General features: G+C 35.5%; 3 protein-coding genes and 1 pseudogene across 4 annotated transcripts; all 4 read left to right on the plus strand.

Annotated features, from left to right (window-relative positions):
• The first annotated feature begins 29,236 nt into the window (after positions 1-29,236).
• LOC113284848 lies at positions 29,237-29,336 on the plus strand (annotated as a pseudogene).
• Positions 29,337-36,063: 6,727 nt separating this feature from the next.
• Positions 36,064-37,871, plus strand: LOC113278073 (RNA-binding protein Musashi homolog 2-like). Its single transcript, XM_026527007.1, has 2 exons — positions 36,064-36,398; positions 36,987-37,871. Exons 1-2 carry the CDS (start codon positions 36,180-36,182, stop codon positions 37,686-37,688), a joined length of 921 nt encoding a protein of 306 aa, XP_026382792.1. The 5' UTR covers positions 36,064-36,179; the 3' UTR covers positions 37,689-37,871.
• Positions 37,872-45,654: 7,783 nt separating this feature from the next.
• LOC113279986 (short-chain dehydrogenase cctT-like) lies at positions 45,655-46,500 on the plus strand. Its single transcript, XM_026528617.1, has one exon. The coding sequence runs from the start codon at positions 45,655-45,657 to the stop codon at positions 46,498-46,500; it is 846 nt and encodes a 281-aa protein (XP_026384402.1).
• Positions 46,501-56,282: 9,782 nt separating this feature from the next.
• Positions 56,283-60,413, plus strand: LOC113283533 (AP2-like ethylene-responsive transcription factor ANT). 2 transcript variants are annotated; one of them, XM_026532829.1, is made up of 9 exons: positions 56,283-57,205; positions 57,328-58,018; positions 58,173-58,255; positions 58,423-58,431; positions 58,515-58,603; positions 58,700-58,773; positions 58,863-58,922; positions 59,005-59,081; positions 59,433-60,413. In XM_026532829.1, the coding sequence occupies exons 1-9, from the start codon at positions 56,842-56,844 to the stop codon at positions 60,110-60,112; spliced, it is 2,127 nt and encodes a 708-aa protein (XP_026388614.1). In that variant the 5' UTR covers positions 56,283-56,841; the 3' UTR covers positions 60,113-60,413. The 2 variants fall into 2 exon arrangements, with proteins under 2 accessions (XP_026388614.1, XP_026388616.1); XM_026532831.1 differs by having other exon boundaries at positions 58,863-58,913.
• The last annotated feature ends 11,676 nt before the right edge of the window (positions 60,414-72,089 follow it).

Consider the following 72,089-nt stretch of genomic DNA (forward strand, 5'->3'; position numbering starts at 1 on the left):
TTTTGATCAACTAAATTTGACAATAAGCTTGAGATAGGAATACCTGTGAGTTCGACCGAGCAATGCTCTAACATTGATATTTAAACTTATGTTATGATTTTTGGGTAGAACTCTGAAGACATGATATGATAAAGATTATGGGTACATCATTCACCATAGTTAAGAGATAATTGATCTAAGGTGAAGTACTCATGGTAGACAAACAAATTCGTCTAATGATTCATTTACCTCGAGTATGATTCGTTTTTACCTAACTTTATTTGTGTTGAAGGTCTTAAATATACAGGTTAGAAGAACCAAACAAAGTCGATGACTTTTGTATTTTTTGTTTTTACTACAAAGAAGAAATTTTGAGTTCAAGCTTGTCTTCTTTAAACTCTCGAAATATGATTCAAGCAATGATTGTTCATAGATCCTTAACAATCTTGGTTATGAATAATTTATTGTTCATGAACAATTTTTGTTTCAAGTTGTTCATTTGAAAATTGCCCAACCAATGATATTTATTATTTATCATCATTAGGAAAATTTCAAATTGTTTAAAGAAAGGATTCAGAACTTCAGTATTTTCCGCTCAGGGTAGGTTGGCAAATCATCTCGCAAATCATAAATATATGAGTTTATGAAGTACAGGATGGTTGGCCAACCGATTCACCAACCGTGAAGTTCATATTGGGATAGTTCACGAACCATTAACATCTGAATTTCGGGAAACATGGAAGCTTGCGAACCCAATTCACGAACCGTAGAGTTCTGAATGAGACAGTTTGCGAACCAGTTCACCAACCCTCCCAGTCTTAGTGTTCTAGATGCTCATAAACAATTTTTATAAATTTGTTTGGCATTGCTACTGAAAATACGGGGGTATAAGAACCACACACAATATTTCGTTCGACAATCTGTATGCATATAATTTTGAGAGCACCAACTTAAAAGTGAGACTCAATCAAGAAATATATCAAAGAGCTTTATCTCTTTATCAATTCAATCAGTAAATCAACTAGATAAAAATCCGTGAGACTGATTGATACGAGAATAACTCGGATGGTACCAAAGACCAATGTACGAGTGTCAATCAAGTTCTATCCAACAAACAAGGTCGGATTTATCAACTGTGATTGAACTACGCACAACATGTGATATCTCAATTATTTAAACAAATATAATGCGGAAAAGAAATAACAAAGACGCCAGAAATTTTGTTATCGAGGAAACCGCAAATGCAGAAAAACCCCGGTACCTAGTCCAGATTTGAACACCACACTGTATTAATACGCTACAGACTCTATCCTACTACAAGTTAACTTCAGACTGGAATGTAGTTGAGCCCTAACCAAGTCTCACACCGATTAAGGTAGAGTCGCGTCCTTACGCCTCTTGAATCCCAGTAGGACTCTGCGCACGTGATTCCCTTAGCTGATCTCACCCACAACTAAGACTTGCTACGCCCAAAGTCGAAGACTCATAAACCATTTTTTCTCCCCCACATGTAAGTCTATTCCGGCTTTGTTTCCATCTTTTGATAAATCAAGGTGAATAAGATACTCAACTAATAATCCGGTCTTATACTCCCAACGAGCAGCTTAGAAATATCAGTCACCTCACAATAACCTAGCTGATTAACATAAGAAGTTATTGCGGAATCAACAGAGTCTGAGACGAAGAAATGTTGTGATTACTTTTTATATCTTACCTATCAGAGATGAATCTCGAGTAAATCTTAGAGAAGATAAAACTCAATACGATAGAACAAGTTAAAAAAGCGGGGGTCTAACAACCACACCCAATATTTCGTTAGGCAATCTGTATGGACTAACTCCAATATAATTATAAAAGAATCAACTAGACAGTCAGACTTAATCAAGAAAATATATCCAAGAGTTATATCTTTGTTTCTCAATGTAATCATAAAATCAAACATATAGAATCAGTGAGCCTGATTATTATGAGAAACAACTTGAACGGTACCAAAGACCAATGTTCAAGTGTCAATTAATTTCAATGAACAACTAAAGGTTGGATTTACCAATTGATTGAACTACGCACAATCTGTGATATTTCAATTAGATATAAAATATAATGCGGAAAAGAAATAACAAAGACACCAAAAGTTTTGTTAACGAGGAAACCGCAAATGCAGAAAAACGCCGGGACCTAGTCCAGATTTGAACACCACACTGTATTAAGCCACTACAGACACTAGCCTACTACAAGTTAACTTCAGACTGGAATGTAGTTGTGAAAAGACGAGGGTACACAAATATACCTCAATCTAAAACTTTTCCACCTATAAGTCCTTTTTCCGAAAGTGATTGTCTATGGACTGAGTCGAGACAATACAACGAATCGGTTCACACTTCGTGTGATCGTCTATGGATACGAGATCGAGACAATACGACAACAATATAACTTGCGTGATTGACTATGGATACAAGATCGATACAATAAAAAAAACGAAGTATGATTACTTGATAATAGGTTCAGACTTAACCAAACACTATAGGATTGCTATCAAGTAATTAGGAATTAACGTTTGTGTATTTTACTTCTAATTATAATAAATCAATTATAATTTTGGAAATAGAAAAGTAAAAGACACATCAAGATTTCATTAACGAGGAAACCGCAAATGCAGAAAAACCCCGGGACCTTGTCTAGAATTGAATACTCTCAGAATTAAGTCACTATATGAAATCTAAACCAACTTCGTATAGTTGAGACCAAGCAACTAAACCTATAGTTCACCTAGTTCCCTCAGTATCCCTAAGCCTCCAACTTTCAATAAGTCACGCACTTGGAACAATTCCTTTGGTTCGTATTCCAAACAGTAAAAGAACAACAAATCTGTTCGGTAATCATAATAGCATCCATACCATTATTTCGATGTATTATATACGAAGTTCAAAAGATAGGCGTTATACTTCGTATTATAATTCCTTAATACTACGTCTAACTAGAGTATAATCATTCACAGCTTCGCATTTATGTTTTCAATATAGCACGACTTGAAAGATACATTAGGAATGAAACAGTTCAAGTCAAAATATTACTAACCTCAAGATGAAGGATGATGTCGTCGATGTATCTCTTTACTTCTTCATATTCTTCAAGTCTTCGAGTAATACTTGTAAGTCTCATATCCTAATAACTTTCTAGCTAACCTATACAAAGTTGACTCTAGTAAATAATCAAAAGACTCTTTAAATGAGTTTTGGTTCACTAAAATATGACAACCAAACTTGACATACCAACGCTTGGTGGGTTCAACCGAGCAATGCTCTAACAATATCCTCCTTTGTCAATTTTAATGACAAAACTCTTACATCATATGGATAAAAAAAATTACAAGAATTCATTAAACACACGCTTGATTCCAAGTTTCAACAACACAATAACCTGTATATATTCAATACATAAATGTCGTTGTTGAGATTATAATAACAAATCTAATACTACCCCTAAAGGTGAGATAGGTAGATTTTCAATCCGCACATCTTTGTTATTTCCTCTTGTAGTCCATATAACTACAAATCATCATATGATATGTTTCTCCCCCTTAGTCAATGATTTACTCTTTCATTAGATATATAACGTTTTAGCACCATTGTCCTTTCCTTGGTGAATCATATCACTTGTTTACTCCATATATTTCTCTCCTTTCTTGTCGCAAAATGACAAAGGTACGAGCAAATAAAGGACAAAACCGAAAGGATCTTACAAATCTTAAAAGACTTGCATAACTTATAAGAGTTAAGCACGAAGGTTTCACATACCATTTTAGATAAACAATATCAAAACTGATACTACAAAGTAATTTTATTTTGATATGTTATCAAGGAAACAATTTCCCGAAGCAATTTTCCTTAATAGTTTAGCAAATTAAAAATCGACTAAGCACCTTAGTTCTTTTGCTAAACCGATTGTACAAATACAATCGCTTGTTTGATAATACCAAAATAAAGATCAGAATTTACTCTATTTTTCTCACCAGGTTCTAATTATTCGAACAATAACTTAGACCTTTCACTTTAAACAAGACAAGTACTTGGTTAGTTAGATAGTATTTCTTGTTAAGGCATTTGATTAGACTTGAATAATCGAATCCTCCACTTTGATAAGTCTAACTAATATTAGAATTAACTTAGTTTCTCTTATCCGAAATCGAATTGGACTAAACAATTGATCCCGAAAACCTTTTTTTGTTAAGCCATAAAAAATTCATACAAACCAAATAAATCAACTTGCATAACTATTTATCTTAACCTGAAGCAATTGAAACAAACACAGACATTAAAGCACCACAATTGCACCGAAATTTCGTTAACCCTAAACAATTGATACCAAACAATAAAGCAAGGTAACAATAGTTTTTCTCAACCGGAAACAATTGAATCACACACACATCCATACACAAATAATGGAATAAACATCAATTCTACCGAAATATTGTTAAGCAAAAGCAAAATATATGCAATAAAATCAGGCTTTTCTTAAACAGGAAAACGATTAACTAACAAATTCGTTACCTCAAATTTTGCATCCTCTTCTCCCCAGAAAGATATATCATTAAGCGCAAGTTCACATAGAACTCTCCCCCGTTAATGTTATCATCCTCTCGCAAGACAAAAGAACAACAACAAAAGGCGACCTTTACCAGAGAAAGGTTGAAATCAGTTTTAACTAATACAAAGCAAAAGTTGCAAACCCCGAAACACATATGCTTTTATGCTAAACCAAAAACGATCAACATATTGTGACTTTTTCACACATGAGTTTCAATCGAAACCCCTTATGATCTTTTGATAAAGCCTACCAACATGGGCTAGAACTCAATCACACTAAATCAAAAAGTTACCCAAATCATAACGGTTCATACAATATGAGATCGAATATCAAGGTTATGAAAACCGAAATCAAACATCCCATAAACACATTAAAGATTGTTCCCACGACAAACTTGCAATAATATACATAATATTATACAGCAGGCACTGTAGATACTAATCTGAAATGTTCAAGTCAGTATCTTCTTCTGAAGCAGGGTCTTGATACTTGTCTCAGATATCACACAGAGCTTCAGTGAGGTCTGGATGAAGATGTGTAGCATGATCAATTAGTTCGACAATGCAGTCATTCTTCCTCTGTAGTCTTCTCTTGAGAGTTTGTGGATCTCCTTCAACTCTTATAGGAGGAGGAGCATTGAAAACTTGTCCTCTCATTTTGTTGAGAATTCCTTTTCCTGATTTCTTTGGAATTTTTTCCCTGGCGTTTGGCCAGACAATTCCAAAAGAGCTGCATATTCTTGTAATTAAACAAGCAAATCCAGGAGTTCTTTATCCAAATCTCCGAATTGTGATCATTTATCTAATCATTAAACCACATAAATCAAAATTTTTGACTCCTCTGACAAGATGATATACAAGTTCGGCAACATCTCTAGTCCATTTAGTCTTACGCATATTGCTAGGACACAGGTTTGCAGAAGTTAGTTTTCCAAAAACTTTTAGATGAAATTCAATATTGTAAATAAGAAAGGAATTACCTGACCATGCTCCACCAATTATCGACTTTGTCAACTCTATACCTTTCATCCGAACATGGTAAGAATGTATTTATGTAGGGATAGAGAATCAATTCCGAAATCACTTGTTTATTAACCTCAAACGACTTTGTACCAATCATAGTGCGAAAAGTACATCCTTCAAAGTTCATTTCATGCATATTAGCATAAAATAACTTCACAAGATCCAGAGTAGACTTGAAAGAGCTTTCATGAATGATACCCCATTCACGATTATTCACAAAATTCATATATTTCTTATCCGAAACTTTGACAAATATCAATTACATAATGGGTTCTTTGATTGAACCAAATTTCATAAGACATTCATCATTCACAAAATAATTTTGAGAACCAACATCATAGGTGAGACTAGGCATGTTTTCGTAATTGATATTCAAGGTTGAGTAGAGCATAGTATTCCTATTTGAGCCTTCTCCTCTAACAAAGTTTCTACTATTCCTACCTTTATTTTCCATTGAATCAACAAGAACAGTGAAGAACCACTTACAATGGATAGAAATTGTAGAGTATTGAATCTCCTTGTTTGAGATGAGTTAGAGCGAATTGAGAGCAATCCTTTATCCTTCTTGAATTCTAGGATTAATTGATACAACTTTTACCTCTTGAATTGAACATGCAAAAATCACAAGAAGAGAGATTTCGAATCCTTGTGAACTGTTGGGTTTTCTTTGAAACCGAAGAAGGTAGAGGAAGAGAGAAACCCATCCTTCTTTGTTTTTATCACCAAAACTATTTTGTATTTGGACGTGGATTCGGACCCAAATATGACCGAACCATGAGCCCGAAAATTGGTTGGCAACCATTCATAGGTTTTTTGATAAACCTCGACTTGTTCATGTCTTTGTGATATTGACATGAAATTATTAGTCAATATTACTTTATCTGTTTTGGACGAATCAATACAAATTCTTGTATCATTATTGACATCTGTCTCGTCATAATCTTCAAGAAGTAATTATTTAGAAGAGTTATATGAATTAATTTCATGAAAGAAATCAGTTTCTTCAGAGGTATAATTTATCAAATACTCATGGATGAGATGATTTCCTTTGAGTTGTACAGCTCTTTGAGAAACTCATCAACCTCATTTTGAACTCTACTAGAGTCTTCAAGGATCTTGAGTGTGTTAGATAGTGACTCATCTTCTTATTGTTCATATATCTTAATCTCATTTTTTAAGTCAGAAAGTTGCCTTTCCATTTCAGAAAATTCTGATAATTTTCTGTTGATTTTGCTAGAACCATCTTCTGTGAGACTAAGATATAAGCGACATTCGTCGAAATTCCAAAATTCTTTGGACCGAAGAGACTCAACAATTTCAGTATTTGTTTTTGATTCAAACAGCTTTGAGTCTACTGATCCTGCTAATACGTTAACTGAATCACCCATTAGATTCAATTTCTTATAGGTTGGATCACATGAAACACAGATTGTTAGATCTTTTCGTGTTTTCCCGCTCTGATACCAATTGAAAAACGAGGGTACCCAAATATACCTGAATCTAAAACTTTTCCATCTATAAGTCCTTTTTCCGAAAGTGATTGTCTGTGGACTGAGTCGAGACAATACAAAGAATCGGTTCACACTTCGTGTGATTTATGGATACGAGATCGAGACAATACGACAACAAGATAACTTGCGTGATTAACTATGGATACAAGATCGAGACAATACAACAACGAAGTATGATTACTTGATAATAGGTTTGGACTTAACCAAACACTATAGGATTGCTATTAAGTAATTAGGAATTAACGTTTGTGTATTTTACTTCTAATTGTAATAAATCAATTATAATTGCGGAAATAGAAAAGTAAAAGACACAGCAAAATTTTGTTAAAGAGGAAATCGCAAATGCAGAAAACCCCCGAGACCTTGTCCGGAATTGAATACTCTCATAATTAAGCCGCTATACAAAATCTAAACCAACTTCGTATAGTTGTGACCAAACAACTAAACCTATAGTTCACCTAGTTCCCTCATTATCCCTGCGCCTCCAACTTGCAATAAGTCACGCACTTGGAACAATTCCTTTGGTTCGTATTCCAAACAGTAAAGGAACAACAAATCTGTTCGGTAACAACTCTTTTCAAACAACGTGATATGAGTTTGAAAAAAAAGCTCTTCCGTGTAACCAATAAACTCCTTTGTCGGGTTCTAGATCAATCTACCAAAGTAATTGTTTAGACTATGCAATCAATATTATGGATCACAAAGAATTGTATTTTTGTCGATCTATGCGACTAATCAATCCAATCTATCAAAAGATAAACTGATTATAGTTGGATCCCCAGCCGATCAAGTCTTGTGCACACCAAAGATTATGAACTCAAATAAGAAATCTTATTTGTCTTCAAATCTTCTTAGATCTTCAATAAACACCTGCACACAAACAACTTGAATCTCTTATGATCAATCACACAAAGAACGGAGTCTGTTAACGATGGATTATCACAAAACATCTTTAGATCTACAAACAGTCTAAAGATCCCCGTCAATACTTCAATCTAGTTTGAGTGAATCTTATATCAGAAGAGAATATTCTCAAGCATAAACAAACTAGGTGCAATCAAAGTTCAACAACGTTAGTCAAACAAATCAATCGAAAAATAATAATAAACTGCAATTATATAGTTTCCCACCAACAGTAATCGTAGAGCTTCTCAATCCCAAAGAAGTCTTTAAAACGAGCGGTCGTAAGAGATTTCGCCTAATTAGGGTACTTTCCTCTCCGAATAGACGGCTCCACCAGTAACAACACAACTAGGTAGTTTTGCTGGCTCTGAGGATTAGTTTGCTCGAAATGCAAACTTTAATATTTATAGACCAAGGAAGTTTGGAAACCAAAGAATTTCCAAAACCGAATATTCTCAAAGATATGCAATAAAGTCAAAAACGATTTTCATAATTCCTGGAAATGCTTTGTCCAAATATTGACCGAAATCTCAGTAGAAAATCTCCAATTAGTATATGCACATTACCAATTTTTATTTTCTAAAGATATGCATTTAATTGCTGGAAATTAAAAGCATATAAAATTAAAAACCTTAATTAAAAGATTTTCAATTTATTTCGATCTGGGATTCTCCTTTAATTATTAAGGAATATCTTTGAACAATAATAAATAAGAATTACTACACATGTTCAAAGTATTTCGATCTGGGATTCTCCTTTTTCATATTTACAATCTTGGAACCGATTTGCCACACTTCCAAACGAGTTTAGAATTGGTTCATCTGATTTCCAAGAACTATGTGATTGATCAAAAACATTCAATCACCATTCATGGGTTTAACGGTTCTACCAAACAATGTTTGGTTCTACCTCCAAGTGGGTACTAGGATCGGTTACACTAGTTTCCATAAAAATGGTTAACTAAGTACCAGGATCGGTTACCACTATTTATGGTACTTAGTTTTGATCGGTTGCACAAGTTATAGGATCGGTTACACCAATTACTAAAACTTGTTAACCTACTACAAGGATCGATTACACATCTTTTGATTAGTACCACAAAGTTTTAGGATCGGTTACCCAGTGTCTAGGAATGGTCACACCAAGTACATATCGATCACACCATCTCAGGTGATTACTTAAGATTGGTTTCACTAATAAAAGTCATACTGATACATAAGTCAGGCATAGTGAATAGTTTTACTAAGATACATAAACAAGTTATGAGCGGTTATACTAAACACACATATTGGCAATCCAAATATTTGCAATGAATGACAATACCAATAAGCCTAGCGATTTCCCTTTCGATTCACAAAACAAGTATATGAATTGTACATTCTTTAAACGAATGTAAAAACATTGTTTCCTTGGACGAAATCTTTACCCATACCCATACATAATCACAATAGCATTCATACGATTATGTCAATGTCTTATATACGAAGTTCAAAAGATAGGCCTTATACTTTGTATTATAATTCCTTAATAGTACGTCTAACTAGATTATAATCATTCACAGCTTCGCAATTATGTTTTCAGTATAGCACGACTTGAAAGATACGTTAGGAATGAAACAGTTCAAGTCAAAATATTACTAACCTCAAGAGGAAGGATGATGTCGTCGATGTATCTCTTTACTTCTTCACATTCTTCAAGTCTTCGAGTAATACTTGTAAGTCTCACATCTTAATAACTTTCTAGCTAATCTATACGAAGTTGACTCTAGTAAATAATCAAGCGACTCTTCAAATGAGTTTTGGTTCAATAAAATATGACAAACAAACTTGACATACCAACGCTTGGTGGGTTCAACCGAGCAATTCTCTAACAAGTTGAGCCCTAACCAAGTCTCACACCGATTAAGGTACAGTCGCGTTCCTTACACCTTTGAATCTCAGCAGAACTCTACACACTTGATTACTTTAGCTGATCTCACCCACAACTAAGAGTTGTTACAAACCAAAGTTGAAGACTTTATAAACAAATTTTTGTCTCCCACAGAAAAGTCTATTCTAATAGATAAATCTGTCTCCCACAGAAATACCTACGAAGTTTTGTTCCGTCTTTTGATAAATCAAGGTGAACAGGAACCAATTGATAATCCGGTCTTATATTCCCGAAGAACAGCTTAGAAATTTCAATCACCTCACAATAACTTAACGATATGGTAGTAGAACAAGTTATTGTGCAATCACAAAGAATGAGACGAAGAGCTTTGTGATTACTTTTAATATCTTACCTATCAGAGATAAATGTCGAGCAAATCTTAGAGAAGATAGTACTCAATAAGATAAAACAAGTAAGATTAGAACACACAACTATAGAGAAAATAGTTGGGTCTGGCTTCAGAATCCCAATGAAGTATTTAAGTCGTTAACCTATAATGGTTTTAGGAAAAACCTAGGTAAAGGAGAATCAACTCTAGTCGCAACTAGTATCATACAAGAGGTGCCGGGATTAGGTTTTCCAGTTGCTAAAGTTCTCCCTTATATAGTATTCAAATCAGGATTTGATAGCTTTGAAACAAAGCAATCAATATTCACCGTTAGATGAAATCTTGATTTAAGATTCAAGCTAAGTTTGCTTAAAACCAAAGTAATATCTCTTAACCGTTAGATGGTCTTAGCTTGTTACACACAACGAAATATACCTTCATTTAGATATGGGTAACCGTATCTAAATGTGTATATTGAGTTGGCTCTATAATAGTTAATCGAAGTTAGCCATATGACCACTTTTGCATTGACCACATTCATCTAACACTTTTAGATCAAATGAATCTAATTATGTTACTCATAGAGTTGCTCAATTATTTATATTCTCATAGAAGTATACAAGACACAATTGAAAACAAAATCGGATTGATTCAAGAGAATCAGTTCATGAACATTTTAGCCACGGTTTGCAAAGATTGCATTCCTTAATTTATAATGTATTTTTTCATGAGTATGAAATCATACTTAACCGATTTTATAACTTAAACCAACTCAGTTTGCAAACGGGTACGCAAACTAGAGTTCCGGACTTTGGTCATGTACGACAGTTCGCAAACGGGTACGCATATTGTCGTCCCGGACCGAACTCAGGTAAAACAGTTTTCAGACGGGTATGCAAACTTGGTTCCCGGACTTTAACAGTTAAAACCATTTGCATACGAGTATGCATACTTGGTTCCCGGACCTGAATCATATTACAAAAGTTTGCATACTAGTATGCATATTGTGCTATATCCAGACAATGGTTATTTGTTCTAAACTCTCTTTTCAATCATTGAAACGTCCTTAGAAGACGACAATAGCTGTCTCACACAAAATATTAGCTTATAAGTAATTTGCAAGTGATCGAATAATCAATACGAAACATTTCGAATCTACATCAAATGACTATCTCACACAAACCATGTAAGATGTTACAAGGAGATTTTCATATGATCATCTTTTGACTCATAATTTAGTTTCCAACAAATAAATTGTTTCCAACTAAACTCGTCAAAATGATGAACATAGTTAAAGCAAAAAGTTTTCCAATACATATTTCGAGAAATATATAAGCGAGTTAAACTCAACTCGAAATATCAAATGTGTATAATGTAAAAGTCTATATAGCTATACGACTTAGTCTCAATAGGAGATAGATATAATAGAATAGACTTCTGAGTGATAGATAAGTATTAGTCTCACATACCTTTTGTTGATGAAGTTCTTCCAAGATCTTCGTCAGTAGATCTTCGTCTTCAATCGTTGAACGTCGTGAAGTCTAAAGCTCAACTACACATTCTATCCTAATCCGAGACATATCTATAAGTAGACTAGAAATCAAGAATTATACTTTTTATCACCTAAACTTGAAAAACAAGCTTGATATAGCAACTCTTGCGAATTCGACCGAGCAGTGCTCTAACACAAGTAAGATCAAAATACGCAACTATAGAGAAAATAGTTGGATCTGGCTTCCGAATCCTAAATGTTGTCTTCAAGTCGTTAACCTAATAATGGTTTTGGAACCTAGGTTAAAGGAGAATCGACTCTAGTTTACAACTAGGACACACGAGAGTGTCGGGATTAGGTTTCCTAGATGCTATAGTTCTCTCTTATATAGTCTTTCAAATCAGGGTTGCTTAAAATCAAAGCGAATATATCTTAGTAACAAAGTAATTGATATTCACTGTTAGATGAACTCCTAATTTAAGATTAAATCTATGTTGGTTTAGAAACTAAGCAATTAATCTCCACCGTTCGATGGTATTAGCTTGATATACACAAATGAAATATACCTATATTTAGATACTAGTGGATTGCCCGTGCCATAATGGCACGGGGGCGGATGAGGTGCTGGTGCTATGGCTAATGTCTTCGTCAGTGTATCGGGTCGATATTCACCAAAAAAAAAATCTGATAGGAATGGAATATATTCACCAATTTGTAATAGCTATTTTCGTCAAGGCGGCATACCAAATTTACAACAGACATAACTAATATTGAAGCAATTGGTATTTGTATTCTATATGTTCTTGAACATAGAGAGATATACGAGGTTTTCTTGTTGCAAACAGGAACCATGCACATAAAAGCAGGACTTAAACCAATGCTTCCCTACCAAAGGAAAACTGTACTGGATATCAATACCCACTGCACCATTTTGAACATTGTTTGACTTGATAAACAAATATTTCAAACCAACAGAAAAAGGAAATACAATCAAATTGTAAAATCCAGACTGGGACGACTGTAATCCCTTCTCAATCGGTATACCTTATAAAATGTAATCAAACAAATAACACTTTAAACCTAAATTGTCCCCATAATACTCAAACGTATCTCACCTGAAGTGGTGTTAGACCTGCAACAGGTAATCCAACTGCTAATACTTCAGCTAGTATCTTAACTGTTAAAGCCTTTAAAGCCAGAGCATATTCGGAAAATCTACTCCACCCTGGTGAATTTAGTTACAGATAGATACGCCAAGAGTTCCAAATCCAGGAATCAAGAATTAGATGGGAGAAAAACACAAATTATTACACAGTAAATAAGAGGGATATCATATCCCTTAACAGAAAAGGCCTAAAACATTCTTAATCACACCTATTTAGGTCAAGTTAAAAGGATGGTGTTTCTAGATGAAAACGAATCATTCCCATACTAAAACCTCTTAAAGCGAGCGTCGAGGTCAGTCAAAGTATAATATATAAAACTACCACAGCATTTTAACGATAAGAGGACATAGAATGAAACTGTGAAAACAAAGCAACTCCAAAAATAATTAATGGAATTCAGTGAACATCAAAGGGAAGTGTAAGTTGAAACATTGCTGGTGGATTTCCGAATATGTCATAAACCCAAATGAACTTTGTACCCTTTCCAACCATACAAAGCCAAAGCCACCTTGTATATGCAAATAAAAAATATATAATATCTTCTACTAATGTCTGGTAAAATAGAAACTGGGGGATCAAAATTCAAGTGAAATCACATAGCACTAAAACACTGATTATAGGAAAAATAAAATTGAGTTTGGTTAAGATCTCTGCGGGATAATGTACATTTACAGATATCTATCCTATTCAATCATCCGGCTGACCCCTATGAAACCATTCTCTGTGAACTACATAACACTAAAATACTGATTAAGGTGAAATTATTTTTCCATCTATTTCTTCTTCTACCAATATTACAAAAAATCATCCACTACTTATGTTTAGTATATTTTATGCCTCTGAATTCTCTTTTGCATATAAATTGAAGATCTAATTCAAATCAGGCTTGATGCTAAAATGTAGAAATCATACCAAAACCAAAATTACAGGATCAGAAGTAAAATTTAAAACTCAAAAATGGTAGCTAATTATCATATGCGTCATTAATTCTTACCACAAATTGTTCTTCGTCGGGTTAGAAAAAAATAATTTGGGATCTCATCAAAACCCCACAAACCCTAATTCCATCACAATCAATTACATGAAGTGAGGGGTTGATGTTTCTTTGTAAAGAATCGATGTGAAAGTAATTCAATTATTTCACCCAATATCGAATTTAAGGTTACAAGATAGATGATGATTGAATTTTCAATCAAATCAAAATCATATACCCTAAATACAAATTGAGCACAAAACGTTCTAAATTTGTCTACATAGATGAAAATGAATAAAACAGTGATTTCGATAGAGAAGAAAGGAATGAGAAGAGATCTAAGAGATTTCGACGGAGAATAAGTGGCGTTGGTGATGATGGTGATGTTACTGCTGGGGGATAGCGGTGTTTGAGTTCGTGGTGCTGATTGTGGTGATGGCGGTGGTATTGTTGCTGGTGCTATAATGAAGAGATGGAAGAAATCGAAGGAGAAAATTGTTGTTCTGGAAGGTAAACAATGGATAAGAGAGGAGAAGAGTTTGTATTATAGATTTTCCCCTTTCTTTTATGAAATTTACAACACAAATCGAAGGACACGGAGGGGCAATCGCGTAATTTGATTAGTCCATAAATCTGTTTTTCCCTTTGAGTTGTAATTATTTACGGAAAATTCAGCGAGAAATCTAAGCGTGGAGGGCTAATTCCGTCCTTTCAGGTACCAGCGAAAAATTTGGTTACACCGAACAAATCATTTTCCTTTATGTTATAGATGAATGAACCATACCTAAACGTGTATAACCGTTGACTCAATAATAGTTAACCGAAGTTAGCCACGTGAACGCTTATAGTTTAGCCACATTCATCTAACACTTCTAGATCAAATATGATGATCAATCAATCATGATAGATAATCAAATGAATCTAAATGTTCTTTAAGAGAGTTGTTAAAATGTTCACTATTTCATAGAAATATCCATGAACAATTTTAGACATATTTGGTTTGGTTTGTAGTTGTACAAAGTACTTATACAATAACCAATTCATGAACATAATTGTTAGAGCACTGCTCGGTCGAACTCGCAAGTGTTGCAATCTCAAGCTTGTTTGTCAAGTTTAGTTGCCGAAACTATAAGTCTTGATTTCTAGTCTACTTATAGCTGTCTCGGACTAGGATAGAAAGTGTAGTTGAGCTCTAGACTCCACGGCGTTCATCATACAAAGATAAAGAACTACTCAAGGAACTGGTGGAACTTCATCGATTAAAAGGTATGTGGAGACTTGAACTTATCTATCACTCAAAAGTCTATCTACTCTATCTCCTATCTTGAGACAAAAGTTGTATTGCTATATAGACTTCTATTATACACATTTGTTATTTCGAGCTGAGTTTATATCGCTTATCTATTTCTCGAAATATATGTTGGTAAGCTTTCGCTTTGGCCAAGTTAATCTTTACAAGTGACGAAAGTCATGTTGATTGTTTCAATCTTTTGAAAATCGCTTTGATGAAAAATGGAGTGTGAATAACCTCTATATAACATCCTCTAGGAATGTTTCAATGATTGAAGTAGAGAGTTTAGAATGTGTAACCATCTTTGGATATAAGCATATAGTGTGTTCGATCATTAGTGTACAAGTCCAAAACCGGAAACCAAATGTATGCATACTTGTGTTTGTACTAAATAGTTGATAGAGACTGGGTAAGTATGTGTACCCGTACGCATATTGGCGGAAGTTCATGACCATGAATTTCTGCTGAGTTTGGAATTCAAAACCAACTCAATCCAGTTACCAAAGTATGCGTACCTGTACGCATACTATCGGAAAGTTCACGTCCGTGAATTTCTGCTGAGTTTGAAAACCAAAACAAACTCAAATCTGATTATTAAGTACGCATACTTAAGTGTTTTACTTTCTAAAATTGGTTTGTTCATGAACTAAAACATTTATATAATAAGAAATACAATTTGCAAAACGTGGCTATAATGTTCATGAATCAATTCGAGTGAATCAAAACCGATTTTTCTTCGATTGTGTCTTGTATACTTCTATAAGATCTAAGCAATTGAACAACTATCTAACTAGTTCTTTTGAGTCATTTGAACTAGTTATGGTGAAGATGAATATGGTTGATATGAAAGTTCTCATATGGCTAACCATTTGGTTAACTACTGTTGAACCAACTAGGTGTACACGTTTAGGTACGGTTACACAAACCTAAATGAACGTGCATTTCATTTGTGTATAACAAGCTAAGATTCGATCTAACGGTTGAAAGATATTAGCTTGAATCTAATCAGGTTTTCATCTAACGGTGAATATTGAATGCTTTGTTACCAAGGTAGCATTGATTGCAAACCCTGATTTTGAGACTATATAAAGGAGAACTCTAGCAACCGGAAAATCTAATTCCAACACCTCCCGTGTGATACTAGCTGTATAAAATAGAGTCGATTCTCCTTTAACCTTAGGTTTCTATCGAGACCCCGTAGGTTAACGACTTGAAGACTTCTTTGGAATTGTGAAGCCAGACCCAACTATTTTCTCTGTAGTTGCGTGATCCGATCTTGCTGAGTACAATTATAAAATTGGCTCGAGATTAATTTCTCCTATAGGCAAGATAGAAAGTAGTCACAAACATCTTCGTCTCATCGTTTGTGATTTCGCAATATATTGTTTCGCTAGTCGATTAAGATTATCGTGAGGTGATTGATAATTCTAGGTTGTTTTTCGGGAATATAAGTCTGGGTTATCGATTGGTTCATGTTCACCTTAATTTATCAAAATACGTTACAAAACTCGTAGGTATTTCTGTGGGAGACAGATTTATTTATTCTTGTAGACTTTTCTGTGTGATACAGATTTGTTTATTAAAGTCTTCGACTTTGGGTCGTAACAGCTCTTAGTTGTGGGTGAGATCAGCTAAGGGAATCAAGTGCGTAGTATCCTGCTGGGATTAGAGACTTAAGGAGCGCAACTGTACCTTGGATCAGTGTGAGATTGATTGGGGTTCAACTACAGTCCAGACCGAAGTTAGTTTGTAGTAGACTAGTGTCTGTAGCGGCTTAATACATTGTGTGTTCAATCTGGACTAGGTCCCGGGGTTTTTCTGCATTTGCGATTTCCTCGTTAACAAAACTGGTGTCTGTGTTATTTCTTTTCTGCATTATATTGTGTTATATAATTGAAATATCACATGTTGTGCATTAAATCGATCAAATGGTAAATCCAACCTTTGGTTGTTGATTGAAATTGATTGATACTTGAACATTGGTCTTTGGTATCGTTCAAGTTAATTTATCTTGTGTTCAATTAGACTCACATATTTCTATTTGCTTGTGTAAGTATTGAATCGAGAAATTGAGATATAACTCCTTGATATAATTTTTATCAAGATTGAGTCTGACTATCTAGTTGATTCTCTTAAAAGTATATTGGAGTTAGTCAAATACAAGAAAAATATGTCCTAGGTGTCAACGTCTTGGATGCGTCTGATGTGTGCGATGAACTTTCAGCTCTTGCAGCAGAAACCTCCACCTACTCAATTTCTGATTCAGAATCTGAGTCTGACATAGAGATTTGTGAATTCTTGAATAAAATTAGAGAGATTCACCAAGAAAATCTTCAACTAAAGGCTTCTTTGAAGAACTTGAATCATTACTCCAAGTGGAAAATCTTGAGATATATTGTCTTAATGATGAATTAACCAGAACCATGTCTCTCAAGGAAAAAGAGAGTAATACTCTTAAGAATGACCTGCAAAGGTTATCCAGAAGTTCTGACAAAATCTCAACAATGTTATTTGGTCAGAAGTCCTTTGGAAACACAAAACTGTAAACGCAAACAACTCTCTTGTTCCAACTAATGCTGGAACAGTGAACATTGAGTGCTGTGATAAACATAAGGCAATTCAACAGAACAAAAAATCTTTATTGAGTTGTTCGTTCTGTGGAAAAGCAAATCATGTTCAAAGTATGTGTTGAAGATTCAAGAGGAACCACAAAAGAATTGCCAAACTTCAGTAGAACATGCAGAGGATGAATCTGGCGTTGGATGATCAATAAAGTTTTCATAAAAAACCCAGAAATTCCAGATTCATATGAGGTAAGAAATCTATTTATACAACAAACCTTGATAAGCCACTAGTTGGTAAAATATGTGAGCATTCGGCTCATTCCATCACTGTCTAATACCAGTGACGTCTGCATCCTCATCTTTAGCTTGAGAAAATTAGGCTTGCATCAAAAGTGGCTTAAGTCATTGTATTTGTGTATTCTTTTCTTATTTTTGATAAGAAAATATTCTCCTAATAATTTAGATAATGGATAACAAACCATGAAAGAATTTTTCAAAGTTCTTCTAGGGTTTTGGTGACCATAAGTCTATTTATAATCATTTGTAATCAAGTCCTTCATCTCTTTTCCCCTTTAAAGATACAGTTTCATGGCTCCTGTAACTAGAAGTACCACAAAAACGGATGCAGTTTAAGCAGTTAATGTGTATTTGTGTGAAGGAGTCACTTCCTCAAGGAAGAAGAAAGAGAGATCTACAAATGATGAAGAAGGTTCTTCCTCTAACTGCCTCTTGTCAGTTTGTCACTTTGATAAGGACTTTAGAGGTATGGTGAAAGATTTCATCAGCAAAAGAAATGATTTAAAATCTCAAATTGTTTCGTCTTTAGAAAAGATAACTCACTATGAGCAAATGTTGTCTCTAATAAAGAACACTTTGCGTGAGCTAAAAAGAGAACTTAGTGAGTTGACTGATATTTCTGAAGATTTAGAGGAATTGAACGATCCCATAATCAATGGGTTTCTTAATAATGAGAAGGAATTCTCGGTAGATGCTCTGAGAAAGCTCTACAATGTCTAGGAATATTTTTATGAGAATTTTATTCTTCTGTTTTTAGGAAGAATAACTAGAGTTTGGAATAGCCTTTAATGTGATTACACATAGCTATGTCCAACGATTTTCATCTTCAATGTTTTTAGATTTATTTGTTTGAATTCTAAAGTTTGTTTGGAAGATGATTTTTGCAGTATTAATCTTTATGGTTTTATATATTACAAATTATTATGGTATATGTGTGTTTGCGTCCGTGAACTATGAGTATCCCATACTTGTTCAAAAGTTATCTCTATTATGTCGGTATGAAAGTATTGATAAAAGATAAAATGAACTTTTGACTTACAAAAGTTAAAGCCTTTTATGTCATTATGGAAATACTAATGGAAGAAAGGATGGACTTTTGTTTACAAAGATTAAGTCTATTATATGTCATTGTGCAAATAATGATGAAAGATAGAATGAATCTTTGTCTATTCCGCAGTATTGATCTTCCATGATCTATATTTTTATGTATATATTGTGTGGCTCCGTAAGGGTTCTTGTGTTGAGCATTTCCGATTGAATTAATCACGGGTTCTCTTGTGGTTAATTTAATTGAGTATCTTGGATACAAATTCATCTTCTTATGAGATTTATTGTCCAAAGAAATCCTTTTTCTCTTGTGAAAATAAGGTCGCTCGTGTTGTTCTTTCGGGAATGACATTTTGTGGGGGAGAGTTCTTAATTGAACTTGTGCTTAATTGCCAAATCTTTTTGGGGAGTGCGGCTGTGGAATATTATAGGGGTTATCTTGTATCTTTATAAACTCCTTGATGAATGCATTTAGTTTCCGTTATATGATTCCATCTAAAAAGTTGATATGTGCTTTCTTTTGGTCATGAAATGTCTCTATGGAAATTTCATTAGGATCCCACTAGTTTTCGTACCTTTGCCAATTTTATTGACAAAAAGGGGGAGAATTAATGTGTAGTTCACACTACAAATACATATGGTTTTCGGATCATTATGTAAGGGGGAGTGGTTTCCATGTGAGATGGAGTATTGACTAAGGGAGAGTAATACATATCACTATAGTATTGTTGTCGAAGTTGTGATACAATTGAACTTTGATGTTGTGTAATGATACTATGACACTGTGTAACAATGATTGAGGGCTTTTGTTTTCTCATTATTATGGCTACGAATTTTAAACAACGATGATGTTGCATTGAATATCTTTGGAATCATTGGAGTACTTGGAAGTGACGAAGATTTCGAGTAATGTTGAAGAACCAAGGAGATGATGCATGTGGAAGACAAGCTGCAAAGTTTATTTATTTTGTATTCCATATGTATTGATAGTTTTGTCACTAAAATTGACAAAGGGGAGACTTTTAGAGCACTGCTCGGTCGAACTCGCAAGCGTTGATATCTCAAGCTTGTTTGTCAAGTTTAGTTGCCAAAACTATTTCTTGTCTACTTATAGCTAAGTCTCGGACTAGGATAGAAAGTGTAGTTGAGCTCTAGACACCACATCGTTCATCATACAAAGACGAAGAACTACTCAAGGAACTGGTGGAACTTCATCGACTAAAAGGTATGTGGAGACTTGAACTTATCTATCAATCAAAATTCTATCTACTCTATCTCTTATCTTGAGACAAAAGTCGTATTGCTATATATACTTCGATTATACACATTTGCTATTTGGATCCGAGTTTATCTTGCTTATCTATTTCTTGAAATATGTGTTAGTAAGCTTTCGCTTTGGCCAAGTTCATCTTTACAAGTGACGAAAATCATGTTGATTGTTTCAATCTTTTGAAAATCGCTTTGATAAAAAACAGAGTGTGAATAACCTCTATATAACATCCTCTAAGAATGTTTCAAAGATTGAAATAGAGAGTTTAGAATGTGTAACCATCTTTGGATATAAGCATATAGTGTGTTCGCACATTAATGTATAAGTCCAAAATCGGGAACCAAATGTATGTATACTTTTGTGTGTACTAACTGGTTGATGGAGACTAGGTAAGTATAAGCATACTGGCGGAAGTTCACGACCGTGAATTTCTGCTGAATTTGGAATTCAAAACCAACTCAATCCTGTTACCAAAGTATGCGTACCCATACGCATACTAGCGGAAAGTTCACGTCCGTGAATTTCTGCTGAGTTTGAAAACCAAACAGACTCAAATCCGGTTACTTAGGTACGGATACCCGTACGCATACTTAAGTGTGTTACTTTCTAAAATTGGTTTGTTCATGAACTAAAACATTTATATAATAAGGAATGCAATTTGCAAACCGTGGCTATAATGTTCATGAATCGAATCGAGTGAATCAAAACCGATTTTGCTTTGATTGTGTCTTATATACTTCTATAAGAACTAAGCAATTGACCAACTCTCTAACTAGTTCTTTTGAGTCATTTGAACTAGTTATGGTGAAGATGAATATGGTTGATATGAAAGTGATCATACGGTTGAAAGATATTAGCTTGAATCTAATCAGGTTTTTATCTAACGGTGAATATTGAATGCTTTGTTACCAAGGTAGCATTGATTGCAAACCCTGATTCGAAGATTATATAAAGGAGAACTCTAGCAACTGGGAAATATAATCCCCACACCTCCTGTGATTCCGTAATTATTTGGAGAACTATATAAAGGAGAACTCTAGCAACTGGGAAATCTCCGATAGGCAAGATAGAAAAGTAGTCACAAACATCTTCGTCTCATTGTTTGTGATTCCGCAATATCTTGTTTCGCTAGTCGATTAAGATTATTGTGAGGTGATTGATAATTCTAGGCTGTTGATGTGATTTGTAGATAGTGGTAAAAGTGGTTCGATTCTCAGACTTGCGAAGGATATTAATTAGACTTAAATTCTAATATTAAAATAGAAAACTCACTAAAAATTATAGCAAACTCAATCAAAGTTGATATCAATATTAAAAGAACACTGAGGCTAAGATTCCACTATTTTCCAAGTTCCAAGTGATTAAACCAATACTTATATTTATACAATTTTCTCGTTTAATTTGATTCTAAAATATTGCAACAAGTAGATTTTCAAAATTAGTAACTGTAAATACCAAGTATGAAGCATCGAAAGTCTTAAAAATAAGCATACTACATCAAAATAGATCACAATCACTCAAATAAAAATCATATTCAATAATAGTTCAAGGCAAATAATCATATAATTATTGCAAATAAAAAGATAAAATAGAATATACCACTTTTTGTTGGAAAAATAGCTTCCTCTATCGCCTCAGTAATGGGGTTTAGCTCCTCATATTAATTATGGTCTCAAAATATGTGTTTATTGCTCAAAAGATGATTAAAAGAGTGAAAAGTAATAACACAGACTGTTTGCAACAGTGTATCAGAGTTACAAAACAGCTGTTACAATGGAACTGTTATAGAAAACTGTTTTAAATACTGTTGCTTTGTCGCTGATTTTAAGACCCCAGAAACGAATGTCTTCAATGGCCTTTTGTTCTTCGTGTTCTTCCTTGTGCACCAGCAGAAACGATTTCCTGCAACTCTTGATTTTGTTCTCTGTTCTTCTCTAAACTTCCCAAAAGTGTACGTACCCCTTTCTCGGACTCTCATAACCCTTTTATACACTTCACAGGGTCATTAAATCCCGAGAACACCCCTATTTTTCTTCTTTTCCAAGTTCCGGCAAGTTTGGTTATTATTTCCTTTTTCTCTTCTCACGTGGCTTTCTGTTTGATGCAAACTCTTCTAAAAATATCAGTAAATCTTGCAGAGTATATTATCTTCCAATCTCACCACATTCTTTCCAAAAATACAGCAAAGATATCCCGTGATATTAAACCTCCTATGTTTTATCCCAACTCGACAACTACTGCTCTTTTTTCGAATCTGGCCGCCTTACCTTCTCTGTTTAATCTTTACACGTCACTCCCAATCCAAATCAGAGAAAATCTCCGACCAAATCTCGCTGGAAATCCTCTCTGGAAAGTACGCAGTTCAACAACTATTTTCCCGTGAAAGTCCCACTCTCTGTTTCGCTTCAAATCAATAATCCAGCCAATTTTGATCGATCCAAGCAATCATACCATCCCTGTTTAAGATAAATAGGTCCAACCCAATCGAGTTTAATGATTGAATCTCTTAAAATCACGTCCAAAATCTAAACCCAAATTTGTTCTTCACTTGCAACAGTTTCCCGCCAAATTTGAGAATTCAAATTGTGAAGAAGAAGGGTGTCCCCCTAATCCACTGCTGGGGTGCGAATATCAAGTGGTGGTGAATAGTAAAGAGGATAACCCTTATCAATTGGGTGCCCCTTAGTAATTTCGGTACCTCTTATCCAAAATGGGGGTCTGTATAGTAATTTTCTCCCACGAGCGCAAAAAACCACGATTCGTGCCAATTTCGCCGCAAAACCTTGTTTCTCCAAAAACACCTACAAAGACACAAAATGCCAAAATAAGTACATAAATGGGTACTAACAACATATGAAATTGAGATCAAAATAGACACATAAATGCGTCTATCAAACACCCCCAAACTTATTGTTTGCTAGTCCCGAGCAAATCAAATCTAAAAATAGAATCCTAACTCACTGTCGCAGGCATCGTCGATTGCATTTAGCGTATGCAATAAGCCTTTAAAACCCTAGGTGTCTCTAGTGGCGGAGGGCTTACCAGATATATACCCACAAAACCTTTATACTTCAGACCCTAGCTATCTACACAGAACCTTGGAAGGCACTAAAGAATCTCCTTGGTTGGCATACTTATTGACTACAGGAGGAAGTACCCTGATGCGAAATTCCAATTGTTGTACACGATTTCGCACTCAAGCATCCTAAAATTCATATAAAGTGACAGAGCTCTACTCAGATAGTCGCACTATGGACATCAATATCCGGAATCAAAACTAATCACATGGATAGATCGAGAAGATGGATATAGAGAAAAACATAGATGGTTTTGATGTTTACTAGGTGAACGGTGTTTCTCATATCTGTCTGAAAGCCTCCGCCAAAATGAACCTATCCTAATGGACTGAGATACTAGTCTGACTAATATCAACACACTGGCATATACAAGGGAACCAGTGATTGATAATCCTAACTCTAGGTCAACACAACTGGCATACACAAGGGTTCCAGTGGTCGACTTTATTGAATTTATTCCAGTTGGTCTGATGGTCTGGTCTCAATTTCTTTTCTTTTTTTTTTTTGTTGTATCTCAATCACTCTAATTCACCCTAGCATTGGTAACAACTTGAATCGTGAGCCCCACCTAATCATTTAGAGAAACATAGTTTAAAAACAAAACAAAATAAAAACAGAAGTGAAAAGGACTCAACGAGATATGGTGAAACTATCATGTTATTTCTAACACCTGAGCTCTGTGCTTTTATGAATAGACTCTTTAGATGTTGCCATCTAGTCAGATTGGTTCCTCAACTCCTACAACCAAAATGCTTCCATCCACTTAGATTGGTTAGTGTCATCCTTAATAGGCATAAATTTCTAGACTCCGGAGTTTATTTATTGTAACAAAAAGGCAACAAAAAGTTTCTACCCCACCCCCCAAACTTAAATCTAACATTGTCCTCAATGTTTCTAGTGAAAGAACATTATCAAAAGTATAAATAACATGAGGAAATAGTAAAGAGAGAAGTTGGAAAGATAGTACCTGGGTGAAGTGTAACCAAAAACCTACAAAAATAATATACAACATACAAAATCGCCTTGATGGTCAATAAAGGTAAACAGGGTCCTCCAGAGGGACCTCCTCAACATCACCTGTAGGAAAAGGATCTAAAAAGGGCTTCAATCGCTGACCGTTAACCTTCGAAAAGCTACTACCATCTAGTGTCTCAATCTCAACAACGCCATGAGAAAAAACTGTACGGACCACAAAAGGACTGGTCCATCGAGAGCGCAAGTTCCCGGGGAATAGATGCAAACGAGTGTCATATAGGAGAACTTTTTGACCTAGAGAAAATGACTTTCGTAAAATATTCCTATCATGCACAAGTTTCATTTTGTTCTTATACTCCTTAGCACTATCGTATGCATCTCTACGAATCTCGTCCAACTCATTGAGCTGGAGCTTTCTTTGAGCTCCTGCCTTGTCAAGTGAAAAGTTTAAGTTCTTAATAGCCCAATAGGCTCGATGCTCTAACTCAACAGGCAGGTGACATGCCTTCCAAACACTAAACGATAAGGTGACATTCCAATGGGTGTCTTAAACGCAGTACGGTAAGCCCATAAGGCATCAGTAAGCCTCGACGACCAGTCTTTCCTATTTGGATTAACTGTTTTCTCTAGAATACGTTTAATTTCCCTATTGGAAACCTCTACCTGACCACTAGTCTGAGGGTGATATGGGGTTGCTACTTTATGGGTAATACCGTATTTCATTAAAAGAGCAAACGGTCTATTACAAAAGTGTGAACCTCCATCACTAATTATAGCTCGCGGCGTACCAAAACGTGTAAGTATATTCTCTTTCAAAAACTGGACTACGACCCTGTGGTCATTCGTTTTACACGGAACCGCCTCAACCCACTTAGACACATAGTCTACAGCGACAAGTATGTAAAGATAACCAAAATAGGAAATGGACCCATAAAATCAATGCCCCACACATCAAAGACCTCAATCACTAAAATAGGGTTCAAAGGCATCATATTTCTACGGGAAATGGTTCCTAACTTCTGGCAACGCTCACAAGAAACACAATGACTATGGGAATCTTTAAACAACGAAGGCCAGTAAAATCCACACTGCAAAATCTTAGCAGCAGTCTTCTTAGCACTAAAATGACCCCCACATGCATGTTCATGACAAAAGGAGATAATACTAGACTGGTCACTCTCAGATACACATCTCCTAATAATCTGGTCCGGACAATACTTAAACAGATAAGGATCGTCCCAAAAGAAATGCTTAACCTCGGCTAAAAACCTAGAATCTTGCTTACCCCAATGTTGAGGGGTTCGACCAGTAACAAGATAATTCACTATATTTGCATACCAAGGTGATTGGGAAACAGAGAACAATTGTTCATCAGGAAAGCTATCCCTTATAGGAAGGGAATCACTAGGGGAACTAACAACTAGCCTAGACAAGTGGTCTGCTACTACATTTTCTGCACCCTTTTTGTCTCTAATGTCTGGGGAAAATTCCTGTAACAATAGGATCCATCTAATCAATCTAGGTTTGGTATCCTTCTTAGATAAAAGGTATTTCAAAGCAGCATGATCTGTATAGATTATGATCTTAGAACCTAATAGGTAGGACCTAAACTTATCCAAGGCAAACACGATGGCTAAAAGTTCCTTCTCGGTAGTTGTGTAGTTCATTTGGGCATCATTCAGAGTTTTGCTAGCATAATAAATCACATGAAGTAATTTGTTTTCTCGTTGTCCTAAAACGACGCCTATAGCATAATCTGAAGAATCACACATAATCTCAAAGGGTAGGTTCCAGTTAGGTGCCTGGACTATGGGGCAGTAGTGAGTAAAGTTTTAAGCTTCTCAAAAGCCTCTAAACAAGCATCATCAAAGACAAACTTAACATCTTTTGCAAGCAAATTGCAAAGAGGTCTAGAAATCAAGCTAAAATCCTTAATGAATCGACGGTAAAAACCTGCATGCCCTAGGAATGACCTAATATCTTTTACGGTTTTTGGGACCTGTAAAGTCTTAATAAGGTCAACTTTGGCTTTGTCTACCTCTATACCCTTTGAAGAGACGATGTGCCCTAACACAATTCCTGATTTAACCATGAAATGGCATTTTTCCCAATTAAGCACTAAATTTTTTTCCTTACACCTAGTCAACACTAATGTCAAATGATGCAAGCACTCATCGAAAGATGAACCAAACACTGAAAAATCATCCATAAAGACCTCTAAGAACCGTTCTACCATATAGAAAATATGCTCATCATACAACGCTGAAAAGTTGCAGGGGCATTACATAGCCCGAAAGGCATGCGTCTATACGAAGGTACCAAAGGGACAGTAAAAGTGGTTTTCTCTTGGTCTTCTGGGGCAATAACGATCTGATTTAACCGGAGTAGCCATCTAAGAAGCAATATGACTATGTCCACTAATCTCTAGCATTTGGTCGATAAAAGGAAGGGGAAAGTGATCCTTCCTTGTGACCTTGTTCAATTTCCTATAGTCAATACACACACGCCATCCCGTGGTCACTCGGGTTGGGATTAATTCATTATTATCATTCTGGACTACAGTGATACCTGATTTCTTGGGGACAACCTGAACAGGGCTGACCCACTTACTGTCTGAAATTGGGTAAATAATACCCGCATCTAACAACTTAAGCACCTCTTTTCGAACTACCTCTTTCATGTTAGGGTTCAGTCGACGTTGCATCTCCCTAGAAGGTTTGGAGTCTTCCTCTAAATGAATCTGATGCATACACACAGTAGGACTTATACCCTTAATGTCTGCTATAGTCCACCCTAAAGCTTCCTTATTGTCTTGAAGTACATTTACTAGCCTACTTTCCTGATCACTATCCAAATTGGAAGCTACAATCACAGGTAAAGTCTCAGATGGGCCTAAAAACACATACTTTAGAGTATCGGGTAGTGGTTTAAGGTCCAACTTTGGGGGCTCTTCTAAAGAAGGAATTAGGGTAGTCTCAGAAACTGGTAACGGTTCGAACCTAGCTTTCCATCTATCAGTGTCTAACACAGGGGTAGAATCTAATAGAGCATTCACCTGTTCAATAGTGCTATCGTCGTCAAAATCTAAACCAAAATGGGATAGACAACTTTCTAATGGGTCTTCAGACAAGATGTTTGGTAATGACTCCTGAACTAAGGCTTCTATCATGTTCACCTCCTCAACACATGTGTCATCTAGCTCATGAGGTTGCTTACTGACATTAAAAATGTTCATCTCCATAGTCATATTACCAAAAGATAAACTCATCACACCATTTCGACAGTTAATGATCGCATTAGACGTAGCTAAAAATGGGCGACCTAAAATCACAGGTATCTGGTTCTCTGGGTCAGGGACAGGTTGGGTATCTAGGACCACGAAATCCACTGGATAAATAAACTTGTCGACCTCAATAAGAACATCCTCGATAACACCTCGAGGGATTTTAACAGACCTATCAGCTAACTGCAGTGTCATCTGAGTAGGTTTCATTTCACCAAGTCCTAGCTGTAAGTATACATGGAATGGCAGTAAGTTCACACTGGCTCCTAAGTCAAGTAAATTTTTCTACCCGGAAGTTACCTATTGTGCAAGCAATGGTAGGAGAACCTGGGTCTTTGTACTTTGGAGTTGTGGTGTTCTGAATGATTGAACTTACGTGACTAGCTAAAAAGGCTTTCTTATGGACGCTAAGTTTTCGCTTTCGCGTACACATATCCTTAAGGAACTTGGCATAAGCAGGAATTTGCCTAATTGCATCTAATAAGGGAAGGTTTATGGTAACTTGCTTAAAAACCTCCACTATGTCATTAAAGTTCGATTCCTTTTTGTTGGTACTAATAGCTGAGGAAATGGGGCTCTAGGCCTAAAATCAGACCTTTCAGGAACCGAATTCACATCATCAGAAACTTTATCAGTCTCTTCAGCTACTGGTCCTGAGAGGTGAGATCCTGAGGGGTGAACTACAGTATGTTCACTATCGGGCATGGTTACCTTATTGTCTACAACTCTACCACTTCTAAGGGTTCTAACCATTCAATTGATTCGATGGTTTTGCACCTAATTCATGAACTCCTCTAGGGTTGGGTTGTGTTTGACTAGGAAACTTACCTTTTTCTCTCAAAGAATCACTTATCAGACCAACCTGGGTTTTTAACTCGGAAATAGCCTGACTATTTTCTTGTCCTATCCTGTTACTAGCTTGTAGACTCTGTTCTACGGATAACTGAATTTTGCAGTTTGCTGAGTTAACAAGGCGAGAGATTCCTCTAAACTTAGGATTTTCTTATCTGACTGATTCTGAAACTGAGCTAGTCCTGAAGGATTCTTAGTATCCAAAACCTGGGGGAGCATTAGAATTACTAAACTGACCTTGACTTTGGCCCTTAGACCACGAAAGGTTCGGATGGTTTCTCCAACCAGGATTATAGGTTTCTGAATATGGGTCAATCTTTTGACGGTTATCAAATATGTATTATAAAGAGCATTGGCTGCTCTTCAATATTCTGGCCTTCCCAAAAAGGCTCCACTCTACCACTAGTCTGGCCCACTTCTAAGGCTTCTAACCTTTTTGCTATAGCAGCAATTTTGGCATCTGATTCATAGCCTCCTTCTACCCTATTAACGTTTCCTCTACTTAAAAGAATTGTTTTCTGGGGTGCCCTACTATTTTCCCATTGCTGGGTTTTTTCGGCGATTTCATTAAAAAATTCCATCGCCGCATCAACAGTTTGGTTTTCAAATCCACCAGTGCATAGAGACTCAACCATGGTCGTTGTGGAATAATCTAAACCCTCATAAAGGATCTGAACTAGCCTAACCTTTTCTAAACCATGATGAGGACACTGGGATAATAAATCATTGAACCTTTCCAAATACCTATATAAAGATTCTCCCTCTTGTTGTGAAAATGTGCATATTTGCGTCCTAATAGACGATGTTTTGTGCCTAGGGAAAAACTTATTGAAAAAGGCAGATGTAAGTTGTTCATATGTCTCAATTGACTCGGAGTCCAAACTATACAGCCACGACTTGGCCTTATCTTTCAGGGAAAATGGGAATAACCTAAGTTTCAAAGCATCATCATCTAAGCCTCTAATTCTTAGAGTACTACAAATTTCCTCAAAATCCCTAACATGGTAATAAGGTTTTCATTTTCTTTCCCTAAAAAGATTGGGAGCATCTGTAAGGTCCCAGGTTTCAGTTCATAGGGTGCCTCCGTTTCAGCTAACTTAATACACGAAGGACGGTAGTCCTAGTTGGATTCAACAAAGCTTTCAAAGTTGCCATTTCTGGCGCTATCGGAAACATGGATTTCTCCTCAGGACGTTCAAAAACAGACTCTTCAAAACGGACTTTCTAGATTAAGGTAATCGAGACGCTTCGAACTACTAGGTTTCTCTTTAACAAATCTACCTAGTGCGTCTCTTTTACGTTCAGGCATAAATAAATTTTCTAAATTGGAAGGGTAAGCAACACAGATCAAGGCCGACTCAACCAAATCAAACCTATTGATTTCTAGCAAACAAAAAGCATGATGGCTCCACTTAGATTGTTTCTAGACCAGCTTCTAATCCTTCGAACGGGAATTCGTTACAATTTAAGCAAACCCCTCTGGAATCAATCCGAGTTAACGTAAGTTGAATAGAGGCGAGGGAAGCTCGGTGGAGCTTTGATACCCAAGGCCTCACCGGTATTACAAGGCGGCGCAGTCACGCATTCAACTTACAAAAACCGTCAAGAACTTCGAAGTATGCTTAAAAGAGTAACCAATATTTTTCGAATGACTTTCCTGTTAAGCTCGTTACCCTATCGGTCTCGTTCTAGTCAAAATTTTAGGCTTAGGTTCGCGTAGGTTACGTGTTCCTAAAGCGGGCAAGAAGAGAACGGTGATGAAATCCGAACCCTTATCTTGTATGGCCAGGCCTTGCCCTTTACTAGAAAAATAAATGTCCGTATTCAGTCCTCAACATATATGCATACGAAGGAGTCCAGTAACTCGCTGACAGGGGATTCGCGAGTGTTTAGAATCTTACCTCCCGTTCCAGACGGGGGATGAATCGGTTGTAGTCGACTCGGGCCACTGACTCCGATGTCTAGTGTACGAACCCAAGGTGCAGAGACAATATCGTAATTGTCCTCCTTCTCTGCAAACAGTTTATATTTAAAGTACCCTTCCGTAGGGTAATAAAAAAATAATGTCCCAAAGTCCAAAAGTCCAAAAAAAAAAAGAAAAATTACAAAAATAATAAACCCTAATACATTTTTTTCCTAAAAGAAAATAAACAAATCCTAAACTAAAATTGTCTAAAATAAAATTGTCTTCTTTTCTGTTCTTTTTGCTTTAATCTTTAGCTCCAAGTCTTTATGAAATCACCAAACTCTTTGGCTCAATTTTCTTTATGATCCAGAACCTGTAGACACAAGATAAATACTTAAAAACATAAAAAAAAAACAAAAATAATAACAAAAATAAATAAATAAAATAAAATAAATAAATAAAATAAATAAATCTAAAACCCTAAAAACAAGTCCGCGTCGGCGGCGCCAAAAATTGATGTGATTTGTAGATAGTGGTAAAAGTGGTTCGATTCCCAGACTTGCGAAGGATATTAATTAGACTTAAATTCTAATATTAAAATAGAAAACTCACTAAAAATTATAGCAAACTCAATCAACGTTGATATCAATATTAAAAGAACACTGAGGCTAAGATTCCACTATTTTCCAAGTTCAAAGTGATTAAACCAATACTTATATTTATGCAATTTTCTCGTTTAATTTGATTCTAAAATATTGCAACAAGTAGATTTTCAAAAGTAGTAATTGTAAATACCAAGTATGAAGCATCAAAAGTCTTAAAACTAAGCATACTCCATCAAAATAGATCACAATCACTCAAATAAAAATCATATTCAATAATGGTTCAAGGAAAATAATCATATAATTATTGCAAATAAAAAGATAAAATAGAATATACCACTTTTTGTTGGAAAAATAGCTTCCTCTATCGCCTCAGCAATGGGGTTTAGCTCCTCATATTAATCATGGTCTCAACATATGTGTTTGTTGCTCAAAATATGATTAAAAGAGTGAAAAGTAATAACACAGACTGTTTGCAACAGAGTATCAGAGTTACAAAACAGCTGTTACAATGGAACTGTTACAGAAAACTGTTGTAATATTGTTGCTTTGTCGCTGATTTTAAGACCCCAGAAAGGATTGTCTTCAATGGCCTTTTGTTCTTCGTGTTCTTCCTTGTGCACCAGCAGAAACGATTTCCTGCAACTCTTGTTTTCGTTCTCTGTTCTTCTCTAAACTTCCCTTAAGTGTACATACCCCATTCTCGGACTCTCATAACCCCTTTATACACTTCACAGGGTCATTAAATCCCGAGAACACCCCTATTTTTCTTCTTTTCCAAGTTCCGGCAAGTTTGGTTATTATTTCCTTTTTCTCTTCTCACGCGGCTTTCTGTTTGATGCAAACTCTTCTAAAAATATCAGTAAATCTTGCAGAGTATATTCTCTTCCAATCTCACCACATTCTTTCCAAAAATACAGCAAAGATATCCCGTGATATTAAACCTCCTATGTTTTATCCCAACTCGACAACTACTGCTCTTTTTTCGAATATGGCCGCCTTACCTTCTCCGTTTAATCTTTACACGTCACTCCCAATCCAAATCAGAGAAAATCTTCGACCAAATCTCGCTGGAAATCCTCTCTGGAAGGTACGCAGTTCAACAACTATTTTCCCGTGAAAGTCCCACTCTCTGTTTCGCTTCACATCAATAATCCAGCCCATTTTGATCGATCCAAGCAATCATACCATCCTTGTTTAAGATAAACAGGTCCAACCCAATCGAGTTTAATGATTGAATCTCTTAAAATCACGTCCAAAATCTAAACCCAAATATGTTCTTCACTTGCAACAGTTTCCCGCCAAATTTGAGAATTCAAATTGTGAAGAAGAAGGATGTCCCCCTAATCCACTGCTGGGGTGCGAATAGCAAGTGGTGGTGAATAGTAAAGAGGATAACCCTTATCAATTGGGTTCCCCTTAGTAATTTCGGTACCTCTTATCCAAAATGGGGGTCTGTATAGTAATTTTCTCCCACGAGCGCAAAAAACCACGATTCGTGCCAATTTCGCCGCAAAACCTTATTTCTCCAAAAACACCTACAAAGACACAAAATGCCAAAATAAGTACATAAATGGGTACTAACAACATATGAAATTGAGATCAAAATAGATACATAAATGCGTGTATCAGCTTTTCTTCGGGAATATAAGTCCGGGTTATCGATTGGTTCTTGTTCACCTTGATTTATCAAAAGGAGAAACCAAACTCGTAGGTATTTTTGTGGGAGACTGATTTATCTATTCTTGTAGACTTTTCTGTGTGATACAAATTTGTTTATTAAAGTCTTCGACTTTGGGTCGTATCAACTCTTAGTTGTGGGTGAGATCAGATAAGGGAATCAAGTGTGTAGTATCCTGATGGGATTAGAGACGAAGGAGCGCAACTGTACTTTGGATCAGTGTGAGATTGATTAGGATTCAACTACAGTCCAGACCGAAGTTATTTTGTAGTAGGCTAGTGTCTGTAACGGCTTAATACAGTGTGTGTTCAATCTGGACTAGGTCCCGGAGTTTTTCTGCATTTGCGATTTCCTCGTTAACAAAACTTCTGGTGTCTGTGTTATTTCTTTTTCGCATTATATTTTGTTATATAATTGAAATATCACATGTTGTGTATTAAATCGATCAATTGGTAAACAAACCTTTGGTTGTTGATTGAAATTGATTGATACTTGAACATTGGTCTTTGGTATCGTTCAAGTTAATTTCTCTTGTGTTCAATTAGACTCGCAGATTTCTATTTGCTTGTGTAAGTATTGAATCAAGAAATTGAGATATAACTCCTTGATATACTTTTTATTAAGATTGAGTCTGACTATCTAGTTGATTCTCTTAAAAGTATATTGGAGCTAGTCCATACAGATTGATAAGCGAAGTATTGAGTGAGGTTGTTAGACCCCCACTTTTTAAATAATGCCAGCGTTTGCAAACAAGTTCGCATACCTTATTTCATTAAAGTTACAGGGACTTTTGTTCACAAACGAACCTGAGTTCATGAGTTTGAATTTCATACTTACCGATTTTAGAACCTAACCATTGTGTTCGCAAACAGAGTACGCGAACCACGGTTCCAGACTTTGGCCTTGTCGTGCCATTCGCAAACAGAGTACGCGAACCACAGTTTTGGACTCAGCCTTGTCTAGCCGTTCGCAAACAGAGTACACGAACTACAAATCCGGACCTTTTCACAGGTAAACCCGTTCGCAAACAAGAGTTCCATACCTGAATTAGATCAGCTACACAGTTAGCATACAAAGTATACAACCTGTGTTATATCCAGACATTGGTAGTAGTTCCAAACTCTCATTTAATCATTAATACATCCTTAGAAGACAACAATGGTAATCTTACACATACCACTAGCTTCAAGTAATTTTCAAGTGATTAATCGATCAATACGAAACTTCCCAAGTTAACATCAAATGATTGTTTCACACAAATCATTTAAGATGTTCAAGGTAATTTTCACATGATCTTCTTGACTTAATATTTGGTTTCAAACAAATAAATCGTTTCCAACTAAGATCGTCAAGTAGATGATGAACTTTAGCTAAAGTTAAAAGCTTCCAACACGTATTTCGAAAAATATATAAACGAGATATACTCGGCTCGAAATTTCAACTGTGTGTAATGTAAAATTCTATATAGCTATACGACTTAGCCTCTTTTAGAAGATAGAATAGAATAAACTTCTGAGTGATAGATAAGTTTTAGTCTCTACATATCTTTTGTTGATGAAGTTCCTCCAAGCTCTTCAATAGATCTTCTTCTTCTTCAATTGGTGAATGCCGTGAAGTTTAAAGCTCAACTAGACATTTCTATCCTAATCCGAGACATAACTATAAGTAGACTAGAAATCAAGTATATAGTTTTGATCAACTAAACTTGACAAACAGGCTTGAGATATCAACGCTTGCGAGTTCGACCGAGCAGTGCTCTAAAAGCTACAACTCTCATAAACACTTCTAAGACAACATTGATCACTAAATCACTTTATGTTTGTGTGCCCATGTTGAATGCAAGATATCATCAGCTGGAGATTCAACATAAAAGACTTGTTTCTTGATGACGTGAAGACTCAGAACATCTCTTTGTGCACTATCGCCACTCATCGCAACCAAAATCCTTTGCCTCAAAACTTTTCCTTCTGATCTCACCCAAATGATAATGATTCATACTAATCATTATCAAACTAATCTATTAACTTTGCGAATTATAATTAACCACTGAACATGATTAGTGAAAGGTGGATTAACGATTATATAAATTACCTGGATAAAGTGCGACTCTTATCTACTATTTAATTCCATATTTTGTCTTATTATCATATTCTCTAATTAATCTAAATATCCCCCAATTACGCGTAAACATTTGACCAATGAACTAACATTCATACCTGAAATATATGAAAGCATCATTTTCATATATGCAATTTAAGTACAATGAACGGCATACTCCATAAGTAACATGCTCGACCCAGTTATGCTACGTGCTCCGTACTCTATAACTTGCTCAACCCAATTTGTTTACTATGTCTTCCTTTTTCATTTTCCCCATCTTTGTAAGGGAGGAATTTTCGTCTTCAAAGGAAAACAATTGTTGTAATATACCAGGAAAAAAAAATATATACTAGGGAAGATGAAGGAACCGGCGATCATGCCCCTTTAGAGAAAATCTTCAAAGTATGCTGCACTTTGGTTGCTTAAATCTTAGTTCTACACCAATGTTGCACCTCTTGTAGTAAATAGAATGCATATAACGTCTCTGTAATTTGATACAGGTTAAATTCCTCACGTTTAGGTAAGACCATCATGATATTTATTTATATAGAAAGAGAATTTAATAAGTGTGCAAAACTTAAAATGTACATTATGTATAAATAAAAATTGATCTCGTAACACCTTATTGAACAACTTGATTAATATTCAAAGTTTACTAAAAACTGTATTAGTATAAAGTAAACAGCCAGTCATATCCCATTATCTGTTCCATACATTAATAACGTGTTTGGATACCAAAAGCAGGATTGCATTTTTCTTTTTAGAAGCAAAAGTCAGAAACCGAAATCAGAAAAAAAGCTATTTTGCTTCACAAAAAACTAATTTTTCTGTTCCTAAAAATAGTTCTGAATTTTTTTTGCCAAGCTAATTTCTGATTTTTCGACTTAGAAGTCACAACTTCTTTTGAGTTAACATCCAAACACCCTATAGTGGAGAGCTGGAACAGTTGAACTATAGTGGAGAGCTGGAACAGTTGAACCATCGTTTTCTCTGTAGTCCTAAAGTTCGGAACTGAGTATATTTTGAGCAGTCATATGACTCATCACCAACGCCAAAACCACATCATGGGTATTTTTGGTATAATTGATTAAGAAGTTAATTAGGGTAAAAACACTAGTAAGACGCGACGCGACGCGATATTACCTAACCTAATTTACCAAATTTACTGTATTAAGTTTCCTTAAACTACTCAAACTCTATTGAAACCCTTTCCTGTTTATATATATTTTACTTCTCTTCCAATTCTTTTCATCTTCTTCTCTGTGTATGGATGTTCAATTCTCTCATTACAGGGTTCGTTGTTCTCACTAAAAGTTTAGGGTTTTTTCGTTTTCGTTCAATTACATTATGGATTTTGAGAGAAAAGTTTTTATTGGAGGACTTCCATGGGCGGTAACTGAAGATATTCTGACTGATTACTTCAGTAAGTTTGGAGAGGTTGTTGAATCTACCATAGTAAGAGATAAAGTCACAAAAAACATCAAAGGGTTTGGGTTTATTCTCTTCTCGGATTCATCTTCTGTTGATAAAGCTCTTGAAGAAAATCACACCATACTTGGAAGAGTGGTTAGTTTAATGATACCCATCTTTCCGTTTACATCTTTAATTTAGTGTTGCTTGTTTTTTCTGAATTCGTATTGCTAGTTCTTGTTTTTTCTTAATTCTTTTTCTCTCGCGTAGTCTAGGTTTAATTTGTAGTTTGGGTGTTGATTTGATTTAGTCACAACCTAATAAGCAGAGGTGGTTCCTACATTCAGATTTAACCCTTTTGTTTTGTGCCTAATATTGTGTTTACAAAAAGAGATATTAGGTCTCTAGGTAAGCTTTTTTTAATCTTTAGTTCAAGTAAATTTGACAAAATTGAAAATTTTAAGTACCCCAGAAGAATACTGAAATATGCGATTGTTGTTGTGTTCATTGCATTCCTAGGGAGTGTACCCAGAAGCCATAATTTGCTGTTTTGGGTGAAATTGAACTTATATGATATGGTGGGTAGGGGGATTTGATAGCCTGTGAGAGGTGCAAGAATCCCTTGCCACCATAGGTTTGGTGGTTCTTGCACTAGTAATTTGGTATTGGTTTTGTTTGACAAGTTTTTTTTTCCTTCTATGTTTATAGAGTTTTTTTGTTTGTTTTCTTTTTGGTGTTTAATAGGTAGATGTGAAAAGAGCATTACCAAGAACTGAACAGCAACTCGACCGTTCATATCAAACACATGGTAACAGTAGTATTAGTGTGAGTAATGATGTTCATAACAATGGCTGGTTTAAGACTAAGAAGATATTTGTGGGTGGACTGTCTACTATAACTAAAGAAGAACTGAGTAGTTTTTTTGGAAAATTTGGTAATATTACCGATGTAGTCGTGATGTATGATAAATTTACTCAGAGAGCTAGAGGTTTTGGGTTTATTACTTTTGAGTCGGAAGAATCTGTAGAGAAAGTCATGCAGCAGAATCACTATGAAATGAACGATGTATCGGTGGAGGTCAAAAGAGCTATACCTAGAGATGGGAACAATAGTCATCACTCAAGCAATGGTTTTGGTACTCTTGATGGAAGAGGATATCGTCACGATAGTAATGCATGGGCTGGTCATCACTTTAGTACTGGTCCTAATCACTTCAGTACTTATCCACCGTATGTTCCTTTTTATCCCCCTACTGATGCTAACCCTATGTTTTTGCCTGGATACGGTATGGTTCCGCTGAATCGTTTTGGAGGCGCAATGCCATACTACAACGGATGCAACTATCCCAGCTACATGAATGATGCAAGAGTTGGTGTGAATCAGGTTACTGACAGGACTGATGGATCAGCTGTGAATGACGAACAAAATGGAGGTAACATCGAGTAATACAGTTTTAACTCTCTTGACATAACTAACTTTTGATCAAAGTTGAGTTAGATTTTCTTTTCCGCTTATCCGTGACTATGGAGGATAGGGATCTTCTTTGTAAAGAAGTTTATTTATATAATTTTGCAAATTGGATGATTTATTCTTATTATTTATTTATGTCTATTATATCATTGGTGACATGATAAGTATATGGTTTATACATATTGTCTGAAATAATCCTTAGAAATCTTAAATTTGGCAGTATGCACCGTTGCATGTCTCTTCCTCTTTAGGCGTTAGAGAGCAATTTTGGTTCTGATCGAATAATGGTGAATTCTTGTTGGGTAATTAATGTTGGGCTTGCAATGATGAATGAAGTGAAGAGGTAACTGGGTTATATATAGTCTTGAAAGGAATACATCCCCAAGGCCTCAACCTTTCATCTAGTTGCTGTTTATCAGTTGTTTGTGTGGTTATTGTGTTAGTTTCGTAGTTTAGTCAGTGTTGGTTTTTGACCTTTTTGCTGCAAGAAAATGGATGTCAGGAATGAAGCAGTTGTAATCTGTAACTTACAAAAGCCAGTGAGTAGTCTGGTTTGCTTGTAGATGGGTTTCTTTGTTTACTGATATTCCTAGAGATATAATGGGTCGAACTGGGAAGTTCATTGGTAGGAATCTCAGAGATAAAGCTCCCTAGAAATGTTGCGTTTTAACTTAGGATATTCAACTCCATGGAAGAGAGAAATGGCTGGAATTGCTATAAATTGAAACGACAACCATCTTTGCACATGCTGCTAGATACTATGAGATGCTAGACTGGGTGGGTTTATGGTTTCTCACTGGAGCCGTAAAACTCCTAGAGGACCCAATAAAGTGTTCCCATGTGAGAGACATCCTTAATAATAATGGGCATAACCAAACATCTTGTTTAGAAGAATTATATTCTCCTCGAACCAAAAAATGTGACAGAAACAGGTATGGCATTGGCACAGTGTGTGTATGATGTCAAAGCCCTGATATTGACATAATTAAATTAGAGAATTTCTCTTATGGTTGATAGGTTGCTGTACTTAGAGAAATTAAATAGGTTAGATGAACATCTTTTTCTTAACCATGTTAGGAAAGTCAAAAGATGCATGGGCCTCTGTTTTGTACTCTCAATATGGATCCCTTAAATGAAAGAAAATTGATGGAACAAAAAAAAAAAAAAAAAAAAAGTTAAAGAGGAAAGCAAATGAATTGTTTTTTTCAGGGTCTTGTTGTGGTCACATACAAATTTAAGAAGAAGAAGAGGCTTTGAGTTCCTCTTACTGCCCACCACCTAAAAATGTTCAATTTGTAGCAAACAAATGTCTTTCTTTTCAAATCCCTACTCTTTGCTGGATACAAAATTTGTGAAAGACATTAAGGAAGGAAGATTAGGGGGTATTGTTTCTTCATACTTTTTGCATTTTCTTTGGTTTCTTTATCTAATTGGGAGAAAAATCCAATGTGGGCTAGATTTAGAAGTAGAAATTGAAGTGACATTACATTACATTGTTAGTGCAGTTAATAGTCTTAAGAGAAAAAAAAAAGTTTGTTGCAGGAAGGGTGAGGATGGATGGAAACTTTAAAAGTAAAGAATGTCATGTGAGCTATCAATCTATGTATATCTGTGGGCATTTTCTTTTGCTCTGGGACATAAGACAGACTATACAGTCCTCTCATCATCTTAATAACACTACTACTACTGTAACTTCTCTTGTCACTCTCAAAATTAGTTGCTATCACTATTCTTATAGCTGCTGGCCTCTCCTACTGTTGTCTATGATCTTGCATTAGATTTTGTTTGGATTTTGTGCGACTTCACACGTGATGCTCCTTGAAAATTATCACCTATACAAAATTAACAGCATTCATTCACTCTCGTACTCTACTCTACACTATAGTTTGTAGCTTCAACTAATTTTTCCATGATTAAAATTTGGGCTAAACAACAACACAGAGATGTTTTCTGTACCAGGGGCGGAGAAATGGAATTTTTATCGAGTTACTACGCTCCAAAACTAATCGCAACCGTGTAGTCATTTATATTTTGTCTTACGTGTGGAAATCTTTTGTTGGTCCAGCTTCATTAGAGCTGTAAAGTGTAACTAAATTGATATCATTGTTTTGACAAAATTTCCCCAGAAATCTCATTTTTTGACCAACCTCAGAAATAAATGTGATGACGAGTGAATGAATTTGGTTAATCATCGTCATCTTATTGTAATGGGGGCAGCTAGCTTAGGTAGGTTTTAAAGACTCTTAAACCCCATCCAGTTTGACTTCGTTTGACTCATCACTCACCGGAGAGTCTGGAGTATGTCTATGTTTGTTAAATGCTAAGTCAGATGTTTCACGAGTTTCTTCATTCTTTATTTTTGGGGCTGATTTGCAAGGCTGCTGATGGGGAGTGGGGGTGTATCAAACCAAGGCAAAACATGTTTTGTCCTATATAAAAATCTGTTTTGTCTTATCTTAATTTTGGTACATCCCTACTTAATTTGGCACTCCCCATTAGCAATCTTGCTGATTTGGTGTCTCTACGGGAGACCTGACTCTGGAAGTCATGCATTTGTTTGACTCATACGGTTCCAAGAAAGAAAACAAACAATGTGCACTATTAAAATTTATTGTTGTTCGGATAATGTTGCACTGTAGATTATGAATTTCGAGTTCAATGCGGCTTGTTCGTGGTGGTTGTCAATTTTGCTATTCCGAAAGCTTCTAATAAGTATTTATTCATGAATGAAGCTCGCGACAACTCTAGTACCTTGTTTGTTTGCAGCTGACTCGGCGTCTAGATCTGAGTCAATCCCTGATTCGTGCCGAGTCAGCAGTCAGATTGTTTGTTTTCTACTTTGAGTCAGATCTGACTCGACCTCTGACTTGGATCTGTTTGAGTCGGGTAACAAAATATCCCTGACTCAGGCATATTCCCATGCACATGCCAAAACAATGGTGTTTGACATACCAGGTGGCATGGCAAACTATTTGCGCCACTATGGAAAAACCAATAAGCGACTGAGTTTCTATCGGGCGATATTCATAATATCGCCAGCGATATAGTTTGTAACGCTGGCGATGTTCTTTCTCTCGAGCGATTTAAATAATAACACTGACGATATTATGATTATCGACCAGTAGCTATTTTGCAACGGCTATCCCCCCTCCCCAATGGTTCCTATATATACGCCATTTTACTTCTCTAGATAACTCACCCATACTTCTACAGATATTTCACCAATTTCCTTTCCTATATTCTCAATTTTAGATTTCATAATCATCAATGTCGAGATCCAATGAAGAGAGGAATATTATTATGAATCGGTTCAGATTACAACAAGAAAGGTATCGTAAGAGGATGCAAGAACTTAATGGTGAGGAAGCTGAAGATAATAAACTAATCGAAATTTTGATGCTTGTACACACGGGCCAAATACCAAGAGTTCCAGAACCCAAAGAAGTATTATCAAGAAGATATACGTATCGAGGTAGGGAATTTTACCACCAAATTCTTCCAAATTGTGTGTACTCTGATCAAAATTTTCAAGGTCGATTCCACATGCCTCGTCATCTGGTGAAACAGATTATTGAAAAGCTTTGTCGAGTAGAACCTCAATTCAATTATCAGTTTGATGCACTGAATATTAGAGGTCATGGTTCTGAACAAAAAGTTACTTCGGCTTTAAGGATTCTAGGTTATGGCACTCCAGCGGATGCAAACGATGAGTGCCTTCGTATGGGTAAAACAACTTCTTACACTTACCTTTCATTGTTCTGTGAAGTAATGATTATTAATTTTGGTCCAACATATTTACGAAAACCAACCGACGTAGATGTTAGACAAATATTGAGGGAGAATGAGGACAGGGTATTCCCAGGAATGCTAGGTAGTCTCGATTGTATGCATTGGGTATGGCAAGGATTCCCTGTATATTGGGCCGGTCAATATAAGGGTCATTATGCAAAACTAACAGTTATCCTTGAAGCTGATGCTTCTTATGATTGTTGGATATGGCACGCTTTTTTTGGTCTTCTGGGTTCACAAAATGATATTAATGTTTTGCACAAGTCGCCTCTGTTTGAAGATTTGAAGTTTGGAATTGCTCCATCTGTCTGTTTCATGATCAACGACCATCAATACACTCATAGATATTATCTTGCGGATGGTATCTACCCAAAATGATCCACCTTGGTTCAATGCTACCGTCAGCCTCCTGTTGGTCCATTGGGCCGTTCATACCGACATTTTAACGATGCCCAAATGGCATTGAGGAAGGATGTGGAACGCGCTTTTGGAATTTTGAAGAGGAAGTTCGCTATCATTTGTGGCCCATATCGTGGGTTGAGTCCTCGTGAAATGCACAAGACTACGCTCACTTGCATAATTGTTCATAACATGGTAATTCAGGAAACCCGTCGTGATTCAGATTGGATTAATTATGAAGACGAAGATTTGAGCCCGGAGATTCGACCAGAAAGAGGCCTCCCTGCAAGGAATTATGGTCAAATGACTAACTACATTCAGAACCGAACTTTGTATGACCAATTAAGGGATGATCTGAGATTGAATCTTTGGCAGAGCATGGAAGACAATGATTTTTTTTCTTCTTTAGTTCTTTATTTTAGTCTTTAGGTTATTTAAATTATGTTATTTTTTTCTCCTTAAGTTGTATTGTTATTATTAAATGAAGCAAAACTTAATTAAAAAAAAATTCTAATTAATTAATTGGAAAGAAACTTAAACTGCTACATTAAAACTTAAACTGCTACATTTAAACTAAAACTTAAAACTTAACCTCATACATTAACCATCCAGAGGAACTACTACATCATACTCATCATCAGTTCCATCATCATCATCATCATCATTATGTTGGTTGTTAGTAAATCCGGCTTGCTTTTCAATCCGTGCTTGAATCCTGTCAAATTCGATTTTCCATATATGTTTTTGTTGGGCGTTCATAATTGAAGTGTTAGCTTTAAGAATGTTATGTTTGTCATAGTCAAACCCAAATTTTTCTTGGGAAAGACGACTTTTCTTACTTTCTCGGTTTTGAAATTTCCAATCAACTAATCTTTGCTTATCGACGGTCTTTTGATGTTCCATAAACTCCGCCATGTTAAATCCTCCGGAACTCCCTCCTTCTAGAGCTAATTTTTTAGCCAGCTTTGCGTCGTTCCTCCATGGAAGTTTTCTCTTAGTATTACCCTCAACATAATTATTGACAACTTTGTTGGCATTTGAGCTTGTTGGGTAATCTGGTGAAGAATTTTATGGACCTGAAGAAAATGGTGAAGAATTTGGTGTTGAGGGAGAAGAATTATATGGTGACCTTTTAGGTACTTGTTGATTATTTGACAAGTATTCTGGATTATATTTGTTCAACCCCTTCAAAATAGAATAAAAACTTTCAAAAGCAAATTGTTTACCATGTCTTCGTTGCCAATCTGTACGAACCTCTCTTTCAAAATCTACATCAGTCTGACCACTGTCCTTGGTTTTCTCTTGGCTTGCATTATTAACGCAACATAAGCGGCCACTTCCTTGTTGATTACAATGAAGTGTTCCGGCAATCCTTTCGCATCACGACCATTGATGTTCATGGTTTGTTCTTCATAATTCTTAAATATATTATCCCAAACATGGGGTTACCATGTTGTTGTGCACCGTTGAAACAATCTTGTGTAAAAAAACATAATTACGACAAATACATTCATCTTCTGCCATGGTGTATTTTGCACCACAGACTCGGGTTTTTTAGCTTTGCCTTGACTTTGAGATTGTGAATCCATTTCACAAGAAAATATAGATAGTTTTAGATTTGAAAAAGATTGAGAAATTGAGAAATTCTATAGAGATTTAGAAATTCTGGTGTGAGTTAAAATGAGTTTGAAATTATGTATTTATAGAGGTGGAAAACTGTAGCCGTTGGATGATGAATTAATCAGCGATAATTATACAAGCGAGCGGCAGCTTGACCAGCGCTGGCGATTTACTGACCAACGAGCGATGTAATCTCTGTCGTGTATGCCTATATGCCAGGCCTGGCATATAGGCATACGAGTTTGGCAGTTTGGCATACCATAGTCAGTGCATATATACCAAATATCATGTTTTGGCATGTGCATAGGAATAGGCCTCATGGGACCAAACCACTGACTCAAAACAAACATGTTGAGTGATCTGACTCAAATCACGTGATTTCACTCAGATACAGATGGCTTAGATCCAGACGACTCAGATAAGTCAGGAATAAACAAGGCAAGGTGTCTTGTGACAGAATTTTGGATTAGCAGAAATCTGAACTTTTTAGACGGCATTCTGCTAAACTTGGTCAAGTTAACCGGCATTTTTTTTTGGTACCACGTATACTGCTAGACTTTAAGGTTGATTCTAATGTGATTATTAGAAAGATAATACAATTCGGCACGATGCCTGCCGGTGGTCCAGAAAACAATCATAAACTGGATATGAGATACTTGAGTTTCAGATATTTTAAGTACTCGAGAGTCAATAATAGAGAAGAACATATAACAACGTGAAACAAGCCAATGAGATTGTTCCATGAACCATGGTTCTGCTGGACCATCTGGTCTGTAAATTCAGTTCAGTTTCAACCAATCTGAATGGTTGGGGGGGGACTTCATGAATTCTGAATCCCAAGAAACAGAGGAGGTACTTAGCGTCTCCGGATTCGGGTAATATAATGCATATGAAAAAGTTTAAATGGAAAATTTTAACTCATAGTGTTTTTACCACTTGAGGTAAGTAGTTGGGTTTAAACTTTAACCACTTAAAAGCATTAGGTGTTGAGGTACACATAGTATTAATGGTTTTGCTGGAAATTTCATCCATCTTCTCTTCAATTCAGTAGTGGTCCCGTTTTCACAAACAAGAAAAACAATTTCTTGTACTAATCGATTCTGTGAGTGAATTTCAAGATAACATTAACACAAACTTGAGTCTCCGAGCTGAGATTGAGATCCTTGTCTAGTGTATTAAGTAAGGCACTTGCCAATTTCATGATAAAATTAGTGGGTGATTATACGAGTGACCTAATTCCGAAATTCTTCGGCACCAGATCATTACCGATTAGAAAAGAAGGTAATTGACACTTATTCGCGTTAAATCAAAATGTTATTTCGGAAATCATAGACGAAACTAAGCAAAGATAAGTATAAAAACCTGATTTACTTTTTTTTTTAAACCACGACAAAGTTAAAGTTTTTATTTTTCCCTCCAGAAGATCCTAGCGGGAATGAGACTTTTGATTTTGGATTAATGAGTTGATAGACATATTTCATTTCTCATTTGTTAGTGTTTTGGTGGTGTCATTATAATGTATGTACTTTGTATATATTGTATTGAAAAGGACTAAACCAATAAGGCCTGTTCCCATAAATTGTAGCCTTATCCTTGTTTTGTCTCCTTAGACGAAGAATAACAAATATCTTGAATTTTTTTTTTAGATTTTTGCCTTTAATTTGAATTTATTTTTCTTGCTGTTAAGTACCGTCACTTTAAATCTCTCTCTCTCAGACTCGGTATACGTATACTATAGGATAGCAATATAGTTGGTGAATGGACAATGTTGAATTGTCACGTTTCATACTCATATATATGGAAACCTAGGGTTGCATATGGACCACTTGACTAACGCAACATTTCTTGTCTTAAAAACACAGCACTTTGTTCTTCAAAGACATGAGCATATCGAATTTTTGGGTACTGGACCACCTGTGCTATGCATGGCGGCTTGACGTTGATGATCTTAGAAGTAAAACAAAAGCTAGCCCTATCCTTTGGCCGGCTTGATTCTTGATCTAGTCTAGCATATTCTTCCCTCAAAACGCACCAGAAGGCATATTCTATAAACCACCATGACGGATTTAACAGAGATGCTTCTAGTCTATAAAGGCTTGCATTAGCTGCGAAACGGGAAAGTGTAATGAACAAAATGGGTGATCAAAAAGTTGTGTTAATCACCGGTTGCGCAAAAGGCGGTATAGGTTATGAATATTGTAAAGCGTTTGCCGAACAAAAATGTCATGTTTTTGCTACTGATATTTTGAGCCGAGTTCACGAACGGTCAGACCTCCCAACAGAAAGCGTCGAATCGTTAGAGCTCGATGTAACTTCAGATGAGAGTGTAAAATCAGCAGTAGCAGAAGTCATAAGGAAGTGCGGTAAAATAGATTTACTCGTCAATAATGCTGGTATCGGAAGTACTGGTCCGTTAGCAGAGCTTCCATTGGAGATTGTTAGAAAAACTTACGAAGTGAACACATTAGGGCAGTTAAGGATGGCTCAACATGTTGTACCTCACATGGCTTCGAGGGGTTGCGGTCGCATAGTAAATATAGGAAGTGTCGTAGGGAAGGTACCAACTCCATGGGCCGGTTCTTATTGTTCTTCAAAAACTGGTGTTCATGCAATGTCGGATACTTTACGTGTAGAATTAAAACCATTTGGAATCGATGTAATACTGGTGGTTCCTGGTGCCATTCGTTCCAATTTAGGGCAGGCAAATGTAGAAAGATTGAAGGGTTATGAATGGAAACTATACAAGGAATTCAAAGATGACATAGTCGAACGAGCAAAGGCTTCTCAGACCGGGAAAGCCACTGATGCAACAATTTTTGCACGGCATGTTGTGAAGAAGGTATTGAGTCCCAAGCCACCAAAACAAGTAGTGTTCGGGCATATGACTTGTTTGTTTGCTTTGCTTTCTTGGTCACCTCTGTGGGTTCGAGATCAATTCTTTTCGAATCGATTTAACCTAAACAAGAAGTCCAAGCTCTGAGTTAACTTATAGCGTGTTTGGATACAATTCAACTTCTGACTTTTACTTTTCCAGAAATAGAAGTCCAGATATTTTGTTTCATAAAAAATCGATTTTTCTGCTTCTAGAAGTCGTTCTGAAATTCCACAACTAAACTGACTTCTTACTTTTTAACTTGTGGATGTGTATCCAAACGCCGATATTACCACGCCTCTTCATTTATGTATTTTGATCGTTAATCAAATCTTTTACTATAAATCAAGTCAACGTATTTTGACTTAGTCAAACTTATTGAAACGTTTTAATCCTTTGTTAGCGATAATGGGGTTGAGGTCAAAGAGATATTATTTATGAAAAGCAAACACAAAGGAGATGGTAAACAGGAAAAAGCTAAGGCAAAAACAAAACCCACTCCCCATCTGCTTGCCACTAAAAGGTCGATGAAAATGAAAGGGAGAATGTGGCAGGAAAAAACAAAGGACTCACTTAAGGCCATGCATTATTCCTCCTCTATTAAAAGCTATTGGAGTTGCAGTAGTGGTTGATGGAGTTTACTCATCATTACTACAATCAAAAGAAAAACCCCATTCCCTCTCCTTCGTACTACAAACTCCTCTCTTTTTTCAAACCCAAATAATTCACTCAAGAAAATCTGTCTCCATGATGAAAATCCCCCATCTTCATGCACATTTGCATGCAACAATTAGTAGAGAGAAAGGAATCCATTTTGAATCATCACACAATAAAGCTTGGCACCACCACCACCACTGCAAACACACATGACAAAAGATGAAAAATTGTAAATGACTTACAGATGTTTTTCATTACATGATAATTAAATTTCTACTTAGTCGCATTACAATTGTCCACAATCCACATATTAGTGTGCAGTAGGGTTTTATGTAATAAATTTATGTCTCGTCACAAAAAGCTTGTTTCTAGGGGGCCATTTCCTCATCATTCTTGGAATATTTTCAGTTTAATAGAGAGACCCACTTCTCACTTTTCGTATGGAAGAACAGCAGGCATTGAGTGTTGACTACATCCAAAGCTCCATTACGAACTAAAGAGAATATAGAGATCTGGAACATAAGAAAAGAAGAACATAGATTTTGGATTTTATTATGTTTTTTTAACTATAATGGTGAAATAAGTGGAACTTCTATTCTTTTTGTTCTTCTTTTCCAATTTCAATATTGCTTTTCCCATTTCTTGTTTGTGCATTTGAAAAGTTGGATTATGGTGATTTGCGAATACGTTTGCACTATTATTTTGATGGACTAAACTATTTATTGAACGACCTGTTAAGGCAGAAATTGTTATGCAATTGGCTAAATTAGTAGTACCAAGAGTCTCACTCACATCAAATGACCAACAATATAACCCTCTTTCTGTTAATTCACTCTTGAAATAAGAGAAAACATAATCACTTTTAAGACACTTAATAGTGTCTTCTTGTCTTTTAAGAGACATTTTAGTCTTTTAATGAGGATTCAACTGAGTCAATATTGTTGACCAAACAGTCAAGGTAAGGTTGTCTAACCAAATTTGTTAACAAAAAGTACACATTACCTTCGTTTTGAAACACATCACGTTTTCTTCCCGTGATAGATGCAAGGGATATATTTCCAATCCTTTTCTTATTCTATTTTACGAGTAAAAATAACTTCGGCGAGCTTATAAGCATAGTAAGAAGTGATGGAGGCAGAACATGTTGCCTGGGGGGACAAATGGGTTCAACAAAAGAAGCACCACCATACAAAATGGTGGCCATAGGCCGCCTGGAAGTTTATACGTTTTTCCAGCTACAAAAACAGCCACGAAAGTCATAAAATGCTTCTGTATCATTTACTTTTAGATCAACATCTTCAGGTTTCCCCCTTAACTTTTGCATTATCAATAAGAGTCATATATAGTGCAGAGTCACAAGTATCTGGTAGCTTTTGTAGAATAACATTTATCATATGTGACATGAATCTAGGATAATGACAGGTATTTAGTTTAGCTATTTTCCGAGTAATATCATACATTGGATCATAAGACTATAATTAATAATGTTAAAGTTCTTGGTAGTGACTACATAAAGGCAATAATTCTTTTTGTTAAGAACTTAGTTGGATCCAACATTCTAAATATGCCATACGATGACAAAGAGTCTCGGACAAGGAGGCTCTTTATCTCCATTCCTCTTCATCTTAATGGAAGAAACTTTCACAAGATTATTGAGAAATGCAGAAGTTCTAAACATGATATCTAGTTTTAAAGCCACCGCCAAATTTAGTGTGTCACACATGCAATTCGCAGATGACACTTTCACATTCCTTGATGAAAAATAAGAAGAAATAGAAAACTTTTTTATGGTCCTCCAAGTGTATGAAGCTATTACAGGTCTCAAGGTGAATTTCGACAAAAGCACTATAATGTGTATTAGGGCAGGTAACAAAATACAGGATTTAGCAAAAATCCTCAACTGCAAAACGGAATATTTACCTTTCAAATACCTGGGAATGACACTTGGAGCTTTAAGGAAACAAACAAGCATCTGGGATGGAGTGCTGGAGAAATTTAAAGCCAAGCTAGCTTTATGGATGAGAAGATTCGTCTCCAAATCAGCCAGAATTGAGCTCATCAACATTACATTAGCCAGCTAACCCATCTACTTCACGTCGCTTATTCAAATGCCTGCCTCATTTGAGAGAAAAAAATGAGCAAACACATGAGAGATTTCTTATGGGGCTCCATTTCAAATAGAAGAAAAATCAACTGGATCTCTTGGGAAAGGGTGTGCAAACCCAAGAAAATGGGAGGGCTAGGCATAAGGAGCTTAAAAGATGAAAAGCAGTGGTCTTACAACCACACCCAATATTTTGTTAGGCAATCTGTATGGACTAACTCCAATATAATTCCAAGAGAATCAACTAGACACATTCTCAATCAAGGAAAATATATCCAAGAGTTATATCTCTATTTCTCAATGTAATCAGCAAATCGAACAGATAGAATCCGTGAGCCTGATTATTATGAGAAACAACTTGAACGGCACCAAAGACCAATGTCCAAGTGTCAAACAATTTCAATCAACAACCAAAGGTTGGATTTACAAATTGATTGAACTACGCACAACCTGTGATATTTCAATTATATAAACAACTATAATGCGGAATTAACACAGACACCAGAAGTTTGACACTTGAATTAACACAAAATGCTGAAAAACCCAGCTAAGGGAATCAGGTCAAAAGAATTAACACAGACACCAGAAGTTTTGTTATCGAGGAAACCGCAAATGCTGAAAAACCCCGGGACCTAGACCAGCTTTGAACACCACACTGTATTAAGCCGCTACATATTCTAGCCTACTACAAGTTAACTTTAGACTTGAATATAGTTGAGCCCTAACCAATCTCACACTGATTAAGGTACAATCGCGTTCCTTACGCATCTGAATCCCAGCAGGACTCTATGCACTTGATTCCCTTAGCTGATCTCACTCACAACTAAGAGTTGCTACGACCCAAAGTTGAATACTTGATAAACAAATCTGTCTCTCACGGAAAAGTTTATTCTGATAGATAAATCTTTCTCCCATGGAAATACCTAGGAATTTTTGTTCCGTCTTTTGATAAATCAAGGGTGAACAGGAACCAATTGATAATCCGGTCTTATATTCCCGAAGAACAACCTCGAAATATCAATCACCTCACAATAACTTAATTATATGGTTGTAGAACAAGTTATTGTGGAATCACAAAGAATGAGACGAAGAGCTTTGTGATTACTTTTTATATCTTACCTATCAGAGATAGATCTCGAGCAAATCTTAGAGAAGATAGTACTCAATACGATAGAACAAGTAAGATCAGAACACGCAACTACAAAGAAAATAGTTGGGTCTAGCTTCAGAATCCCAATGAAGTCTTCAAGTCGTCAACCTATAATGGTTTTAGGAAAAAACTAGGTTAAACGAGAATCGACTCTAGTCGCAACTAGTATCACACATGAGGTGCGGGGACTAGGTTTCCCAGTTGCTAGATTTCTCCCTTATATAGTCTTCAAATCAATGTTTGATAACTTTGGAACAAAGCAATCAATATTCACAGTTAGATGAAAACATAATTCAAGATTCAAGCTAATCTCTCAACCGTTAGATGGTCTTAGCTTGTTACACACAAATGAAATATACCTTCATTTAGATATAGGTAACCGTACCTAAACATGTATATTGATTTGGTTCAATAACAGTTAACCGAAGTTAGCCATATGAACACTTTTGTCTTAACCATGTTCATCTTAACACTTCTAGACCAAATGATAATCAAATGAACCTAATTGTGTTACTCGTAGAGTTGTTCAATTGTTTATATTCTTATAGAAATATACAAGACACAATTGAAGCAAAATCAGATTGATTCAAAAGAATCAGTTCATGAACATTTTAGCCAAGGTTTGCAAAGATTGCATTTATTAATATATAAATATATTTTTTAATGAGTATGAAATCATACTTAACCGATTTTAGAATTTAATCACATAAGTTTGGAAACGGGTACGCAAACTTAAGTTCCGGACTTTGATTTTTTCCGACAGTTCGCAAACGAGTACCCATACTGTCGTTCCATACCGAATTCAGATGAAACGGGTATGCAAACTTAGTTCCCTGACTTTTACAATTAAAACCGTTCGCATATGGGTATGCATACTTGGTTCCCGAACCTGAATCATTCTTACAACAGTTTGCATATGGTTATGTATACTGTCTTATATCCAGACAATGATTAATTGTTCTAAACTCCCATTCCAATCATTGAAACATTCTTAGAAGGCGACAATAGCTGTCTCACACAAACTATTAGATTATAAGCAATTTTCAAGCGATCGAATGATCAATTCGAAACATTCCGAGTCTACATCAAATGACTGTGTCACACAAATCATGTAGGATGTTACAAGGAGATTTTCACATGATCATCTTTTGACTTTCGTCAAGAATAATGATGAACGTAGTTAAAACAAAAAGCTTTCCAACACATATTTCGAGAAAGATATAAGCGAGTTAAACTCAGCTCGAAATATCAAACGTGTATAATATTAAAGTCTATATATCTATACGACTTAGTCTCAATAGGAGATATAATAGAATAAACTTCTGAGTGATAGATGAGTTCAAGTCTCCACATACTTTTTGTTGATGAAGTTCCTCCAAGCCCCCCTTAGTAGATCTTCGTCTTCAATCGATGAACGCTGTGAAGTATAAAGCTCAACTATACATTCTATCCTAATCCGAGACATAGCTATAAATAGACTAGAAATCAAAACTTATAGTTTTGACAACTAACTTGACAAACAAGCTTGAGATAGCAACGCTTGCAAGCTCGACCGAGCAGTGCTCTAACAAAAGCAACCAATAAATCAATGTTGGGCGAATGGAGATGGAGATACTCCCAAGAAAAAGAGGCACTGTGGAGCATAATCATTCGACATAATACAAAAAAAGATATAGTTCCAAAGAGTTGCAACTCAACTTATGACAGGAGCTTCTGGAGAGGAATTGAGAATGAAATAGGAATAGTTCATTGGAATTCAACTTTTCACATTGGATATGGGCACCACACAAAATTATGGTTGGACCCTTGGAAAACTCAAGTTTCATTATGCACAACACATGGACTAGCTTTTAAGGTAGCCTCAATAAAAGATGCAAAGATTGCAGATCTTGTGCACAATGGGAACTGGAGATTAAAAGTACACACAATCCAGATACTTCAACAATGGAGTAGATGAGAAACTTACTGACTCTTATTGGATCTCCGCCATCTTTGGATGACACATTAGACTCCATCAACTACTCTGCAAGTAGCACGTACACACCAAAGGAAGGATATAAATGGCTTATGCAACAAACTCATGGTAATGGTGAAGAATTAAAGTATGTCTGGAACAAGAAAGTCCCACCCAAGGCTTAAAATCTAGTATGGCTTGATATCCATAATGCAATACCCATAGTGGATTATCTACTCAGAAGGGGGTGTCAAATAGACTCAGCAATCTGCAGTCTAAGCAATGTAGAAGATGAAGATGTAAATCATACTCTTTTGCACAACAATTCTCAAAATGCATCTGGAATCACTTCACATCGTTAATAGAACCATCTCGGTCTCATCAGACATCCTTAAACGATCAATTCCTCCTCTGACATGTATCAAGAACATGAATTTAGCAAAGAAGTGTTGTGCATCCTTCCGTTTACAATCTACTGGAATATCTGGGGAGAAAGAATAGAAGAAGAATGACAAATAAATCAAGAAGAAACAAGGAGATGGTCATCATTAAAATAAAACGAGTGATTTTCTAATGGGGAGAGTTGCACCCATGGTTTAAATTTCTCAGTTTCAGAGATATAATCTTTAATTGGAATGCATCTTTAGGATACAGTTAGAATTTTTTTGTAATTCTTCCTATTTTATTTTGTGAGGTCATTGGTTTCTGGTTGGGCTAGAGACAATCTGTCGGGTTTCGGATTTTTTTGAATCAATAATTTTTTTAAATGAAAAAAAAACTAAAGCCAACCCATTTCAGCTCCATCGTCACTAAATTGTTAATCCATTCACGATTGATGTTAGAGTTATTCTTTAACATAATACATGGTGAAGTTGAGTTGGATCCGCACTTGAGATACAAAATTACAGTTCAGGATTGGATGAATTGGAGATTTATTATGTTCATTACAAAGCATACAAGTACTATTGATGTGAGGAAGAATAGATGCTACTCTCGTACTATATATTAATTAGGGAGTGTCAAATGAGTTATTTTCTAGACAAACATTTTAATAGAAGGTGAGACTTTGAAGTTTCATATTATGCTTCAGTCATAGATTCATAGAGTTGTTATTTAACCTGTTGTATGTGAATTACGGAGAGCCTGCCATTTGTGTTTGTTAATGGTGGTTTGACAAGGGAAAAATATGTAAATTCGCCTCTAAACCCGTATCAAAAAAAAAAAAGTCTATGATTACAGGCTCCGTCAATGGTCATGGGAGTTTTGTACTTGTTAGAGCATTGATCGGTTGAATCCACCAAAAGTTGGTATGTCAAGGTTGATTGTCATATTTTAGTATCAAAACTCAAGAGTCGCTTGACTAGAACTACTAGAGTCAACTTCGTTAGGTTAGACTAGGAAGACTATAAATGTTGAGACATACAAGTATATATTACTCCGAAGACTTAAATATTCTGAAGACGTATTAACATCAGTGAAGATATCATCTTTCTACTTGAGGTTAGTAATACAAGAGTTGACTTGTTTCCATTTGTATATCGTTACTTTTAATTCGTTTAGATTAAAAACATAACATGCAAAGTTATATACATGAAACTCTAGTATTAGAGACTTGATCATCTTATTATTATCAAAGTGTCGAGGAAGAATGTACAAGTTGTTTTACAACTTAGATATATTGATTTACGAAGTATAATGCTTATCTTTTGAACTTCGTAATTGCGACACAAACATAATCTTTGTAACTTATTACTAGATTGTGTAATGAAAGTAAGATTGATTTCATGCCTAGAAAACTATGTTTTATTACGTGTGTTTAAGGAAGTAGACTTACAAACTTGTTTCCTAGTTGAAAGAAATCAATAGCTACATAGGATTGGTAGTCCGGTTTTTATTGAAGATCTAAAGAATGGCTGATCACTAATGGATTCCCACTAGTGTATATATATCAGTATTTATGCTATACTCAGCACTGTATCGAATCTACATTGATTTGATAGCTCCTAATGGATTTCCCACCAGTATAGAGAAACCCTATCCTCAGAAGGCCACTGGTATAGGTTGCAATTCCTCCTCAGATGTTCTATGATTATAGAGAATACATACTCTTCATTGATTTTGTTCTCGAATAAATATCAAGCTCATAGATGAATTGCCTACTAGTATAAAGCAACATTGAACCAGTTCTAAGTTGCAATAATTCTATAGTGAGTTGAAGTGAAAGTTGAACTATCGCAAGATCACTAAAGCTTTAAGCTAAGAAAACGAATACCTTCTCGTCGCTATCTCCCTTGATAACTGAAAGTTGAAGTGGAAATGAGTGAGCACATCACCCCAATAGGTCCTCACTCCCAACTGAGTAGGATCCAAGAAGCAATTTCAACTACTTTGCTTTCAAGTTCCATTTTTAATACCACATATGCATTTGTGATATATCTTGGAATAGTAAATCTAACAATGGAGAGTTCCAAAATGTCAAGTTTATTTATGATTCATGTCAACAAACTATGACGCTCCGTCTTAAACAAAAAGATCAAGGGCCAATTACAAAATGGTCATAGTTTTTGTAATTCGTTCACAAAATAGTCATACTTTTGTAATTCGTTTACAAAATGGTCACATTTCCATCCGATTTAACACTTTTGAATAAAACGGTGTTAACTTTTCCCAGAATACCCTCCCCCAATATACTCTTTTCATTTAACTAATTGATTGAGGTGGTGGCGATGAGGTGGTGGTGGTGGTGGAAGCTTAAGAATCTTCGCTAAACCCCATAGGGGAAGCGATGAACCCTTTGAGTGAATGCCGTGTAACGACCCTGAATGCATTCTAACGATCCTGAATGCGATGTAACGATATGTAAGCGGCGGCACCACCACCTACAAATAGCACTACCGTCAAAAAAAACTATAACGTAGGAAAAATTGAAATTATGTATGGAGGGATAAATAGGAGGACAGATAGGTAATTTCATTAACATATTTAACTACGAGTCACCACTTAACTCTCTATTTAACGTAAGTATGACCATTTTGTTAATAATTTGTAACAGTACGACTGTTTTATAAATCGGGTCTTAATAGTAGGACTGTTTTGTAGAATTTTCAAAGATCAACGATCTATTTACTAAATGCTCCAAAAATGTCATATTGGAATGTATGCGTTAGATTGGATTGCAAGCTATATTCCACAAAACTTCCCAACACGAAACCATTAGACTTAGTAATTCACATTGTTTCTATGTTTCATAACTTGGATTAACCATAAGAGTTAACCTAACCATCTATTGATGCAGATACCCATACATGATGGGTCTATGGTAACTGTACTACAATGGTAGGCGTTAGCATGCTACCATTGACGGTAAATGTCCAAAGATTTCTTCAACAGCACAGTGAATGCCCACGGTAGATGATTTGACAAATTTCTGCAAATTGATGGGATGTTAGCAGGGAGTCAAGTGGTATTTTTTTTCTCTTGACCAAGAATACTAGAATAGGTATTAGTATAGTGTAGTCTGTGCAGTGTAGTCTGTAGTACGTATAATAATAATAACAAAATCATTCATTTTAGAGTAATTTTATCAACTAATTGATTATGAAGGGAGAAAATAGTATTTACCTTTAGATCATACTCATAATATGCGGAGTTTTGTACAGACTTGTGTACTGTATTTTGAAATGACTAGATAGAGAGTTGTCCTCCCTGTCAAATCTATCTATCTACGCTCTCTCTCTTTCCTGACCCCTGATGGGAGACTGTAAAAAAGAAAAGAAAACAGTCCTTGTTTTGGTTATCTGATATCCCCTTCAACCAAAACCCACTAGATTTCATACAGATAAAAAGGAAATAACTTTATTGATAAATTTACTGAATCTTATTAATGGTTAATGAATAAATCTAATGAACAAAGACCCACTTCAGTAAATTTACCAAAAAAGAAAGAAAGAAAGAAAGACCCATTGGAGAAAAAAAAGTGCAGTAGTAGTATTTGAACGAGCTGGTTGTCTTTGTACATTTGCATTTTTATCAGTAAGGTTTAAAGAAAAAGCAAAGTTGTAGAAGAAGAGGATTAAGAGAGTGAGAGAGCAAAAAACTTAGTATTTTCCAAATACACAGATCCCTATGGAATTATTATTCAGTTGAGCTTACTATACTACTATTTCGTTTTCTTTTCTTTGTTGAAGCTCATTCTTTTTGTTTAGTTTAAAGGGACTTGTCTTGTTCTCTTCCTTTTTCTTATAAGTTTATAGAGAGAAGAAAGAAGAGAGGAGGATATTGTTAGTTTTTGTAGAGAGAAAGAACAAGTCTGTTTGTGAATTGTGGGGACTGTAGAAGAGAGACTTTGAGAGAGTTTGCATACTGCATAGATTGAAGAGTTTGAATTTGTTTATCATTGTTATAGATTTGTTATTTTAGTTCTGCAGCTAGAAAACAAAAATAAACTAAGTTTTTTTTTCTTTCTTCTTGAAAATGGGTGGAAGAGATTGTAGAATGATTAGTTTATTTGCTTCCCAATGATTGAGTGTGCCTTGCAACAAGAAATCATCCTGTGTTAGAAAAATAGAAAAGATATAGAAGAAGATGAAGTCCATGAGTAATGATAGCAACGGCAACAGCAACAACAATAACAACAGCAGCAGCAACAACAACTGGTTGGGTTTTTCACTTTCACCTCACATGACCATGGAAGTTCCTTCAGAAACTCATCATCACACCAATAATCAACAACACCATCATCAAATTTCTTCTACTGCTACAGTTTCAAATAACACTGTTCCAACAAGCTTCTTTCTCTCTCCACCTCATATGAATAACTCTGAAATCTGTTATGGAGTAGGAACTTGTCATGAAAACAGTGGATATTATTCTCATTTGAGTGTAATGCCACTAAAGTCTGATGGGTCTCTTTGTATCATGGAAGCTCTCAGTAGATCACAATCAGAAGGTGGTCTTATATCTTTATCACTGTTTCTCTCTTTAATTATTTATTTTTTTGTTTTCATTATTCTCGACACTTTATCAACCTACCCTTTTGTCTAATATTGTTTGTTGTTTCTATGTGTGAAGGAATGGTGCCAACTTCATCCCCTAAACTGGAAAATTTCTTAGGAAGTGGAGCAATGGGGAATCCTCATCACTATGGAAACAGTGAAAGAGAAACCATGGCACTTAGTTTAGACAGCATGTATTACCACCAAAACACTGAAACTCAAAATAATAGACAACAACCACAACAGCATTCTCTTAACTTTCTTCAACAACCACAAGATCATCATATTCAAGTCCAACAACACACATATTACTCTGGATTAACTGGTCATGAGATTTATCAAACTTCATTAGAAGAAGAAAACAAAGGAACACATCTTTCAAATTCTAGTCTTCAACTTCCTCCAATGGGAGAAGATGGTATTTCAGGTTTGAAAAACTGGGTAGCTAGACATTATCCTACTAATAACTCATCCATGGAACAAAAAATGAATACTGCTGGTTGTTTAAATAATGATGGAAGTGGGTCTGGTTCTGTTAATGCAATGGGTTATGGAGATTTACAGTCTCTGAGCTTGTCAATGAGTCCTGGTTCACAATCAAGCTGTATTACAGCATCACAACAGATCTCACCTACTGGTACTGCTGAATGTGTAGCCATGGAAACAAACAAGAGAGGTTCTTCAAAAATGGGTCAGAAACAACCTGTCCATAGGAAGTCCATTGACACATTTGGGCAGAGAACTTCACAATACAGAGGTGTCACAAGGTGAGTTCATTTTTTAGTACTGTTCTTACTTCATTTTGTTATAATGATTACTTCTACTGTAATGCTGTAGCATTTATACCTTAAATCTCCATAAAAACTTAATTATTACTCTTCTCTGTTCATACTAAGTTTAGTTGTTTTCTTATGTCATTAGGCATAGGTGGACTGGAAGATATGAAGCTCATCTATGGGATAATAGTTGCAAAAAGGAAGGACAGACCAGGAAGGGAAGGCAAGGTGAGTCAAAATGAAAACCTCCTCTGTGTTGGTTACTAGTCATTTTTTCTTCTGACTCTTTTATTGTGATTTATTATGTTCTTGACCTGACTTAGTACCATCTATTTTGCTTTCTCATGTTCTTACTTGTTTGGGGGATGCCATTCAAATCAAATAATACCATTCAGTTTATCTTGGTAAGCTTTCTTTAATGTTGATCAAGTACTATGTGTTTCCATTAATAATTTGCAACTAAACATTCCAAGTTATTGGGTTTCAGGGGGATATGATATGGAAGAAAAAGCTGCTAGAGCTTATGATTTAGCAGCACTGAAGTATTGGGGACCTTCAACCCATATCAACTTTCCGGTATTATATTCGACCGACCCAAATACCCAGTCTTTCCTAATGGGAAACCAACTTTTTGATCACTTAAAAATTTGCCATGTTTTCCCTATTTGGTAGTTGGAAAATTATCAAGATGAGCTTGAAGAAATGAAGAACATGAGTAGGCAAGAATATGTTGCCCACTTGAGAAGGTAAACAAACAAAAAGGCCTTCCAGAATTCGCACTCACTTTTCACTTTTATGGGACATATGTTTAACTATTTTTGTTATGTCATTACAGGAAAAGCAGTGGGTTTTCAAGAGGAGCTTCAATGTATAGAGGAGTGACAAGGTCTCACAGGTTTTGATTAGTATTTAACACCTTAACCATGTAAAATAAAATCTTGTTTTATCTAACATATATCGTTGTTTTCATTCATCAGACATCATCAACATGGTAGATGGCAAGCAAGGATCGGCCGAGTCGCCGGAAACAAAGACCTTTATCTTGGCACATTCAGTAAGACTTTTTTTGCTAACCCGCGTTCTCTTTTAGTTGGCATGCTGCTGTTACTTTTAAAAGGTCATGTTTTTTACAGTCATCCCCAATATCTTATAAGAAACTCCTTTTAGTAATTAGTGGTGCTTTATTTTTTTTTCATAAGGCTGTTTTCATTTACTACTTTGATGAAGAGAATATGAACAAGGCTGATATTTATTTTCAGTCTTAAGCTTTTTTATAAGGCTGCTCATATTCTTTTACAGATCGGATGAAAGAGAGAAAGTGTGTTTTATTATGAGAATTATAATCCAGTTTAAGGTTTAACTTTTTCGGATTAAAAGTAGTTCTTAATTCTTACTTATTTTGCAGGTACTCAAGAAGAAGCAGCTGAAGCTTATGACATTGCTGCAATCAAATTTCGTGGTGTAAATGCTGTTACTAACTTTGACATAACAAGATATGACGTTGAACGTATCTCAGCCAGTAATACCTTACTTGCTGGAGAACTTGCCAAGAGACACAAGGATGTAGAACCTGTTGTTGAAGTTGTCGAGCAGCATTCCTCTGTTCAAAATGGAGGAGAAGGTAACTTGCCCGAGGAAAATGCTGCCGGGCCTGACTGGAAGATGGTTCGTAATCATTCTCAACAACAACAACATCAGCTGCAACAGCAACAGCAACAGCAGCAGACTGCATCAGTTGAAAACCTTGAGCACAAACCATTTGGGACAAACAATTACAGGAACCTCCCATTTTCGATGTCATTACATGATCTAATTGGTATTGATGCAATGAACTCAAACCAACAAGGATTAGAAGATTCTAACAGGTCAAGTGCTCATTTATCCAACACGTCATCATTGGTTACAAGCTTAAGCAGTTCTAGAGAAGGTAGCCCTGAGAAAAATGGGCTTTTTGGAGGACAGTCATCGAACTCCAACAAGTTTAGTCCTTCCTCGGCAAACTCCTGGATTCCATCAGCACAACTTAAGCCTACTGCAATCACTATGGCTCACTTGCCTATGTTTGCTGCATGGACGGATGCTTAAACTTTGATGATACTGTTTTGTAAACAAGAGAGTTAGGAGAAAAAGAGAAGAATGCATGAAAAAGTATGATTGGGTGTTTATGGGAAAAGGTGGGAATTTTTTTACTTTTACTTAGGATTTTGGTTAATTTGGGGGACTAATGAAGGTCAGGGGTTTAAGACCAAGGTTATTAATAGGTTTCTGTAAAAAAAAAAAAAGAATAGTTTGAACTTGTTCTGTTTAAACTGACCCTCTTTTTAACTAGCCATATTGATGAAATGACAGATTTTATAGAAATGGTGGGGGGAGATTTTAAAGTTTATGTGATGATTAAAATTCCATGAAATGATGTTTTGCCGGGTATTTTAAGTGATCCAAGTTTGCTTTATGCTTAAAAACCAGCTCAAAAAATGTTTCCCAACAATCCAAAGTTTTAGTCTTTGTTTGACTACTACACTAAAAATTGTAACTTTCATGATTTCCAATCTCTCCATCTTTATCATTTCTTCCTTACAAAACACCCATCATTACAGATCTTTCTTTTCCATCCAAAGTTACTAAACATTCCCATTCCATCATCCAAAAAGTTCTTTTCATGGTAGATTCTAATTACAAAAACTTGAGGACTTTAGGTGGTGGTTTAGTTTAAGATTTTATGTCCATGATAATCTCCTAATTTGTCCCCCTATCTCTTTCTTAGTAGTAAAAAGAAATAGTTAAAAACCCTTCAATTTTTACTATTGATAGAAAGATTAATACTAGTCTTAACTCTTAATTAGTACTCTTAACTAGCATATTCCTAGTCCATGCCTTGCACTGTATCAACTTAAGAACATCAATGAGTGTTCTTATTCATTGTTGAGTGATGGCCACACGTGTGTGCACCCATGGAATGCATGGTCATCATCATCATCAGATTAATTAAACGTGTAGTAGTCAAATTTAATTACTGTGGTCATAATGGTTTTTAAAGTTAAAGGTGAAAACTTAGGATCCTATTTTCCGACGTGATTTAACTTGCGTTTTTTGCATGTAAATTTACCCACGAATCAAATTCATAGACACTGCTAATTTTGTTGTTCAATAAAGCATGAACACGAGATAATTTTTAGGTCATGAACCAATCGAAACGTCGCGATCGGTTGGTTGATTTCATTCGTTCCTTTTCTAATTTGGTTAACAGCTTGATGATCAAAATGATTCCTTGTTAAGACATAAAAAGGTTAAATAGAGGAGTTTTTCTTTTTAGCTAACATTGCACTAGTCTAAGAATAGTGATTTGATCAGATTTGTGTACTACTTTAAGATTTTCTATGGCAGAAATGTCAAAAATGTTTGCTGGTTATGTCTCACTGTCTTGATCCCTCTCTGCCTGCTTGTGTCTCATTGTCCTGGACTCTTGATCCCTCTCTGCTGCTCCACTACTCTACTGGCTTTTTTTTTTTAACTGAATTCCGGACTCTAAAATCTAATACATTTTTCTCAGGAATTATTTGCATGATTAAGCATTTGAAACATGCAATGCAACAAATTTCTTGCAACTAAAATGCTATCAAGAGCGTTTAGCAAAGTATGAATTAATTACCACCGGGTGATTACAGTTATAGGTCAGCGCTCAGGACCAAAATAATACTTATGTGCACGGACCTCGATGATAGTTCAGGATTGCGTAACCAATATTTCCTTAAAAAGGAATTTCTGTATGAAGTTTTAGATGTTCATCATTATTCATCAGAGATTGTGATGCAAAGTCATATATATATATTGGCTATTTGTTACCTCGGGACCATAATGTTATCATCATCGTAATAATATTGGTCCCTGATCTGCGAAAACAACATGTAGCTATAAATTTAATCTTCCATCTGATTAACACCAGTTCATCATCAACCATGTGAATGTGATTCCTTTTGTTGAACTACCTCATGGCTGATAAGTGTTGACATCATCTCTCCATCTTATTAAGTCAAGAACTATATATATATAATCTTAATCATAATAAGCAATGCTAATGTTTTGTGATTTGGGTCATGGATCATGGATGACGGTAGTCGAATAATTGGATAAGTAGTTTGTTTGTCTTTATATTTTTGTCTGAGCCTGAATTCTCTGATGAAATTTGACCATTATTTGACAGGTACAGTACAAAATTTCCGCTACCCGAATCTAACAATAGATCCTTCTCATTAAATGCTATTTCTCTGTAGTCTACGGGCTCTAACTCTATACTACTCACTGTTTGATTTTCTGCTTTTTTGTTTTTTCATTCAAAATCTATCTTTTTACTTTTTGTCAATTTGTGACTTTATTTACCCCCCTCTCCCTCTCCCTCTCTCTCGCAGCTCATCTGGTCAGCTTAATTTCAGTCACTGACTCATGCTTGTCCTATTATACAGCTGAGCCTGAATTTTTATCACTTTTACAGTTTGAGTTGTGTGTTTCGCAAAACCTTTAAAGTCAGGAACAGAGGCGAATGCTCCCTACATTCTTTTTTCTCATAAAGTATATCAATGGATATCCAGATCCTTGACTCGTATTCTCTCTAGTTTTTAAAGGTAAATCCAATACAAAAACTTTGGTCGATCTGATTCTGATTATACACGCGTAAGGCAGAGAAATCTATACACATCGAACCACTAGTTGGTCTGTTTTTACTTTCTAACCGGTTTAGACCAACTTTGCATGGCTGCTAATGGGGTGCCGGATTATTTGGAGGGAATCAAAACTCATATAGGACGAAGGATTTTTATTTTGTCATATATTATTTGAGTATCCTCCCCAGTAATCCGGTACCTCCCATAAATAATGTTGGAATTTTATAATCGTTGAGAAAATTTATACTCGCGAGATTATGGTATATCAAGTAAAATAAAATAGGTCCACTAGGATGTAAAATCCGAAGCCCTTTAACTAAATATTTTCAAAAATGGTGAAAATATCATTGTTTAATTAGCACTAATGAATCTGTTTAGCTTAAGTGATTTTGTTGGATTAATTAGTTGAATTAAAAGTTATGAATCTTGTTTTCGTTAGATTGAACTTATGGATTTTGTTGGAAGATTATTGGGGAAAAAATTGGTTTCGAGAATTTTGTTTGTAACGGAAATAAAACCACACTAACCAAACACCACTAGAAAGGGGATTGCAAAGCTGTTTAGTGGTTTCATTCGCCAAATTATAGAAGAAATCAACACTTTCAGAACTGAAAGTATGGAAAGTGGGCATGTTCAACAAAAATGGCAGACTTCCTTAGTCGACATTTTGATAATAGGTCATAATACTGACCAAATGAGTTTTGACATTCGGAAAAATGTATTATAAATGCTTGATCAGTCGACGAGTTATTAATGGTTGTGTTTTCATAAAATGACGAGCTTGGTCATTATATTATACTTTTACTACTGTTGTTTTTCTTCCAAAACAACAAAATGACGACCCTGGGTTAGTCGGCAAGTTCTGCGGTGTTAAACCGTGCCAACTTTTATTTATACCTAACAAAAAACTTATCTACTTTATTCATGCAATATTGGTTAGTACTTTGATTGAAACAATAAATTTAACTCATTTTCGTAGGCAACACAGATGCACTTAGCATGTGCATCAAGCCTTTTAACCCCTCGGAGATCCTAGCGGACGAGTTATAGTTTCGTGAGGCTTTACATAAAGATTTAACCTGAAAATCTACAAAAAAACTTCTAAAACTATCAATCTTCATCGGAGGAATCTATGTGTGATTCCATGAAATGATACCATGAAGTGATAACTTTCATTTCATCAAATGTAAATGCTTCCCCCTTTTCCTCCAAGTAGTGCGCTTTTACGGCTTCCTCCGACAAAAACACAACACAAATTTACTTTGTTAGTGTTGTTTAATTAGAAGATCAAACAACTTTATGTGAAAGAAACTCTATAAATAAAATTTATTAAGGGGACAACCTTAGATGGCTAGCATTGAAGATTCGTTGTTGGATAGCTACAAAATCATAGATGCCTTTGTGGATAACTTGGTACTTATCATGAGTTTGTTGAAGACCTATTCTCTTTGGATTCTCATAATCTCACCTATATTGGTTATATATTTTTTCCCAAAGGGTTTCGGTATCTACACTTACGGAGGAAACATTTATAACTCGACTATTGGCGTGCCATGTTTGATTAAGGCCAAATCTTCATCACTTGAATCAAATGATGTCATGCTTGTATGTAGAGTCATGAAGATAGTTCGAAAGAGTATATAATGAATTAAGCTTTGTAGATTGTATGAAACTAGGTGTCTGTGTTGTTTGTAGAGAAAACTAATATATTTACAGGATAGTGTCCAAATCTAGGTACAGTCGCGCTCCTTACACCTCTTGAATCCCAGCAGGACACCGCGCAATTGATTCTCTTAGATGACGTCACACCAACTAAGAGTTTCTTAAACTCAATTGAAGACTTTGAACCAATCTGTCTCTCATAGATTAATCATATACATGATTTCCTTTTACAATCAAATAGTTTGATCAAAGGTGATGGAAATTGATAGCAATAGACAAAGTCTAGCTAACCTCAAAATTCGGACTTATGCAACCCGAAGTGCATCCTAGATTATTATTCACCTCACAAGTATAAAACTTGTGGAATCAACAAAGTTTGAGACAAAGAGAACTTTGATGATTTCTATCTATCTTGATCGAGTGAGCATCTCAACAATCGATCAAGATCAGGATACACAAGTCATCAAGGAAAGATAAGTGGACCTGGCTTCACAAATCTCTATGAAGACTTTGTGGTCGCTAAACCCTAAAAGGGTTAGGAAGAGGACGAGTCTAGATACAACTAGGACACACCAAAAAGTAGTGTCGAGATTCAAAGATCCCAGTTGCTTGAAGTTCCCCTTTTATAGACATTTAAAGCATAGGTTGCTTTCGATTTAAGCTAATATAGATTTGGAACCAAGCAATCAATATCCACCATTAGATGAATCTTTGAATCTAATTTACATAAGCAATATATACACTCTGGTTAGGTGAAACCGTTACCGAACCGTGTACAAAGACTATGTTCAACATGGTTAGCCGAAACTAGCCGATTTGAACTTAAAAGCGTAATAATTATTTTCATGAACACTTAAGACATTAATCTTGAGTCACAATCATGTGATCAAATAAGTCTAGTGTTTTTAGAGAATTAATCAAATGCTAATTATCTCGTAGAAATAATTTAATCGCACTTGAAGATAATTGATATGGCTAGTAAATGTACAAAGTACAAATACATAGTCGTGCGTGACTCAGGTCAGTCAGAGTACGTGTACCGGTTTGTAAACATTTAATCAAACCAAGTTCCAGAGTTAACGAAACTATTTAGGTATGCGTGCCGGTTTGGAAACCTTAAGACTATGACCGGTTCCGGAGTCCACATAACTATTTTAATTCGCGTACCGGTTTGGGTACTAAACCGAGTTTAGGAACACAAAACTATTTTGGTTTGCGTACCGATTTGTAAACTAACCAGGTTCCGTAACCACAGTTCCTAAATGGTTTGCATACGAGTATGCATACCGACCCGGTTCATGAGTTGAACAGATTTTCCATTGATATACATACAAATCTGCGTACCACAAATCTGAAAATCGATATATAGCTACTCATCTACGTGTATGTATACATGTAATACGGGTTCAGGCTTATAACATTTTTCCCAGTTTGTAAGACTGATAACACTTTCTTGTATCCGAATCTATAATAGTTCTATATTTCTCTCTAAATCGATTCAAAACATTCCCGAATAACATCAATCACACATATCACCGTTCCAGACTATTTTCGAACGATAAAAACTTGAATCATGATTTTAATCAAGTATGAACAAATGTTTATTAAGCCTAGTCATTATATTTTCAGAACTTATCAAGATAAACTTGACTCGAAATTCTTGTTTATGCATAATAGTCTAATTAGTTATGTGATATCATCCTAATGATAAAAAAGTGAATATAACTTGAGAAATAGGTGGTTCATTCTTTACTTACCTTTTGTTGATGAAGTTCTCCAAAAGCTTCGGTTGATCTTCGCCTTCAAACGGTAGAACGCAATGATGACTGTCGTGATCCTCTGGTTCCCAACTACATTTCTATCCTAGTCCGAGACTTAAATAATTATAGAGTATAAATCAATATGTTTTAACAACAAGCTTGAGATAACAACACTTGTGAGTTCGACCGAGTAATGCTCTAACAGATATGGGTTGTCTCAACCCTTTAGCAAGCATTCTTATCAACAGGCCAATTCGGCGACTGTACGTCCTTTTAAAACTGTTTCCCTTGACAATTTCGTTGTCCCATCCAAGATCGCGGCTAAATTTTCTATGATGAATAAGGCTACGACATCAGGTATGGCACCGATCGAGCGATCTGCTTCCGCAAATTTGTAGCAGAAAAAGAGGAGATCTAGTTGGAAAAATGTTGATTTGGTGTCTTTCAAGAAAAAACATAAGCTTAAGAAATTTGAAGTTTACTTGTATGAAAAAGGCCATGATCTTGCGCTCGAGAGGATAGAAAATTTGTACACCACCATCGGTGCTATTGAAGCGGGATTAAAACTTCCTTTATACAAGTATATCGATTGTTTTTACCGAAATCTCTCATGGATGACAACTTAATATATATATTAGCTACCATACAAGTATACTTTACTAATATATATCTTCAAGAGATATGTTTACTTACTGGAAAAGTAAAGACATGTAAATTTGAAAACCCTAAATAAGATTCTCAAGTATTTCGGTTTGGGATCTCACCTTGAGTATTAAGGAATATCTTTGAACAATTAATAAATTAGATTTTAGAACATGTTCAAATACCATTATGTCGACATTATGAACTTTCCTAAATAAAAACTCATATTCTGAACTCAACCTTCTGATATTCACGCCAACAACTGTCTAGTACAGTGGTTAAGGTACCCCCTTTCTTCCATAATGCAGGCGGAAGGTAAGGGGATCGATTCCCACCAGGGGAAGGTTGGATTCCCCCATTTTCACCAATTTCTTCTATAGATAGATATGAGATTAGGTTTAGTTGTTGGGTTGGCGGTTGGATTAACAGTGGGACTAGTCCAGCTTGCTCGGGGGGCTAGCTGTGTCGTATCAAAATAATAATAATCGGATATTCACAAAAAACCTAGAGTGTACGTAAAACCGGAATACATTTTTCTATTGGGACCGGTCCTGCAAGAGATCCCAATAAAGATCAGTTCGGCTATAGATCCCTTATAAGAATCAGACTACCAAATCCTTTTGATTCCTTTCAACTATCAAACAAGTTTTGCCAGGCTACTTCCTTAAATAAATGTAGTTAAACATAGTTTTCTAGGTATGAAATCACTCTTAAAGTTCATTACACAATCTAGGAACAAGTGACAAATATAGTGTTCATGAAAGAATTACAAAGTTTAAAAGATAGACGTTATACTACGTAATTCGATATACCAAAATTGTAATACAACTTATATATTGTTCCTTGACACTTTGATCATACTATAACGATCAAGTCTCTAATACTAGAGATTCATTTATATAACTTCGCATGTTCTTTTTTCAATATAAACGACTTGAAAGCAACACAGATAGGAATAGAAACAAGTCAAGTCTTGTAATAGTAACCTCGAACAGAAGGATGATATGTTCGTTGATGTCGGTGCATCTTCAGGTTCTTCAGAGTAACACGAGCTTGTCTCAAGATTTTTAGGCTTCCTAATCTAACTTAACGAAGTTGACTCTAGTAATCTAATCAAGCGACTATGAGTTTTGGAATTACAATATGACAACCAAACTTGACATACCAACGCTTGGTGGGTTCAATATCGATGCTCTAACAATCTCCCTCTTTGTCAATTTTAGTGACAAAACTCTATTACATTTAGAGAATACAAGAATTAAAATATAAAAATATTATATTACATTACACTATTGTCTCTTAACTCATTACTGATACGCTTGATTCCAAGTTTCAACATAACAATAAGCTATATATATATATGTCGTTGTTGAAGCATTTGAATAACAAAAAACTTTACTCCCCCTAAAGGAAAGCTAGATATATATTTAACCCGAACATATTTGTTATTAAATTTCGTAGTATGTAATACAACACAATATGATGATATGTTTCTCCCCCTTAATCAATGATTTACTACTTTTCAGCATATGTATTCTTTCTCAGTGATTGTAAGTCACCATATGCTCCATATATTTCTCTCCTTTTTTGTCACAAAAATGACAAAGAAACGAAAAAATACACCAAGTATTTCGAAAGGAGCTTCAAGTTCATAAGAACTCGATACAACCTATGTTAGAGCATTGTTCGGTTAAACCCTCTAAGCATTGGTATGTCAAGGTTGGTTGTCATGTTTCAGTATTAAAACTCAAAAGCTACTTGATTAGATTACTAGAGTCAACTTCATTAAGTTATTTTCCATTTCTATTACGTTATTTTCAAGTCTTTTAGATTGAAAACATAACATGCAAAGTTATATACACGAAACTCTAGTATTAGAGACTTAATCATCTTATTATGATCAAACTGTCAAGGAAGAATATACAAGTTATTTTACAATTTTGGTATATTGAATTATCAAGTATATATAACGCTTATCTTTTAAACTTCGTAATCTTGACATAGACATGATATTTATAACTTGTTTACTAGAACTGTAATGAACTTAGATTGATTTCATGCCTAGAAAATGATGTTTGATTACATGAGTTTAAGGAAGTAGACTTAAGAACTTGTTTCTTAGTTGAAAGAAATCAATAGGATTGGTGGTCCGGTTTTCATTGAAGATCTAAGCCAGGACCGATCCCTATTTATATTGGGAACCATGATAGAAACGATCCTTACTTATGTTGGGAGTCAACGTAGTATCGATACTCACCTATATTAGGAGTCAAGATAGTATCGACCCTTACCTATATGAGAATCAAGGTATAACCGATCCCTACCTACATTGAGAGTCATGGTACCCATATGTAAATTTGTTTTCTACTGTAACTTATACTTTGGGGTTTATGTGATTTTAGAAATTATGTTTGCAAAGTTGCAAAGTTCAGTATATCGACATAGTGAGTAATTTGAAAATATCCACAAATCTTATATTTATTGTTCAAAGATATTCCTTGATACTCAAGGTGAGATCCCAAACTGAAATGTTTGAGAATCTTTTTGTTAAGATTTTGGAATATATATTTTTTGTTTTTCCTGCGAGCAAACCATATCTCTCGAAGATATATTAGTTAAATATCTTGTATGCTAGCTAATATTAAGTTATAATCCAAGAGGGATTTCGGTTATACAGTTGGATATTGGTTGGAATTAGACAAAACCGAATCTAGGTGCTTATTGCATATCTTGAGAATATTTTCGGTTATGGTAATTCCTTGTTGTCCATACTACATTGGTATATAAATAATGAAGTTTGTTATTCTTACAAACTTATCCTGAGACATGCACTTCATTTTATAGTCACAACTGTAGCCGACTAACAAAATTATTCATAATACTATCTTGGAGAGGAACGTAACCTAATTTTGCGAAATCTTTTACGTTCGCTAGTTTAAAGACTTCTTTGGGATCAAGAAGCGTCTACTAGTACTGTTGGTGGGAAACTAGAATTGTATTGTTATTTTAGTTTTCGATTATTGATTTGTTGACTGACGGTTGTTAACTCTTGATTGCACCTAGTTTGATTATTCTTGAGAGCCTTCTCTTCTGACATAAGGTCATTCAAACTAGATCAAAGGATTAACGACAATTTAGATATGTCTTTAGATCTGAAGTTGACTTTTCATCATCCATTGTTAACAGACTCCGTTCTGTGCGTAATCGATCATAAGTTGGAATCAAGTTTGGTTGTGCAGGTACAAAAAAAACGTTGAAAATTTGAAGAACTAATATTTCTTATTGGTTTCGTATCTTTGTGATTTGCGTCATGCACAAACTTGATTGGATGACATCCGACTATATCTTGTTTATCTTAGGCAATTGATTGAATAGTCGTAGTAGATAGGCAAGCTATCATTTGGTGGTATTATTCAGTGTCCTAATATGAAAGTTTGTAAATATAGATATGATTATCTCGGCAGTTAAGATCTTGATTGACAAAGTATTTTATTGATTTACACATGAGAACCTTTGTCGTACTCAACGTTAATCTCTGATTTACTTCTTGAGATTGATAGAGAGTTACCAAATGTGTTAGTCATTTACTGTTTGGAGGACGATCCAAAGGAGTTGGGTGCTTGAAGTCTTCCCAGCGGCTGAAACAACTTAAGATAGTGGACTCTATCTTAAGATTCACGTTTGTTGGCCATATTGGTTGTAGGCACAGTGATACTGAGTAAACTAGGTAACTAGGGATAGATTACTTGGTCTCAACTATATGAATTGGTAGTGTTCTTTGTATATCGGCTTAATTACGAGAGAATTCAAATCTGGACCAGGTCCCGGGTTTTTTCTGCATTTGAGGTTTCATCGTTAACAAAATCTTGTTGTGTCTTTACTTTTAATTTCTGTAATTATAATTATTGTTTTAGTTATAATTAAAAGTAAATACATTGTATCTTAATCCAAAACTTGGGTTGATCCCTATAGTTGATCAGTTTCGAACTAAAACTATATACCAAGTGTATACCTTGTCGTTTGCCATCTTCTTGGCAGTATATGTCTATATTATATCACGCAAGTTGATATCAAAAAGATTATGGTGTACTTGGTGTCCTCGTCATTTCAATTGGTATCAGAGCATGCAAACAAGAATATCTAACAATCGGTGTTTGGTGCAATCCAACCTATAAGACCTGAATCTAAAATGGTTTTTTTTTTTTTTGTTGAATCACATAAATTTCATTTATCAAATTGAAAGTTTACAAATCACATAGCAGAGATCATTAAACAGTTACATACTCAAAGAAAATCACCAAAACCTATTTTTTTTTGATCAACAGAATCTATAGTAAACAACATCAGGCAATTCAACGCTGGGAAAAAATTGAGGCCTATCAATGTGAACTAGTCTATTTCCTGCAGCTAGAGAAACACCTTTTTTTGCAACATTGTCAGCTGAAAAGTTAACTTCACTGTAGCAGTGTAAAAAATTGATCTGATTAAACCTCTTCATAGCCTTCATCCATCTTCCTTTAATAAACCATGGAACATTCCCTTCAACAAATTATGAAATCACTGTTTTTGAGTCTCACACTATTATAATGTTCTGCATATTCCATTCAACTGCCAATTCCATTGCACAAATTACTCCATAAGTTTCTGCCAAATAGTTTGAAGCAATACCAATACCTCCATCAAGTATAGCAATGACCTGACAATCTGGATCTCTTACCACCACTCCAAAACCTGTAGAACCTGGATTACCAAATGAAGATCCATCACAGCAAAACATGATAAAACCTTTTTCAGGCGAATACCAGTGGCAGCTTTTAATACATTGAAATTTGGAGCTTCTAGCACCTAAGTTAAATCTTGTAATTATTTCAGCATCATAATTCTGATTCCACTTGGTACTTGTAATTCTTAATCCCCCTTCATTTACCAATTTCATAATTCTGCATTTAAAATCCTGAGCATTTGGCTTTTTTCCTTCAAAGTAACACTTATTTTTTAGGAACCACAATTCTTTTAGAATGGAACAAGCAGCTGTAATCCATACCTGTTTGATTAGAAAACTATATTGTGCAACAAATTTCCATACATCATCAAAATATTTTGGCTGACTAAAATTGAATATTGAGCAGATCCAAGCCCAAATGTCAGTGCTGAACTTACATTCCCATAGCACATGTTGCATGCTATCTTGTTCAGATGCACATATGCAACATCTTGACACTATTTCATACCCATTTTTAACCATTATAGTATCATCTGAGTACATACCTTGAAGAATCTTCCATACACTTTCAGCAATTGAAGGGTGTAGATATGAATTCATAATATGCTTAGATCTTG

The sequence above is a fragment of the Papaver somniferum genome, chromosome 5, assembly GCF_003573695.1.
Source record: "Papaver somniferum cultivar HN1 chromosome 5, ASM357369v1, whole genome shotgun sequence".
In the NCBI taxonomy this organism is placed as follows: domain Eukaryota; kingdom Viridiplantae; phylum Streptophyta; class Magnoliopsida; order Ranunculales; family Papaveraceae; genus Papaver; species Papaver somniferum.

Excerpts from the sequence above, each read along its gene's own strand:
- LOC113278073 (XM_026527007.1), top strand. The coding sequence starts at position 36,180 with ATGGATTTTGAGAGAAAAGTTTTTATTGGAGGACTTCCATGGGCGGTA. Across the intron at positions 36,399-36,986 it reads ACACCATACTTGGAAGAGTG|GTAGATGTGAAAAGAGCATT; the intron begins GTTAGTTTAATG and ends GGTGTTTAATAG.
- LOC113279986 (XM_026528617.1), top strand. The coding sequence starts at position 45,655 with ATGGGTGATCAAAAAGTTGTGTTAATCACCGGTTGCGCAAAAGGCGGT.
- LOC113283533 (XM_026532829.1), top strand. The coding sequence starts at position 56,842 with ATGAAGTCCATGAGTAATGATAGCAACGGCAACAGCAACAACAATAAC. Across the intron at positions 58,019-58,172 it reads CAATACAGAGGTGTCACAAG|GCATAGGTGGACTGGAAGAT; the intron begins GTGAGTTCATTT and ends TTATGTCATTAG. Across the intron at positions 58,774-58,862 it reads TATGTTGCCCACTTGAGAAG|GAAAAGCAGTGGGTTTTCAA; the intron begins GTAAACAAACAA and ends ATGTCATTACAG.